The following is a 60,637-nucleotide window of genomic DNA, read 5'->3' on the forward strand; positions in this document are numbered from 1 at the left end:
ACGAGAGAATAAGCAATTCTTAGCAGATTCAATGCAATCCCCATACAAAATCCTGAAAGCAATTCTTCACAGGACCTTTCAAAGAACAATACTTAACTTTAATATGGAAAACAAAAGAACCTAGGATAGCTAAAACGATCATGTATATAAAGCAAACTCTGGAGGCCTCATGATCCCTGAACTCAGGTTTCACTATAGAGTTATAGTAATTAATAACAGCTTGGTACTGGCATAAAAACTGACATGTGGACTAATGAAATCTAATTGAAGATCCTTACATTAATCCACATACCTATGAACATATGGTTTTCAACAAAGAAGCCAAAACAGTATCAGGGAAAAAAGAAAGCATCTTTACCAAATGGTGCTGGCATAATTGGATGTAAAATATGCAGAAGGTTGCAAAGAGATCCATATCTTTTGCCATGCACAAAACTCAAGTCCAAGTGGATCAAAGACCTCAACATAAATCCAGTTACACTGAACTTTAAGGCATCAGCACAGGAGACCACTTCCTAAATATAGCACCAGTAACACAGACACTGAGAGCAAAAAATAATAAATGGGACTTCCTGACACTGTGAAACTTTTGTAGAGCAAAGGACATGGACAGTAAGACAAAATGACAGCCTACAGAATGGGAAAATATCTTCACCAACTCCATATCTGACAAAGGGATGATCTCCAAAATATATAAAGAACCCAAAAAGCTAGACTTCAAAATATTGAACAATCCAATTAAAAAATGGGCTACAGAGCTTAACAGAGAATTCTCAACAGAAGAATCTCATATGGCTTAAAGATATTTAAGAAATCGCTTAACATCCTTAGTCATCATGGAAATGGAAATCAAAACAACTCTGAGAGATTAACTTATACCTGTCTCTATGGCTAAGGCAAAAAACACTGAAGACAGCTTATATTGGAGAGGATGTGGAGCAAGGGGAACATTGCTCCACTCTTGGTGGAATGCATACTTGTACAGCCACTCTTGAAATCAATATGATGGTTTCTCAGAAAATGGAGGATAAATCTTCCTCAAGACCCAGCTATACCACTATTGGCCATTTACCCAAGGAATGTACAATTTTACGTCAAGGACACATGCTCAGCTATGTTGATATCAGCATTATTCATAATAGCAAGAACATGGAAACTACCTAGATGCCCCTCAACTGAAGAATGGATAAAGAAATTGTGGCATATATACACAATGGAGTACTACTCAGCAGCAAAAATACAATGATATCATGACATTTGCAGTCAATTGAATGTAACTAGAAAATGCTGTGGGATGTTCTGTATGTCAAATGTGTTGCTCTGATTGGGTAAAATAAAGTACTGATTGGCAAGTAGTCCAGCAGGAAGGACAGGGTAGGCAGGACAAGGAGGAGGAGAATGATGGGAAGTGGAAGGCAGAGAGAGACTGCCAGCTGTCGCCCTGACAAGAAAAAGATAAGGTAATGGTAAGCCATGAGGCACGTGGCAAAGTATAGATTAATAGAAATGGGCTAAATATAAGAGTAACAGCTAGAAAGTGGTAGGCCTGACCTAATAGCCAAGCAGATTAAATAATATGAATGTCTGTGTGTTTGTTTTATAAGTGGGTTGTTGGACTAACAGGGCTTGGCGGGGGCTGGAGAGAAGTTCTCCAACTACAAGAAAATATCATCCTGAGTGAGGTAACCCAGACTCAGAAGGACAAACATAGTATGTACTCACTAATTAGTGGATATTAGATATGAGAGAAGGGATGGCCAGACTGCAACCCACAGCTCCAGAGAGTCTAGCTAACAGGAAAAGACCATAGGAGGGACACATGAATGGCCCAGCAAAAGAAAAGTAGATGAGATCTACAAGATCTGACTGGGAGTGGGGGAGTGATAGAGGGTGAGGAGTGGGGGAGGAGTACATAGGGAAATGGGGGGGTTGAGCTGGAATAGGGATAGATTGGGTGAGCATTTATCGAGGGCTATGGGGGTCCAGCTCCTTGATAGTCCCCTCCCAGGTTCCGGGAAGAATCTACAACCAACTGATAATTAATTTTTGATGAAAAGATACAAATCTATGTACACGAAACTCCTTAGTTCATACAATTTATTATTCTGTGATAGTTTTCTCTGTACTCCGCTTCTATTCTGCTTTCATGTCTAGCTCCTTTCTTGCCTGATTTCTCTCTATATTTATCTATTGTCTCCTCAGTTTCTCTCTTTATTCCTTCATCTAGTTCTGTCCCTTCTAGGTTCTCATCCATCTAGTTCTTTCCCCTATCAGCTCCTCTTCCATCTCCTTCTCTCTCATCTGGCTCTTCCTCATCTTGTTTTTCCCCATCTGGCTCTTCCTCATCTTCCATCTTGTTCCTCTATTACACTCTTCTAGCACTTCAATCTAGTTCTTCCCCATCTCAGTTTGTTCCTCTAAAGTTCTTACCCATCTTGTTCTTCCATTCTCTCTTCTCTTTTCTCTTCTCCATCCTGTAACCCGAAGTCCCTGTATTTGAAGGGAGGGTCCGAGATAAATTGTGTAAAGCTATTACTTAACATCCACCTCACCTAGGCAATGTCTCCTTGTGGAATTTACCTTTAGCCAGGAAGACTTGCATGTGGGCTGTTATCACTGTTAGTCCTTGAAAGTTGGGTGTCAACCTAGGTGGTGACTCGTGTCGGTCCGTGAAAGTGGCTAAGGGAGATATCTGATTCCAGAGAAAGCCTTTCCTGAGGCTGTTCTCCAAATTCCTGGAATATGTAGGTCCAGAGTCCACACTGTTAGCCCTTCTAGGGAAAAGTCAGTTGGGAAAACTATGAAGGCACATATGATTTTCATAACAGAATACAGCTGATAACAAGCCAGATAACACCAAAACCTCCTTGGAATTTGGCTTCTTCTGGAGGAATTCCCTGATCCCACCAGGTAGTGACTTTGCCATAACCAGCTGAGTTCTTATGGCACATTCCTGTGGCCTGCAGCAGGCAGGGAGGTAGATACCATGATAGATGAGGACATCATGATAATAGGAAGAGGCAGGTTGTTGGAGAATCTCTCAGAAATCCACAAGAATGACCCCACCTTTTACTGCTGACAGTGGTCCAGAGGGTGCTGGACTGGTCTACTCTGGTGACTTGTCTAGGTAATAACCTAACTGTCATCATAGAGTCTTTGTCCAGTGATTGATAGAGGCAGATGCTGAGATCTATAGCCAGGCACCGGGCTGAGCTCCAGGAATCCAACTGATGAGAGAGAGGAGGGACTTTGCAGGCAGGAGACATGAAGAGCATGATGGGAAGATGTACAGAGATGACTGGCCACACTAATGGAAGCCCATGAACTGTAAAACCCCCATGAGACTGGACTAGGCCCTCTGCATATGGAAGATGCTTGTTTGGCTAGAACTGCATGGGGGGCACCCAGGCAGGGGGATCGGGATTTGTCCCTGGTCTGTGGGCAGGCTTCTGGGAATCCAGTGCCTGTGGTGTGATGCCTTTCACAGCCATGGTGCAGTGGGAAGGGGCTTGGACTTGCGTAGGCTCAGTGTGCTAGGCTCTGCTGACTCCCCATGGAGGACCTTGATTTGGGGGATGTGGGGATGCAGGGTGGCTTGGGAAATAGAGCTGGGGGGTGCGAGGATGGAGGAGGGGGGATATGTGGATGGTATGTGGAGTGAGTAGAAAATTTCTTAATGAAGAAAATTGAAAAAAATGAAAAAGTATTAAATTATTAAGAAAAGAAAGAAGGTTCTGAAAGAAACAATCACCTCTTTATGTTCATAGCAGCATTAATCCTATGCCAAAAAAATGAATGCTTTCATATGAATCGTGCCTCCAAACAAGGAGCATAGACATTTAAGGCTCAACACAGAGGGAGGCATGATATTGTGGCTGTCTGACTCATCTGCTTACATATACAGATATATAAAATGTTTCCATCAGAACTTAATGAGTTTGGCAACAAAGTACATCATGAAAGCTTAAAAATTCATTATACTGTTTAATTCCTGTTTTCCACATTCAGAGGGTCCAACAGAGTACAGAAGAGCAAAATGACAGTTGAATCAGGCAACATTCTCCTTAGGACAGAATATATCTGGAATTGTTTATGAATACAGTGTCTGAAACATCTCCCAAAATTGAGATATAGACTACTGGCCTCTGAAATTTATACTATAGAAGACATTGCTAGTGGATTCAAATAAGCTTTGTGCTCCTCTGAGATATTACACAGACCTTGTGCCTTTCAAGGCACAAGGCTTTGTGATCTTCCTGATAGACAACAGATCCCTCCTGCTGGTGGGTTTTTGAATGACTGACTATGGGGTAAAAAAGGCCAGTAGAAGAACACTTTGTCCCTGAGGCTAGATCCCAAAAACCACAACCTGATCCTAAGCAACTCAGGAATTGAAATCCAAACAATCCCTGAGTATGAAATTCAACCAATCTCTGAACTTGTTGCAAGCTCAGGAATTGAGATCCTCGTAATCTCCACCCTGTAAATCTCTGCCACTAAGAAACTGTATATAAGCCCTATATATACACGTGTTCATCTTGAGGTTGCCTCCTCCCACCCTGGCCAAGCAGAGGCAGCGACTTTCCAGGATTCCTCCCTCCCAATAAATCCCTTGAGTAAAGTTTGTTGTAACAACTTTGTTTCACCAGAGCACAGCAGAACTGCCATATTTCTGTGGGAAAACTCATTTAGCAGAGCAGAGCTATAAAAATGTTTGCCAGAGCAGAGCAGACCTGTAAAGGCTCTCACCAGAGAAGAGCAGAACCAGAGCATAACTGTAACTCTGGCTGGGTAAACTTTCCCTAGCTGGAGCCTAATTGTTACACTCTGGGTAGGCTAAGCAGAGTTGTAACACTTCTCTGGAGCAGAGTGGAATAGGGCTGTAACAACCTTGCTGGAGAAACCCTTCCCTGATAGAGCAAAGTTGATATATTTGAATTAGCAAAACATTTCTCAGAGCAAGGCATGTAACACTTTTCTTGGGAAAACATTTCTCACCAGAACAGAGCTGTAACACATGTGTTGAGATACCTTTCCCTTCAGAGCTGTAACATTTCCAATATGCCTTGGCTTCTGACTACCAGGATACCTTTCCCTTGTGAGCTGTAACACTTACACTGATAGATTCCTTCAGAAGACACCCATCACTGCTGCTTTCCTTTGCACAGTTCTCAACTTTCAAGCATTAATCACAATCAGGATAAATGGTCCATTGAACATTCCCTTCAAAATTGTTTTTGTTTCCTTCCCAGTTTTACAGAGAACTGAGTAGTGTTCTTAGGCACATTGAAACCCTCTTGGCTGAACCTGTCATATCTCCATAGTTTCTCCATTCACTTACACACATTGCTTCTACAAAGATTCCTAAATAAATTCTCTTATACACCGATCTGTATCTCCAGCACTATGACATATAGATCTATAAAGTCATGTTCACTCTGCTGTCAATTTTAGAGAAACACATAGCTTTTTAAATGATGTAAACATATCAGAAAAGTATAAAAACAAGAATGACAATGTCTCCCTTACTCAAGTGCTTTCCTTAGTTATGTCTTTTTGTGTGTCTTTTATTATATTATCACTTTCCCTGTCCATAAACAGGCATGCCAAGAATATTATTTCTTTTTGCTTCTCTTTTCTAATAGTTCAGACAGATTAACCTACTCTTGTAAAGATCACGCAGTATTATACTACAATGTAGGGAAATGACAACTTGAGTGTTCTTCTGATTAGTATTCTCATTCAAGTTATTCATGTAATTTCTGCTTCATAAACAGAGATGAAATAAGCATCACCTTACATCTATATTGAAAACTCTTATCTCAACATTAAACCCAAGTATTGAAATTCCTGGTCAATAAATATGAACATTTCTGCATTAAAAGTGTACTATGAAATTGTCGTCCAAAACATGATGCAATGGGGAGTCCTTCCAAAGTCGTGCGTTTCTGCCTTATTCTGTTATCTCACTTCCCCTGTGTTTCTGGATTGAATCTGTACTTCTTCAAACTCATCTTCTGATTTGTTGATGTGATGGAGTGGATCATCAGACAGACTGGCTTCTTTTGTAGCCTCTTATATTGGGGTTTGGAATAATCCTTGCAAGCAGACTTTACTTGTGTTTGGGCAAAATTGTTCAGCCTGCTTGCATTGGATTCTGGGAAGTATATTACCACCAGGAGTTCTGTTACAAATTCTTGTGAACATGACTTGCACCATTTCATCTGAATTTCAGTATATAATGTACGTGGTGTTATTGGCTATTTTAATGAAGCGTGTCATCCCAATTTTTAGCTATTAGAGTCAGGGTTATCAACATCTCATTCTGGGATATCTTACTACTTTGCTATAAGATTTATTATGTCTCATTTGTGGTTCTCAGCAGGCTTTTCAACACTGTTTCCATGACCTGTAACCATGTCATAGATATGGCCAAATTGTTCTTAAATTTCTACCCACCTTTGCCATTAAGAAAGAAGCTCTGATGACCACCTCATTCACACTCATGTGCTCCCAGTAGGGAATCTTGATAGCCACCCTGTAACACTTTGATGTGTTTATGTTTTTCTATGAGATATGCTCATTGAAACTATAGGGTCAACTGAATTACCAATGTGCTTACAAAGAGGCTGATCAAAAGGCATGAAGTTATACTCTGGAATTTGCACCCTCCACCAGAAATTCCTAGATGATATTTTCTACACTAATTCAGTACCCTTGTAGACAACTTGTTATTTAAAATAAAATATAACATAGGTCTCTCAGTGTGTATAAAGTTTATATCCTCTTCTACCTGTCATATGTGTTCATTTCTTTAATGGTGTTCACATCCTGAACTCTGTAGGTCATTATGATGTGTTTAGATATTCCCAACACTCTCTGGTAGGCAAAAGTGATGTTAAATAAAAATGTCATGAATCAAAGGATAATCCTTAAGTAATAATAATCCTTTGTAGTTCAATTGAAAAAATAATACACAGGAACATAGCCCTGTTTACAGATTGTAGACACTTAACTTCTGTTGTATCCTGAGGGCAGAGTAGGATTTATAACCCTTGACACTGCTGTGCGTTAAGGCTCCTTTCTATGATTAGGAAAGCCAATGTATATATTGAGGGTGTTTAGTGCCATCTGTAGCCTTGTCCAACAAGATAACAGTGGTCATATTCTCTCACCTTGCTCATGAATATCTGAAATGCCCAGGAATTTCCAGTGTGCACTGCTGGCCAAAGTGATTGCTGTGAAGAAATACTGGGCTGGATATGGGCTGGATCCAGGCATTAAGAGCTTTCTGATTGTTAGAGGATTTTGTCCTCTAACAATTGTCCACAGAGCCTCAGCTCCTTTAATAGCCCTGACCAATCGCCTGTGGATCCCAGCAGCCTCTGGCAGGCAGGAGGCACAGGCTTGATTGGTTCTGTGTTGTTAGCAGCTGGCTCCGCCCCCTTCGCCCTGTGGTTCATGATGGGGGCCATGGCCAGGGGGCTGGTCCACCAGCTTGGCGTTGGGTGGGGGGAGCGGCCAGTGCCTGGATGTGGGTAGGCAGCAAGAGCCAGATCCTGAGCCAGAGACAAGGCTACTGCATAGTATGGTCTCTGGCGCAGTAGGATGAGCCAGCCAGCAGATCCAGGAGCCATCTCCTGAGCTGGTAAAGCAAGCTGTTGGTAATTACAGAAAACCTACCACGAGACTCATCTAAGTTTGATGAAGAGTCAGCACTGTGGATTTTAATACAGAGGGAGTCGGGGCTTGGCCCTTAATTGTCCAGGTGCAGATGACTTCCTGCTGCACTAGCAAGTTGCTTCCAGAGTAGCCTTGAACTTCTGGAGCCAAGAAATTCTCCCACCTCCGCCTTCTGAGCTACTGAGACTATAGGCACATGCCATCCTGCCCAGAGGATTTGCAAGATTTATGGAAAACAAAACCTTTGCATGAAAACCAACTAGATGACTGGTACCTCTGCTTTTCATGACTCTGCTTCTGTTGAAGAGCCTGAGCCCTCACAAAGCCGGCAAAGAATGAGATTGAAAATTCAAGAAAAAATCCATAAGTCACATATGATTGAAAACACATAATAGTTAGTCATTGGGAACATTAAAAGTAAGAAGAGCCTAGAACCATTTACTTCAAGTAATATAAAATCATGAATGCTAACCAAGACTACTGTATCCAACAAAACTATGTGCTGTGCTTCAAGGAGAAACAAAAACATTACATGATATAAGCATGTGAATATTCTTCATGTCCATCAAACCAGATCCCATCTGGGAGCAATATTTCAGATTGAGGACTTGAATAAAAAGACAATAGTAAGAGAACCAATGACATTATAACTACCAAAACAATAAATGAGACTAAGAACACAATCAGGGGAAAAACAAATAATAAAATGACAGCCATCAACACAGACATTTCAATAATAACTTTAAGTATTGTTCTCACTTTCCCAACCAAAACACACAGGTAAAGTAGGGGAAAGAAATCAGGAGAAATAAAAAAAAATCCTAAAGTAAAGTTAAGTTGGTAAAAAAAAAACATATTAAAACCTCTAATGCTCATTATAAGTAGTGATAAGAAGAAATTCATAGCTCTAGGTACCTACATTAAAAATGAGAAAGCAGAAAAACACAGCTCCACCCCAGGTCACCATACTTGGGGCACGAAGAAGTTTACCAACATGCCCAACCACAACTTCTGGGTCCTGAGGGATCCTGAGAGGATAAACACAGCTCTGCTCCACATCACTAAACTTGGGGTGGGAAGAAGTTCACCCACGAAGCTGCCCAGAACCCTCTAATTCCAGGAAGCATTGTCCTGCCCAGTGCCATGATGGAATGAGCAGACAATGAGACACACATGTGGCATCTGGCAGATGGGCATAAATATGGTGGGGAAATGTATGGTGCAATATGGAAGAGAGAATCAGTACAGTTCATGTCCTGTGGCATACCTGAGGAGGTAAAAATGGTAAGGAATGGGCTGAACCAGTTCAGGTTGGTGGGCAGCCTACTGGAACTGACCATGTTGACAAAACACAGGTGAGCCATCCCAGAATGTGAGCACAGGATACCTGGCTCCACCTCTCATCTTCCATATGGTGGCACAGATTGGGCAGAGATGCCACACCCTGATTAACAGCTGATAAAGGTGGGATAGATGGTCCTCAGATCAGAATGGTGGGAGAGCTGCCCCTACCTGCCACCAGCTGCAACATTCGGGGAAGCACTTACATGGGCAGTACAATAGAGCCAAACCTGTTGAAAGAGGTGTGGGTGAGACAGTGCCAAAGTTTTGATCATGGGAGAGCTGTCCTCATTACTTTTCTATAATCTGGCATCATGGGCAGGGACAGATGCCCTCTGCCCCAAACCCATGCATGTCTATATCTGAGGCCAGTGGAAGAACTGGATCAAAGTTCATAACAGTGGGAGATCTGGCCCTGCCCCTCTCTGGCTACAGTGCTGGGGAGAATATTCCCTACATTGTGCCTGGGCAAGCACAGTAGAGCTGACACTGAAGGTATAGATGTGGCAGATCTGACCCTGAGGACATGAAAGCAAGAGAAGTGGCCCTGCCCCTTGCTCATTGCTGAAAGGGGTGAACTGGCCACGAAAATGCAGGAGAGCTCATTCTGTGGTGAGGACAAGGGAGAGCTAGCTGGCTGTCCAACACAGCAACTACTCAGGCCCATAAACCAGGGTTATTTGTTGGCCCACCCCAACATGCACTCCATCTGTGATCTGCTGGAGCACATGAAGAGCCCAATCCTGCAGACTCAAAGCTGCAGTATTTATAAAACTCAGGTCAAGAGCAGGATAGCCAAGAGGAATTCTAGTGAGGGCCCAGAACCAATAATGTAGCAGAAGATAAACCTTGAACCAGACCAATGATTCTTTTGTTTTGTTTTGTTTTGTTTTGTTTTTATTATGTGTTTTAATTTTATACATCAGCCATGGGTTCCCCTGTCCTCCCCCTTCCACCCCCACCTTCCCCCCAGCCCCTCCCCACCATTCCCATGTCCTCCAGGACCAAGACACCCCTGGGGATTCATTTAAACCTGGTGGACTCAGTACAGGCAGGTCTTGTCCCCTCCTTCCAGGCTGAGCATGTGTCCCTGTGTAAGCCCAAGGTTCCAAACAGCCAGCTCATACACTAAGGACAGGTCCCGGTCCCACAGCCTGGGTGCCTCCCAAACAGATCAAGCTATTCAATTATCTCACTTATCCAGAGGGCCTGTTCTAGCTAGGGGCTCAATAGCTGTTGGTTCATAATTCATGTGCTTTCTTTTGGTTTAAGATGAACATTTGCAAGTAAAGACTTATGGATAAAAAGGTTTATTGCCTGGTTTCCTGTGTCACAATGCAGCTTCCATGAGGAGATGGTTTGTTTCCTTCTCTCTCTTTCCTTTTTCCCTCAAATTTTATTGTATTTTATTTTGGGCATGGGGATAACAAGTGCAGAATGTGGACATGAAGGGACTGGGAAATGAATGGAATGGAGATGATAATGTGAAAGACACAAAGAATTCATAAAAAAGGAGAAAAATTGAGAAACCACATCTAAAATAGCTATGATGCTACTCAAGAAATTGTAGGCAACAAGACCAAGCAAAATTGGAATCCAGTAGAAGGGAGGAAATAATAAATAATCATAGTGGAAATGAATGAAACAGAAATAAAGAAAGCTATACAAAGTATCAACGGATAGAAGAGATGGATGTTTGTGAAGTTTAGATCAGTAGATACTTTCCACAATTAATCTATAATAGAACAAAGAGACTACAATTAACGGAATTGAAGGCAAATAGGAAAATGTTACAACACACAAGAAAATTACCAGGAAATACTTCAAATCTAATACTCCATTAAGTTAGAAAATCCAAAAGAAATGAATGCTTTTCTAGAGTTAGACAAAGTTAAACCATAAAAGTTTATGGCTGGGCAGCGGTGGTACAAGCCTTTAATCCCAGCACTTGGGAGGCAGACTCAGAAGCCAGCCTGGTCTACAGAACAAGATCCAGGACAGGCACCAAAACTACACAGAAAAACTCTGTCAAAAAAATTAAAAACAAAAGAGGAAAGAAAAGTTTATGAACTTGAAGACACAAAACAAACACATCATAACAGCCTTGGGATTATAATAATAATAATAATAACAACACCCAGGTCCAGATTATTAACAGTAGCACTCTACAAAACTTTCATAGAATATTCACAACCAACACTGCCTAAATTATTTGAATTATTATGGAAAAAGAATGGATTAATCCCATACTTCTGTACAATCAGTATTACTCTAATACCAAAACCAATGAACAACACAACAAAAATGGAAAGGTACAGGTTCATTCATGATGAACACAGGAAAAAGATTCTCAGAAAAATACTTGCAAAAGCAATAAGACCATATATAAATGATATCATCTGCCATTAGCAAGTAGGCTTTATCTTAGTACCTAAGATATTTGATATTTATTTATTTATCTATTTATTTATTATATTGTCCTTAATTAAAAATTTTGTATACAATATATGTTAGTCATGTTTTCCCATCCCCAGTTTCACCCAGATTTTCCCAACCTTCCAACCCATCAACTTTATGTTCTTTTAGTCTACTTAAAAACAAACAGCAACAGCAACACTCATGAGCCTCCCCCAAACAAAATAAAACAAAAAAAATTGTAAAGCAAAATATATGAGCCATAACAAGTAAGTCAAAAAGAAAGCAAAATGAGATAGAACTTGTATTAAGATAACACTGAGTTCCTTATGGGTTGATCAGGTACTTCTGCCAATGCAGTTGATGGTGAAGTATGGTTACCAAACCTAGTAAGACCATATCAGAGGAAACAGATTTTTCTTTGCCAGTGGATATCAATTGCAGACAGCTTCTTCATTTTGAGTGGAATTTTGAATGTATTCCTTGAAGGTATTCCCACTCTCGGGGCCAGGATCCCATTTGCCTTGAACATCTGCATGCCTTGTGTATGAGACAACATTCTCTCATTTCATATGTGGATCAAGCATGCGAATTTGGAAAACAGAGCTTCCTTGATGTCATCTGTCCTCTATGACTTTTATGTTTTTCCTTCCTCCTCTTCTACATATATCCCTGAGTTTGTGGGGGAGGGGGTTTCATGAAGACATCTTGTTTAGAACTGAGTATTCCAAAGTCGATCACTCTGTACATTGTCTATTTGTATCTCTTCCAGTATTTTCATGTACCACGAGCACTCTGAGTAGGGATAAAGATTCTATTTATTACTTCAACTTTTTAATTTTTTGTGGGATATATAAGTGTTGTCTTGAGTAATAGGGTACTGGGCTAATTTTGTGGAGAGTAACTAGTAGCCCTGGCACTAGCCTCTGTTGACTGCGGATTTCCATGGACTCCTTTTTGCCAACAAATCAACAGCATGTAACACAATCCTGGCACTAGAGGTTTCCCTGGGAGTCATAAGATGTCTAGTTTGGGCACAGTCTCGACTATTACATTGTTACTCCATTTATATTCCTTTCATATGTGTACATATTTTTGAAAGCTCCTACTGTAGTAGCACCTTCTATGGTTTTTTAAATGGAATTTTGTGCTTGTTGTCCTTCTCCATAAAATATACAATATTTTAGTTTCTGCATTTGAGTAGATCACTCAGTATCATTTTTTCTATCTCCATCTATTTACCTGTGAATTACATAATTTCACTTTTCTTAATAGCTGAATAATATTCCATTATGTATATATACAAAGGTTTCATTATTCATTCAACACATGGTCAATAACCATGTAGTTTCAAATATCTGGCTATTTTAAATAGAGCAGATATGGGCATGCTTGAGCAAGTATTTCCATAGTAGGATGTAAAAGTCATTTTGCTATATACCCAAGAGTGCCATAACCTGGTGATGAGATAGATCTACTCCCAGGTTTCTGAGAGCAGGCACATCAATTTCCCTAGTGGGTTGTGCTAGTTTTCATTGCTACCTTCAAGGAATAAATGTTCTGCTTTCCCAAGAGTCATGCCAGCCACATGCTGTCATTTGATTTCCTGAACTTTGCTTTCTGAGTAGTGTAAGTTGAAATCTCAAAGTAGTTTTAATTTGCATGCTCCTACTGGTTAGAATGGTTGAACATTATTTTAAATATTCCTTAGACACTTGTTATCTCTCTTTTTAGAATTTAATGCTTGGTATGTAATCCATTTTTAAAATTGGGAAATTTCTTATATTGATGCTCAGGGGTTTTGTTGTTGTTCTTCTTCTTCATGTCTTTTGGATACTAAAGCTCTATCAGATATTTACTTGTTAAACATCTTTCCACATTTTTAAGGAAGCTAATTTCCCAAATGATGGTGTTCTTTGCTATACAGATTTTTAGCTTTATGTGGTCCCAAGGTCCATTCCCTTATTTGGCCAATCCTTCCTCCTAATGGTGACTACCAAGGTCCTTCTATCGAAGTACTAAAATCCAGCAATTAAAAGTTTAAAAGTCTCCTTAGCTCACCTAATTAACATGCCCAATTAAAATTAAACAACTCATCCTAACACTGGGTTTCCCTTTGTACATTTATAAACTGACATTTTCCTATGCATCACACCTATCTCACCTTTATCCAGAGGCATGTTTTTTTCCCCCCTCTGGAACAAATACCACTGCCTCCTTACCCTGGTTCCATTCTACCTTTCCCTCTTTCTTTACCTCCTGTCTTTGACACTTATCCCTGCCCTCTGTCTCTTGGGGGCAAATAAATCACCTTAGTGGATGAGTGCTAGGTCTGAAGACTGTATCGTGCGGATCCTAAGCCAGTGATTTTGAGGATGAATAGTACTGATCATCACCAGGAAAAGTCAGTGTTTGATCATGGTATCTAGATTTAGACCTGGGAGTGTGAAAGTGGTACAGCCATGATTGTTTTTGGAAGAAATCTCTATGGAAAACAGGTGAAAGAGTTGTGTGACAGGAGCAAGGCCTGGAAATATGGAGATGGCTCTAATTGGAAATGATCTTGGACTCACCAGAAAAAGCCTCCTTGGCCTATCTACATCCAGACAGGTATGGAATTATAAAGAAAGCACATACAAGTTTGTAGAAATGACTAGGATCCAGCAGTACTTAAGATATGTCAGGTAGTATGGAAATGACTCTTGTGTTTTGGTGTGCAATAGACATTATCATCACTCACTCCTCAATGAATGCATCCAGAGCTAAGTTTGAAAGTGTGGCCATGGCAAGGACAGAATGGGATGTGAGAATGGCCTGATGAGGTAATATATGTAAATAATCTGTCCTCATTTGGGAGAATGTTGTAGCAGATATTCCCTTTGTGGAGGATGTTAATCAGTGTGGAAGTTTATCTGGAGATAGGATTATTAATTGATGGGATTCTGTGAGGGAATGCTGGTCCAGAATTTGAGTGGACATTGCCAAAAATAGGAGCATGGAAATATCTTTGGGAGATGTTTTGGATCTCACTGTTTTGGATCTCTCTGAGATTTGGCTCTGTAAGAGGCCAGAAGAGGCCATTTTTTAAGGAGCAGCCCCACTTGCAGAGGAAGAGGAAAGATTCATAAATGTATGCATAGAAGCTGAACCTTAGAATCATTAGGTAGGTTCAGAAGCCTGAAGAGACTGGAATAGAAGCTATTGGAAAAGGTACAGCCTCACTTGCTATTCAGAACCCAGTGTAGTTAGAAAGGATCCTGAATAAAGATGTAAAGGAGACACCCATGATGCCATGGGTGTGCAAGATGATGATGATGCTAGAAACAGGAGCTACCTGTCAAAGAAAGCTGCATGTGTGTATTAGAGACTGCTCAAAAAAGAGACTGCTTGATACAGTCACCATTGATGGAAGGCCAGAGCCCCACTGAAGCCAGAATGACTGTCTCATATTACTAGATGAGAGAAATGGAGCTGATGGATGGAGGGTTTGCACTCATGGGTTTAGGTATTTTTCGTCTCATCTTCCCTTGCTATTTCCCCTTCCCTCACTTCTATATATTAATATTTACTCTGGACCTTTTATGATAAAAGCATGTGAGTTGATTTATGATTGCCAAAAGTCTGACACTTGACAAAAATGCTCTGAGTGTCAAAAGAGACTTCGGACCACTGAAAAATGTTGGGACTATTAAAGAATATAGGTAATTACAGACATGTAACTATTTTCTTATTCACTATTTAATGACCTTCATTCTCTGGGGATAAAGAATTAAAAGTAGCATGTTTTGTGTTAGTGGGATTGGTTAGTAGGTAATTATGTTTGTCATCAAATTAATGTGAGTTTGAATTCATTGACTCAAAAGGTAATAGAAGCAAAGCAAGTTTGGATAAACTGTCCTCTAATTTCTATACCACTTTTTCAATCAGAGCACACTGGAAATGCTTCGCCATTTGTGATTTTCACAAACACGCAGAAAGGAGATGCCCACTGCCCACTGTACAGCATAGCCTTACTACTCCAGGAAAACAGTACACACTGTCTGAAGAGCCTACACTATGAAGTCCAGCTCTACCCTCAATAGATGTAAATACCTATCTTCAAAAAGAATATGTTTGCTTTTGTGTGTTGAGTTGTCACCTTTCTCATAAAACAATTTCACCTGGCACTGGTTGTGTTTATTTTTGCAACATACATTTCATGAATACTTTAGCCTGCTACTGCTTGTTCTCAATATCTGAGCACATGATCGTTATTGTCTTTGTTAGGGTTTTCATTGCTGTGAAGAGACACCATGACCATGGCAACTCTTAAAAAGAATACATTCAAGTGGGGTGGTTTACTTACAGTTTCAGAGGTTCAGTCCATTATCATCATGATGGTGAGCATCATAGCATGCAATCAGATGTGGCGCCAGAGCTGAGTTTACCTCTTCTTGTAGTCAACAGCTAGACAATTGAGACAGTGTGAAGTATCCTGAATATAGAAAACTTCAAATATCACCCCCACAGTGACCCAGTTCCTCCAACAAGGCCATATGCACTCCAACAAAGCCACACCTCCTAATAGTGCCATTCCCTATGAGATTATGGGGGCCAATTACACTCAAAACTACCACATTTCACTTCCTGGCAAATATAAGCTTGTGGCAATACCATAATGCAAAATCCATTTAGTACAACTTCAGAAGTCCCCATAGTCTATCACAGTTTCAACAAATGTTTTAAAGTTCAAAGTTCATAGTCTTTTCTGAGAATCATGCAATATCTTAACTATAATCACCCATAAATATCAAAATCAAAAAGTAGATCACATACTTCCAACATATAATGGCACAGGACATGCATTAGTGTTGGGAGCTTTGCAGCCTAGGTTCAGACCAGTATATGAGTGAACGCTTGTCTAACAGGTGTCCAGATGAGGCAAAAGCCCACAGAGAGAGTCTCACTCAGCAAGGACCAGAGGACTTAAGGACAGCACAGCATACTGCTGGGGCTGTATAGATTGCATGCTCTTTTCTCTCTCATAATATCAATGATTCTTTTGGCTCTTTTAATGTCATTTTTTCAGTTATGCATGGGACAGAACTGATCATTCCTGGAAACCCCATTTTTTTCTCTTGAATAATTTCCCCTAAAATTCTTTGGGAGCTGATGTTTCTCAGGTTTCTTATCTGGGGATGCCAGCTGTCACCTCAGACTGTGAGAGTTGTTCTGATTCAGTGCTGTCAGGATTGGAGACAGATCACCCCTATTTCTGTAAATATGCTTTCAACTAGAATGAGATTGTTGTTCTTGAAAATGTGTGCCTATGTCAACCACCTTTTAGTTTTGTAAAAACAGAATGTCTGTGATGGAACCTCAGCCCATTACCATTTCAATACACAGAGAAGGGAACATAACAAGGAAATACTGGACCAAAGCAAGACCAAAAACCAGCTGGATAAATGCCAAACTCTGCATGTCCGTGTCTGCTGTCAAAATACTCTTCAGATTCCCAATTCTGTTCAGCTTTGTGGCTGCAATTAACATTCTTCTCTTGCTGATAGCAGCTCTTCTCAGCAGATAGTCCACAACTCTGGCATCTCTAACATCTTGGGGTCTCCAAGGAAATAAAGACTTCAATTTTAGAGCTTAGCACAACAGACTCTCTACTACACCACCATCCAGGGACACCCCTGACACATTCTTGACCTCAGTGGCTTTATTCCATAACTCCTTTCTTCCATCCTTAACTCAAAAGCAAGAACCATGTGGCTGGTGCTGCCAAGTTCTGCTGCTTGTAGGGGCTGGAACATGGTCCCCTCATTTAAAGACATCATTACCAACTTTCTGTCTTTCAAAACTTCCTCCTGAAACTTGCACTATAGACCAGTCTGACTTTTAACTCAGAGATCAGTCAGCCTCTGCTTGGTTTATGAATGTGCCCCCCACAAACACCTGGCTCCATGCATTTTTAAAGTTTCTTTCCACAATTTGGAAACTAAGCTGGGTGTAATCTTGACCTAGGGTCAATACTTCCTTTATTCAAGGTCTTAATCTTTTTATATCCTTGAACACAGGATTTAGCTCCATTGAACTTGCTCATGATTTTCTTCTCCTCAAAATTTAGATTTTGGTCCATCCCGGAACTCCCATCTGGACAAGAGGTGAGTGCCTAGGGTAACAGCCAGAGAGGCAACTGCCCATGGGTCCCATCGATGGACAGAGGCCTCTCTGGGAGGACCTGACCAACTTGGCCCAGTTTCCAGCCAATCGGCAGGCCCTGCGGGAATGCTCCCCTTTTCCAAGACTGCAGGCAGACACTGCAGTCTCCACACCCTGCCCCCACAACCATCTGCTGGAGACCCCAGCCACTTCCTGCGAATCAGAGACCAGATCCATGCTTTTAATCCTGCCCTGGAACTCCCATCTGGACCAGAGACCAGAGGAACTCCTATCTGGAAAAGAGGAGCTCCAATCTGGACAAAATAAGGAGACCCCAAGGATTTCCCAAGACTCAGAGTCCAGCCCCCCAGCTCCTATCTGGCCAGCACTCTCATCTGGACCAGCACTCCCATCTGGTCCAGAGCTTCCATCTCGACCAGAGAGAGGTTCCCGAAATCTGACAACTCTCTCTGGACGAAGTACACTGATAAGACCAAGAATGAACACAAGGGGAGATGGGCAGACGTCAAGGCAGAAGTACATACAACAGAAAAAAGAGCAATACAGCATCACCAGAACCTAGCCCTTCTCCAACTGCTAGACCTGAACATCACGGAATGGAAGAAGAAGAAGAAGAAAACAACCATATAAGTAACATCATGAAGAGGCTAGAGCCTTATATAGAAGAAATCAAAAATAGAGGAACAGACAAACAAAAAATGGGGAGAATGCTATAAAAAATAGAGGAAAGGACAATTAAAGCAAAAGAAAACAATAAATCCTTGAATAAAAATCATGAAAAAACAAGGGAGACAATCCAAGACATGAAGAGGGAAATGGAAAAAATGAAGAAGATTCTAGCAGAAGGAATGTTGGAAATAGAAAACCTGAGTAAACAAGCAGGAACATCAGAGGCAATTATAACCAACAGAATGCAAGAGAGGACCTATGGTGTTGAAGATACGGTAGAAGAAACAGATTCAGCAGTCAAAGAAAACAATAAAACCAACAAAGTCATGGCCCAAAATGTCCAAGAAATTTGGGACACCATGAAAAGACCAAACCTACGAATAATAGGGATAGAGGAAGGAGAAGAATACCAACTCAAAGGCACAGAAAATATATGTAACAAGATCATAGAAGAAAACTGCCCCAACTTAAAGAAGGAAATGCCTATGAAGATACAAGAAGCCTATAGAACACAAAACAGACTAGACTGCCCAAAAAAGTCCCCTCGCCACATAATAATTAAACAACTAAACACATAGAATAAAGAAAGAATATTAAGAGCAGCAAAGGGAAAAGGCCAAGTGACTTATAAAGGCAAACCCATCAGAATAACACCTGATTTCTTGATGGAGACTTTGAAAGCCAGAAGGACCTGGACATATATAACGCAGACACTAAGAGACCATGGATGCCAGCCAAGACTAATATATCCAGCAAAACTTTCAATCATCATAGATAGAGTGAACAAGACCTTCCAAGCAAAACCAGATTTAAACAATATTTATCCACAAACCAAGCCCTACAGAAAGCACTAGATGGAAAATTCCAACCTAAGGAAGGCAGATACACCCATGAAAACACAGGCAATAGATAACACCACAGCAGTAAACCCTAAAGAAGAGAAATACACACACACTACTGCCAAAAAATAAAAATAAGAACAGGAATGAACAATCACAGGTCCCTTAATATCAATGGACTTAATTAACTTATAAAAGGACACAGACTAACAGAATGGATACGAAAACAGGACCCATCCTTCTGCTGCATACAAGAAGCACACCTCAAATTAAAAGACAGACACCTCCTAAGTATAAAAGGCTTGGAAAAGACTTTCCAATCAAATGGTCTTAAGAAGAAAGCTGGTGTAGCAATCCTAAAATCCAGTAATATAGACTTGAAACTAAAATCAATCAACAGAGATGATGAAGGGCATTACATACTCATCCAAGGAAAGATCCACCAAGATGAAGTTGCAATTCTGAACATTTATGCCCCAAACACAAGGGCACCCACATATGTAAAAGAAACATTAATAAGCTTAAATCACATATAAAACTCCACACATTAATAGTGGGAGACTTCAACACCCCACTTTCACCTCTTGAGTGATCAGCCAAATTGAAACTTAACAGAGACATAATGGACTTAACTGATGTGATGGCTCAAATGGACTTAATCGATATCTACAGAACATTCCACCCAAACAAAAAAGAATATACCTTCTTCTCAGCACCCCATGGAACTTTCTCTAAAATCGACCACATACTTGGCCATAGAGCAAATCTCAACAGATACAAAACAATTGGAATAACCTCCTGTGTTCTATCAGACCACCATGGTTTAAAGTTAGATATCAACAACAGAAAAAAACTACAGAAATCCTACAATCTCATGGAAACTGAATAATGCTCAACTGAAACACCAATTGGTTAAGGAAGATATAAGGAAAGAAATTAAAGACTTCCTAGAGATCAACGAAAATGAATACACCACATACCCACACTTATGGGATACTATGAAAGCAGTGCTAAGAGGGAAATTCATAGCACTGAATGCCCACATAAAGAAGCTGGAGATATCTCACACTAGTGACTTGACAGAACACCTGAAAGCCCTTGAACAGGAAGAAGCTAAGTATCCCAGGAGGAACAGACATCAGGATATTATCAAATTGAGAGTGGAAATCAATAAAATAGAAATAAAGAGAATAATACAAAGGATTAATGAAACAAAGAGTTGGTTCTTTGAGAGGATCAACAAGATAGACAAGCCCCTATCCAAACTAACCAAAAGACAGAGAGTACATCCAAATTAACAAAATCAGAAATGAAAAGGGGGACATAACAACAGACAATGAGGAAATCAAGGGAATCATCAGGTCATACTTCAAAAACCTCTACTCCACAAAATTGGAAAATCTAAAAGAAATGGATAATTTTCGGGATAGGTACCACATACCTAAGTTAAATCAAGACCAGATAAAACATTTAAATATTCCAATAACCCCTAAGGAAATAGAATCAGTCATTAAAAGTCTCCCAACCAAAGAAAGACCTGGACCTGATGGGTTCACTGCAGAATTCTTCCAGATCTTCAAAGAAGAGTTAATACCAATACTCTTTAAATTGTTCCACACAATAGAAGCACAAGGTATATTACCAAACTCCTTCTATGCGGCTATAATTACTCTGATTCCTAAACCAAACAAAGATGCAACAAAGAAAGAGAACTACAGAACGATTTCCCTCAAGAACATTGATGCAAAAATACTCAATAAAATTCTGGCAAACAGACTCCAAGAACACATCAAAACAATTATCCACTATGATCAAGTAGGCTTCATCCCAGTGATGCAAGGGTTGTTCAACATCTGAAAGTCCATTGGTGTAATACACCATATAAAGAAACTCAAAGAAAAAAACCACATGATCATTTCACTAGATGCAGAAAAGGCATTTGACAAAATCCAACACCCATTCATGATAAAGGTCTTGGAGCAATCAGGAATACAGGGAACATACCTAAACATAATAAAGGCAATCTACAGCAAGCCAACAGCCAACATCAAATTAAATGGAGAGAAACTGAAAGCAATACCACTAAAATCAGGAACAAGGCAAGGCTGTCCCCTCTCTCCCTACTTATTCAATATTGTACTTGAAGTTCTAGCCAGAGCTATAAGTCAACATAAAGAGATTAAGGGGATACAAATTGGAAAGGAAGAAGTCAAGCTCTCCCTATTTGCAGATGACATGTTAATATACATTAGTGACCCCAAAAATTCAACCCAGGAACTGATACAGCGAATAAAATCCTTCAGCAACATTGCAGGATACAAGATCAACTAAAAAAAAAAATCAGTAGCCCTCCTATATACAGTAGATAAACAGGCTGAGAAGGAAATCAGAGATACATCACCATTTACAATAACCACAAATGATATAAAATGCATTGGGGTTGCTCTAACTAAGCATGTGAAGGACCTATATGACAAGAACTTTAAGTCCCTGAAAAAAGAAATTGAAGAAGATGTCAGCAAAAGGAAAGATCTCCCATGTTCATGGATAGGCAGGATTAACATAGTAAAAACGACGATCTTACCAAAAGCCATCTACAGATTCAACGCAATTCCCATCAAATTACCAACACAATTCTTCACAGATCTGGAAAGAATAATACTCAACTTCATATAGAAAAACAAAAAACCCAGGAAAGCCTAAAGAATCCTGTACAATAAAAAAACCTCTGGAGGTATAACAATCCCTGACCTCAAGCTCTACTATAGAGATACTGTAATAAAACAGCTTGGTACTGGTATAAAAACCAACATGTGGACCAATTGAATCGAATTGAAGACCTTGACATTAACCCACACACCTATGAACATATAATTTTTGACAAAAAACCCAAAAATTTACAATGGAAAAAAGAAAGCATCTTCAACAAATGGTGCTGGCATAATTGGATGTCAATGTGTAGAAGGCTGCAAATAGATCCATATCTATCACCGTGCACAAAACTTAAGTCCAAGTGGATCAAAGACCTCAACATAAATCTAGCTACCCTGAACCTGACAGTAGAGTAAGTAGGAAGTACTCTTGAACGCATTGGCACCAGAGATTACTTTCTAAATATAACACCAGTAGCACAGACACTGAGAGAAACAATCAATCAATAGGAACTGTTGAAACTGAGAAACTTTTTTAGACCAAAGGACACGGTCAACAAGACAAAGCGACAGCCTACAGAATGGGAAAAAGTCTTCCCCAACCCCACAACTGACAGAGGGCTGAAATCCAGAATATATAAAGAACTCAAGATATTAGACATCAAAATGCCCAACAGTCTAATTAAGAAGTGGGCTATAGAATTAAATGAAGAATTCTCAGCAGAGGAAGTTCAAATGGCTGAAAGACATTTAAGGAATTGCTCAACATCCGTAATTGTCCAGGAAATGCAAATCAAAACAGCTCTGACATACCACTTTATACCTGTCAGAATGGCTAAGATCAAAAGCACAGAAGACAGCTTATGCTGGAGAGGATGTGGAGCAAGGAGAACTCTCCTCCACTGTTGTTGGGAATGCAAGCTTGTACAGACACTTTGGAAAACATTATGGCGCTTCCTTAGAAAATTGGGAATCCATCTCCCCCAAGACCCAGCTATAGCACTCTTGGGCATATACCCAAGGAATGCCTAATCATACCTCAAGGGCATTTGCTCAGCTGTGTTCAAATCAGCATTGTTTTTAATAGCCAGAACATGGACACAAACTAGATGCCCTTCAACTGAAGAATGGAATAAGAAAATATGGTACATATACACAATGGAGTACTACTCAGCAGAGAAAAACAATGATTTCATGAGGTTTGCAGGCAAATGGATGGATCTAGAAAAAATCATCCTGAGTGAGGTAACCCAGACTCAGAAGGACAACATTGGTATGTACTCACTCATTAGGAGGATACTAGATGTAAAACAAAGATGACTAGACTGCTACACAACTCCAGGGAGGCTACCTAGAAAACGGGAACCTAGGAAAGACTCAAGGATCACCCATTGACACAGAAATGGATGAGATCTACATAAACAACATGGACAACTGTGGGAGTAATGAAGGGCAAGATTTGAGGGAAAGAAAGCTTAGGGTAACAGGAGATTCCAGCTGGATCAAGAACAGAAAGGGAGAATGAGGAATAACAGACCATGATAAATGAAGACCACATGAGAACAGGAATAGGCAGAGTGCTGGAGAGGTCCCCAGAAATCCACAATGATACATCCTCTGTAGACTGCTGGCATTGGTTGAGGGAAATCCTGATCTGACCTAGACTGGTGATCAGATTGCTAAACACCCTACCTGTCATGCTGGAACTCTCGTCCAATAACTGATGAAAGTGGATGCAGAGATCCTCAGCCAGCCCCCAGGTGGAGCTCCAGGTGTCCAACTATCGAGAAAGAGGAGGGTCTGCAAGAACATGAATTGTTGAATCCAAGATTGCAAAAAGCACAGGGACAAATAGCCAAACAAATGGAAGAACATGAATTATGAACCAAAGGCTGTAGAGCCCCCAAATGGATCAGGCCCTCTGTATAAATGAGACCATTGAATAGCTTGATCTGTTTGGGAGGCATCCAGTCTGTGGGACCAGCATCTGTCCTTAGTGCATGAGCTGGCTGTTTGAAAACTTGGGCTTACACAGGGACACTTTGCTTAGTCTGGAAGGAGGTGACAGGACCTGCCTGTACAGAATCCACCAGGTTTAAATGAATCCCCAGGGGTGCCTTATCCTGGAGGACATGGAAATGGAGGCGAGGGGTTTGGGGGAAGGTGGGGGTGGGAGTGGGAAGGGGGAGGACAGGGGAACCCACGGCTGATGTATAAAATTTAAAACACATAATAATAAAGAAAAAATATTTAGTGTTTTATAAGTTATTCTCCTCAGCTTGCTTCTTTTCATTTTAATTCTTCATTAGAGTTACCACTAGTATCTACTCAACAGAGTCTATACTAGGCTGCTTTGAGATTTCTTCTACCAATGGAATTAATCCAAAACTCTTCACTTTTGCATAATGCAAACTCTTTTGATAATGGCAAAATTGAGCCACTTTCTTCAGCAAAATATCACAAGAATGATCTCTAGGCAACATACTAAAATTCTTCTCCTCTGCACATCTTGATTGAGCCCATGACAGTTCAAATAACCCTTAACACCTCTGTTTTCTATGCTCCTACTAATATGGCCCATTAAACAGTACTTAAAGCATTTCATTGTTCATAACCCAAAGTACCAAACTCCAAATTCCTCCAAAGAAACACATGGTCAGGCCTATCACATAATACCTCAGTCCTTGGTACCAATTTCTATCTTAGTTAGGATATTTTGCTATGAAGCAATATCATGGTCATGGCAACTCATTTTTTTAAACTTTATTGAGTCTTTGGAAATTTTGTACCATGAAACCTAATCCAACTCACCTCCCAGTCCCTCCACAATCACCCCTCACCTGTGCAGTATGCCACCCAAATTAATTAAAAACAAAACAACGAAAAACCCACCTCACTCCTCTATCTTTCCAACACCTCTTCATTTACCCAGGTGACATCAGGAGCTGTGGCATGTCATGTAGTATGCCCCTTTTGTCCAATCAGCCCCACTTGCAATTTGTTCATGGCAATGAGTCATTGGTCTGTTCAAGACCTCTGGTTTCTTGTACACCATCACCAGGGGGAACATCATCAAAACTCTTCTTGGATATCCTGTTGTTGCCCAGAGTCATGGAGATCCTGTGGTTATTGTTCTGCGTGACCAGTCTCTTGTAGAATATTATTTTAAGGTGTGTTACTTTTGTTTATGTTGCATTTGTTTAACTCTGCAAAACTGTGTTACTGTGTCTGTCTGAACTGCCTGTTTGTCTAATAAAGAGCTGAATAGTCAATAGCAAGGCAGGAGAAAAGATAGGCAGGGATTGCTGGCAGAGAGGATATATAGAGGAGAAATCTGGCGGGAAGAAGAAAGAGCAAGAGAACAAGGAGAGGAGGACACCAGGAGCCAGCCACCAAGTCACACAGCCAGTCATGGAGTAAGAGTGAAAGTATGATGTACAGAAGTAAAAAAGGGGGCAGAGGCAAAAGGTAAATGGGATAGTTTAGGTTAAGAAAAGCTAGCAAGAAATAAGCCAAGCTAAGGCTGGGTATTTATAATTAAGAATAAGCCTCCATGTGTGTTTGATTTGGGAGCTGGGTGGCAGTCCCCACAAAAGAGTAAAGATCAAAGAGCCAAAAGACCAAAACCAACTAATAACACCAGTCCCTTTCTGCACCCCAGCAGGTCAAACATGGGTGGCTGATAGGATGGGCCAAACAAAGGCCCAGAATGTGGATCTGGGTGGTAATTGATGTCGTTGGTCTGGGTCACTGGGACCACTTCATCAGATGAGGGGCAGATTCTGCTCTGCTAGGCCCATGCCTTTGGTGCCAGTTCTCCCAAACCTGACCATGGCAACTCTTATAAAGAAAACATTTAACTGGGGTGTCTCACTTCCAAGTTCAGAGGCTCAGTCAATTATCCTCATGATGAGGAACATGGTGGCTTCAAGTGGTGCTAGAGCTGAAAGTGCTACATCTTGCAGGCAACAGGAAGTCAATTGAGACACTGGGCAATATCCTGAACATAGGAAAACTCAAAGTCAACCCCCACAGTAACACACTTACTCCAACAAGGTCATACCCACTCCAACAAAGCCACACCTTCTAATAGTGCCACTCACTACAAGATTATGGGGGCCAATTACATTCAAACTACCACAGTCTTCAGAGTTTGGGGTGTAAAAACATTCAAAGAAAGGAGCACTTTAGACAGATAGAGAAGGAAGTAATTTAGACACACCCAGAGAGCCAAATTGAGGCTTTATTTAGAATGAGTTGATGACTACATGAGTTTTGTGTGTAAATAGGAAACTTCTTCAAGGAGCATTTTGACAGATGTTGCAAATGTAGGAGCTCTTGGTCAGACCTCTTGTTTGGTAATTTTGGAAGCATGCTTGGCCTTCACCTGACTCTAGTTTCAAAGAACTTATCTCAGAGAGAAACATGATCATACAAAGAGTGACATGGCAATTGTAAGGACCCCTAATGGGAACACAGCAGTAAAGTATTTGCTTATCAGGGCTTCTTTTTTAATAGGAGAACAGTCAGAAAGTCAAGAGTAGTTTGGCCATATATATCTACCACATGGTTCCAGCTCACAGAAGCAAATGTGAAGAGGCGGCTAACACAAAAAACTAAGACAGAACCATATGTACCTCAACATATGGGTGTTTCATGTAGCTGAATTTATTGGTCATTGCACTGAAAACCAGAACTACTGGATTCATCAAAATGGCCCACGCTCTCAGACTCTGTGCAATCTGAATTCAGGTGAAATGGCCCAGGTGGAATTGATAGGAGTGTGCACCAGCATCTTGGTTATAGTCCCTGAGACATTAAACTCTTGAAGGTAAGAAGCCTTACAGAGTCCAAAGGACACAAACTGCAAAATGTTGTCGAATCCTTACAGGTACCAACTAGCTGCTTGCAATGACTATTTCAAACACCAAAGCTGATAGGCTGCTAAAGAGGCCACTCAACTTGAAGATGCACCCGTTTCCATTGGCAAATCTGAAGATGAGATTGAACAAGGATATAGACAAACCGAGAAGAACACGAGGGAAGTTGGGAAAACAAAATGAGTCATGCTTTATGGAGAGCTAAGCTCTCATACCTTGTCCGTGCTGTTACATAGTTGTATTTACATAGTCTACTTATGTATTGGGGTTCATCATACTACAGGCAAGAGTATTAAAAGCCATAAACTCTGCCAGGCAATGGTGGAGCACGCCTTTAATCCCAGCACTTGGGAGGCAGAGCCTGGGGGATCTCTGTGAGTTCGAGGCCAGCCTGGTCTACAGAGAGATATCCAGGAAAGGTGCAAACCTGCACAGGGAAACCCAGTCTCAAAAAATCAAACAAAAAAAGCCCTAAACTCCATGACTATAGCAGAGGTTTCCCCTATAAAATATTTTGATTAGCAATTTCAGTGTATCTGTCAAATGCTGAAATACACATATTTGTTAACTAAGAATTTTAATGTTTGGAATTAACATTGAAAAAAGAGTTTGCAATATCACATGTAAGGTGATGCTTTTTCAGCTGTATTTTCAATGCAGAAATAAATACAATAAACAATTTAAATGAAAGATATAATGTGAAAATTTATCATATATTATTTCTACGTTTTTATATTGGACTACTGCAAACTGATGTCTGCTGAAAGAACAAGCAAAATGAAAAATGATCCTCATGTTTTTCCAAGCATGTCCATATTTAAAACATGTTGCATTCATTTTTATGTGTATGCAAACATGCATGTAAAGCATACACACACATGCAGACACACATAAACGCACGCGCACACACACACACACACACACACACACACACAAACACACACAGGGAATGAACTATAAAAGATATACCCCAAAATGTAATTCTAGGTTGTTCAATCTAGCAGTGTAGATGGTCGTTATTATTTTTACATTTTTCTAAATGGTGTCAATTTCTTAATAAAAGCTATACATATTTTATAATTTAGTCACAGTTAGAATGACTTACAAAATATATAGGTATGAGTGATAACCATATACCTCAGTAGAATAGCGATTGCTGAACTCAAGGATATTTCTATCATTTACCAATAACTTACTCAAATGCGGGTTTTCAGATAACCAAGTTGATGTATTCATCGCATATAAAGTGTCCTATTTGTGTGAAAAACTATCTTCTATAGAACAAAACTGAGTCTCTACTTTCACTGTGTGTGCCAGCTTATTCAAATCACTTCTCAGTTCAATTGTTTTGATGTAGTATTAATGCTCATGAAAAACTATGCCTTGAGGGATGCCACAGAGTACTTGAGAAAAAAGGAAGAAGGCTAATTTTGTATATAGTAGGCACAAGGATAATGTCCTTGCCACTGTCCGTGAAGAAGTTTTTAGGGGTCAATAAACTGGATCTCCTTGCATGGAAATCTTCCATACAAGCTAACAACTGCCAGACACACAGTCTATGTGGAATGTTCTTCCTAACTTAGAGAAGATAGTTGCTGTACTACTTGAGATGTTATATCAGAAAGATAGGTTTTCAGTTTATTGTAGCTTGAGGATACTCTTCGCACAACTTCCTCCTTGCCAAGGCACACCTGAGGCAGTGGATTAAAGGAGAAGTGTATTTTGAAGCATAGCTGGAATCAGCATAGAGAATGCTGTTCTGCCCATGTCTGAATCCCATAGAGGAGATGTGTGTGTGTGTGTTTCATAAAGATCCAATTTCAAACTCTCCATGTTTTTACCCTTGTTTATCAAAGGTGAGGAGATCCATTAGAAAGATGCAAGATCATAAATACCTTCCAAATAACAGAAATGTTGACCAGACAGGGAGTCACACAAGAATTGAACAACCTTCAGTAAAAGATGTTCTATTAGGCAGATATTTCAGCTGAGACAGTGTATCAACCAACCCCTGAATCACACAAACCTACCAATTCCCCTCCTCTGCCTTCCTTAGTTGGAACCTCATTTATACACTTCAGGGGTATTAGCCCATCTGGTATTCCTGTCCCTCCAATGAGATCCACAAAATCATTACCCTATTTTATAGATAGGAGAACAAGGCAGAGAGTTCAACTCACATGCTGAATTTCAGGAAACCACACAGGTATAAAGGTCATTGCAGGCTCCAAAGCCTTCAGAGACACACAGGGATTCCAAGGACTTATGATATTCAGCAGGATTTACTCAAATGGAAATAATATCAAAAAAAGCTGAATTTTATATCAGCAATCAGAAGCCCTTTGGCATTCTACATCTTCTGAAATTGAAAGTTATTAATAAAACTACATAGAATACATAAAATACTTGCTTCTATGCCTCTTCAATCAAACCCAAACATTAGTGACTGCCCAGGATAAGAGAATGACATTAAAAATGGTGACTAGCAGATTATGAGCAATGATTCAATGTCATGACATATAATCTTAAAGGACCAGAGGGGTTAATGTCCCTGTCATATGTCAAGGTTTAAAAGAATAATTAATTCGTTTCATTTTTTAATTTAAAAAGTTTCCTCATACATATAATTTGATCATGCTTTTCACTTTTGCCATTATTTTTTAGATTCTTCCCCACCTGCATACTCACCCAAATGCATATGCATGAGCTCATGACTCTTAGCCCATGAAAACTCTTAAAACTAACAAAATTTAATAAGTTAAAATATACAAAAGCATTAAAATACCAAACAAAGACTAGAGGGATTTAAAAAAAGTGGCATCTCTTTTGTGTTTCCCAATTACTCCTGGTTATGAGGCTTGCCTGGTTATGTAGTAGATACAGTGACATTCTATTGAAAAACATTGATTTTATTTTTCTCAGTTGGTGCCAATTGCAAGTAGCTTCTTGGTTCATCATGGATCTTTATATGCAGCAACCTGTTATAGTGCTGGCGTACTGTCTAGTTTGAATCTATGTAGGTCTTGTGTGAGCTGTCATAGTCTCTCTGAAATCTCATGCTGTGTCAGTCATGTTGTGTCTGGAAGACACTGTTTCCTCTGAGTCGTACATCACTCCTACCCATCTGGCTTCTACAGTCTTTCATCTTCTTCTTCTATTCAGATTCTCATGTATCAAAGGGAGGGCCTTGATGAAGAGATCTCAATTAGGACTGAATACTTCAAAGGCTCTCACTGCCTGCATATTGTCCAGTTGTGGTCTCTTTATTTTCATCTACTGGAAGCACAAGTTCCTACAATGTGGATTGAGTGAAGTAGTCATCCATGAGTATAATAATATTTCCTTTTTATTTTATTTCAATTTTTTCATTTTACATACCAACCACAGTTCCCCCTCCCTCTCCTCCTCCCACTTCTCTTCCCACCTTCTCCCCATTTCTCTCCCCATCCTTTTTCCCTCAGGGAGGGAAAGGCCTTCCATGGAGAGTCAACAAAGCCTAGCACATCAAAATGAGGTAGGTCCAAGGCACTCCCCACTGTATTAAGGCAGAGTAAGGTATCCCATGATAGGGAATGGGTTTTACAAAGCCAGTTCATGCACCTGGGATAAATCCTGGTTCCACTGCCAGGGGCCCCACAAACAGATCAATCCACACAACTGTCACTCATATTCAGAGCGCCTAGTCTGGCCCCATGCAGGCTCCCTAGCTGTCAGTCCAGAGTTCTTAAGTTCCCACTATCAGTCAGCTGTCTCTGTGGGTTTCCCCATCGAGATCTTGAGCCCCCTTACTCACTCACAAGTGGATATTAGATGTAAAGCAAAGGGTAACCAGGCAACAATCCACAGCTCCAGAGAAGCTAGGTATCAAGAAGGACCCTAAGAGGGACACACATGGATCAGCCAAGGGAGGGGAAATAGATAAAATCTCCTGGGTAAGCTAGGGGTGGAGAGGAATAGGAGAGAGAATGTGGGATGAGAACATGAGGGAACAGGATGGTCAAGTTGGGGGAGGTACAGAGATAGAGAAAGCAATGAAAGAGATACCTTGATAGAGGGAGCCATTATGGGGTTAGGGAGAAACCTGGTGCTAGGGAAACTCCCAGGAATTCACAAGGATGACCCCAGCTAAGATTACTGGCAATAGTGGAGAGGATGCCTGAAGTGGCCTTCCCCTGTAATCATATTGGTGACTACCTTACTTGTCATCATAGAGCCTTCATCCAGTAACTGATGGAAGCAAATGCATAGATCCACAGCCAAGCACCAGGCAAAGCTGCAGGAGTTTAGTCAAAGAGAGAAAGGAGGGATTATATGAGAGATATTTCTTTTTTTTGATGAAATAATTAATTTACTCATTGGATCCTAAGGAAACATTTAATTCATGGAAAAATAGAGGTGAAACAGAATACAAAGAATGCTGGCTCTTCAAGAGTTTTTCCTAGTCCCCCTTTTTTTATTATGTGTTTTAATTTTATTCATCAGCCATGGGTTCCCCTGTCCTCCCCCTTTCTGTGCCCAACCCCCCCTTCCCCCCCCCCCGCCCTTCTACTCCATTCCCATGTCGTCCAGGACCAAGACACCCTGGGGATTCATTTAAACCTGGTGGATTCAGTACAGGCAGGTCTTGTCCCCTCCTTCCAGGCTGAGCATGTGTCCCTGTGTAAGCCGAAGGTGATATTTCTTTAAGAGACACTTTATTTCAATGTTCTTTTATCAGAATAATAGTAGTAGTTTACCTTCAGGCACATGGACTATCTAATATCAGGTAACGTCTATTTTAGCAGTGTTGTGTATGGGCTCCATCACTTGCAGAGACCTCGAATGTAATGAAAATGTGGCATGTTACTCCCATAACCTTTGTGACACTGTGGCATCAATATATTTTCCAGTCAGGCCACTTTAGTACTAAGGATTTACAGCCATGTTATATTGGTGGTCATCCCTCTCCTCTAGTTATTTTTCAAGTACCTTAAAATAACATGACCACTAGTCAGTAGAGGTGGGAAAGAATCAAAGTCAAAAATAAAACCAATTTGGAGGCCTTTATAGAAAAAAACCACAACCAATGAAAATGCAAAGATGTGGAGTATAGTCTTAATAGACATATCTACAAACACTCATGGACTTATCTGTGAGATTGTGTGTGTGAGATTTTTGTCTCTCTGAAATTTCAGGAGCTATACCAATATGTGAGATTTTTGTCTCCTGGTTATATCAGAAGCTTTATTAACAAAGTCTTACCAACATTACTGCCCAACCATGAGGTGAACAAGGGTGACACCAAGGAATATTCCAAACTGGGTAGAGAAAAGCCCATGAGGCCTCAACCTTACACTAAGAACTATGGGAAACTGAGGAAAGCAAAGAATGGGAGAGGTGGCATTACCCAGGAAGACACAGCAGTGTCAAAAGATCATCCTTGAAAGTATACATTCATGTAGCATTATAAGGACTGAACCACTTATATTTATGTACATGCATGCAACAACTATTAGTGAACAAGGAGGCTGGGAATTTGAAAGAGGGGTGGGAGGAATATAAGAAATATTTGGAGGGAGGAAGGGGAATTAAAGTATAGTCTTAAAAAATATAGTGCACGAGGCACAACCAATTAGGAGCCACTCAGCACTTTCTAGGCCTTTGGCACTGGGCAGTTGGTCACTATCATACCAAGCTCATGGTTTCTAGGCCCAGGCATGCGAAGGATGAAAGTCAATATCTCCATGTCATGCTTTTGTAGCGGGGGCATGCATGATTAAACCAAGTGCCACCTGTGTCTCAACCAGGAATCTTCCAGGTGTCAGGGGACCATTATGGTGAGCAAGTACAGGGTGGAAAATGAGAGAGAGAGAGAGAGGCAGAAAGGTTCAAGGGTGTGGGCGAGAGGTAAACAACAGGCTGATGTATATGGCCCGCTTCCCACCTGAGCCAAAGGTAATGTCCAGGGACCTCTGATGATGTAGGTGGATCCTGTCACCACTGAAGGCTGTGGAGAGTCTTATGGTCTGGTCCATAACCTGAGGCAATGATGGTGTCTATGGGCTATGCTACCACAGGGACCATGCTGATATGAGTGGCCTGTGCTACCACTTGTGGCCATAGTGACATCTGCACTTGAGCTGCTACCATGAACCATGTCTGGGTTCATGGTCCCACCAGAGCCGGGGTCTGTGCTGTTGTCTGGTAGCCCATGTTGCCACCACAGGCCACATGGATATACAGGATCCAGGTTGCAACCTGAGACCATGATGGTGTCCAAGGGCTGTGCTGCAACCAGGGCTGTGTTGATTTGAGTGGCCGGTACTGTCACATGGGGCCACAGTGTTATCTGAGCCAGGCTGCCCAAAAGGGCCATGACTGGGTCCATGGCCTTAACATAGCCAGGGTCTGTAATGGTGTTCGTGGTTCCTATTGTCACTGAGGGCTGTGAAAGTACTTGAGGTCTGAGCCATCACCTGAGGCCAGATGGGGTTCTGAGGGGTGTGTTTGCAGCTGTGAGCATACAGACCTGAGTGGCCTGCAATACCACAAGGTTTCATGGTGTCATCTGTGCCCAGGCTGCTGCCAAGAGCCACTGTCTATGTCGATGGCTGGATTGCAGTCAGGATCTGAGTTGATATCCATAATTCTTGTTACCACTGAGGGCTATGCCAATGATTAGGGTCTGGTCAGACATCTGAGACTGTGTTGGTATCTGAGGGTCATGCTGCCACCAGGGCCATATTGATCTGGGTGGGCGGTGCTGCCACCAGGGCCATGGTGACATCTGAGCATGGGCTGCTGCCTAGGGTCATGTCTGGGTCTGTGGCCCTGCAGCAGCTAAGATCTAGGTGTCTCTTACCACCACAGGCTACATAGATGCTCAGGGTCTGGACAGCTACCTGAGACTGTGTTGCTCTCTGAGGACCATGCTGCCACCAGGGCCATACTGATCTGAGTGAATGGTGCTGCTACTGGGGCCATGATGACATTTGGGCCTGAGATACTGCCAAGGGCCATTTCTGGGTCTGTGTTCCCTCTGAAGTTGTAGTCTGTGATGAGGTATACTTGCCTGAGGTAGCACATGAGTCATAGGAATCATGCAGGTGGAAATCTGAGGGCTGTGCTGAGCCAGACCCACCCCTTCGCTAGCCCTGGGATAGCTGGCCCCGCCCCTCACTGGATAGTGCAGGAGGAGAGATGGCCTTGCCCCTCAGGGGAGAGCTGTCTCCAACACTCTGGAAAAATGTCACTACCCCTCACCACAATTGTAAAATTCACCTGGACAGCACACTAAAGCTAACTCTATTGTAGGGGATGCAAACTGAGCATGTAAGAGCAAGAGAGCTGACCCTGACCCTCTTTCTGCTCTGTGGAGGCATGGATGAGGAAAAGATTCCCTCCACTGCTTACCCATTGACACCTACAGTAGGGGAGAGAGGTCACTCTGGGGTCACAAGAGTGAAGGAACTAGTGCTGCCTCTCATCAGCTGCAGTACACAGGAGAGCTGGCCCTAGCGATTAACCATTCAGTTTTGATTAGACCAATCAGATGCCTTAGGCAGGCAAGGTGAAACAAATGCACAGAATCTTTACATAATTAACCAAATGCAGCATTGTGGTGATATTTTATCTGTATCCCCCAATAAAGTTTATCTGAGGATCAGAGGAAAAAACCAGCCACTGTATTAAGCATAGAAGTCAGGCAATGGTAGTACATGCCTTTAATCCTATCACTTGGGAGGCAGAGATCTCTCTGGATCCCTGTGAGTTTGAGGCCACACTGGGAACAGAGTCAGGCATGGTGGCACATGCTTTAAATTCCAACACTAGTTATCCATAAAGGTCTGGAAGTCTGTAGAGACAGATAAGAAGGGACAGAGCTGGGCAGGAAGAGGAAGTGATATAGCTGGGTGGAGAGGAAAGTGAAATGGAAGGGCCAGAAAGGCATTTAGGCATGGGTATACAGGAAATAGGTCTCTTTGGCTGAGGATCTCCAAGTGGTGAGAATGTGGTGGCTGGCTTCTTTCTTCTTTTCTGATCTCTCAGGTTTTAACCATAATATTTGGCTCTGGTGTTTTATTAATAGTACCATTTAGCAATTTGTCTACATAGCATAAAAAAATGTAAGAGAGATAGGCAGGGCCTGCAGGCAGAAGAGAAATAAATAGGAGAAATCTAGAATGAGAACAAAAAGGAGAAAATGAGAGGCAAAGAGAGAGAGATGTCAGGGGCCAGCCAGGCAGCTCCCAGCCAGCTAGATGGAGTAGGACAAACAGAAAGAAAGAAAGGTAAAAAGCTCTGAGGCAAAACATAGATGAAGAGAAACACGTTAAGTCATAAGAACTAGCAAGAAATGAGCATAAGTCTCGGAGTCATGATTTGGGAGCTGATTGGTGGCCCAAAAGAAAACAGCTTAGTACATCCTGTTAAAGAATTGTAAAAGGGTTGCTTTTTTAGTATGAGGTTACTGAGCTTTATTTACATATTTTTCTGATCATAATTTTCTGAACTCAATCTTTCTTGGGTCACTGCTTTCTTTGTTACATTCACATATAAAAGTACACTGAAACTGATGCATTGTTGTCTACAGAGTAGAACTGTAGCCTGCCCCATTCTTTCAGGACCTCAGATCAGAGTTCTAGAAGGCAGATATGCACATATAGGTGAAAGCAGACATCCAGATTCCAGATTCAACACTATACCAACCTTGCTTTGGTAGTGAATTTCCAGCACTGGCTTTCCTTTTAAATGGTGCCAGAAATGAGCCTGAATTATGCCATATTAATAATCCATACCCAGACCCAGTACTGGATGCTTAAATTGAATACCGATATTGTCCAGTAAAGTCTCCAGAAACATGCCTGTAATCATCATTCCTAACCCCCAGATTTACCTCTGGTCATACAGTTCCTGAGGAATGTTCCCCTTAATCAATCCTGTGGATTCCCTCTCCTTACTGTCAGGTTTAGATTTTGTCACTTGCCTCAGGCACCAAATTTTCCTAATGAGTTATCATGGAATACAGCCTTAGTGAGCTATCTCCATACTGCCTCACATAGTTGTGGATATGACCACAGTTCTTTGGTTGTCCTGCTTAGATTCACAGAACTTAATCCAACAGTGCATGCCTATCCTCCAAGGCCTATTTTATTGTGTCAAGGTTTCTATATGGATTTCCTACTGAGTCCTAGGCCTACCAGAACAATCTGAACACTTCAAGGCTGGCCTTTGGATGAGCAGATCATATATCAGATTGTCTTGGTGCTCTCAACCACATCCCACCAGCCTGTGCAATCCTAACACTCACAACAGTAGCTCTGGTCATATAGTTCCTGTAACAGCTTTCCCTGGTGGATCCATAATTTCTGATACCTGTGTCTTCTTCATACTCCCAAGTCCTATCTGTGTGAGCACACATTAAGCATGCATTTGCATTTTGATGCTCCCCAGATTTTCTTCTGCCCATTGCCATTCCCACACTCCCTGGCCTTGCTCTGGTAATACAAGTTCCCTCACTGACTTTCTCTCTCATGTACCTTGAGAATTGATCCTGCCCCATTCCTTGCGCATTGTAATATATACCTCTGGATGCACACATTGCTTAGACCGCTTCCCTGTTGCAAAGCCATCCCTTGGCAATCAGAGCCATGCTCATGTCTCCAGGCATATTTGTGGCCACACAGTCATGCAGCTGCTTTCCCTGGTGAGTGTCCTTGAACCATGTAAACCTACATCTCTCCAGTACAGTTCCTAAGCCTGGATGCAGAATCAGACATCAGCTTTCTTCATGACTCTCCTCTGAACATCTGCCACTGACAGACTGGCATTGCCTGGGGATTCCTCAAGAATGTCATCCTTTAGCCTCAAAACTGCAATTCAGATCCTACATCTAGTCATGCAAATCCTACACCAGCATAAGACTAAAAAATCAGCTCCTGCACCAAATTTCCCCTCTTGTTTCCCAGAACTCTCCTGAGTAGAACACATCTACTCTAGTGGGATTAGCTCCTTTTCATTGCTTACACACAATTTGCCAGAGAATCCCAACAGAAGCTTGTATGTCTTCTTCTTCTCAACAGTACCCCAGACATAGTTGTGGTGATATTTTATTTGTGCACCCCAATAAAACTTATCTGGGGATCAGCGATCGGAGCCAGCCACCGAATTAGACATAGAGGTTGGGCAATGGTGGCATATATCTTTAATTTTATCACTCAGGAGGCAGAGATCCGTCCAGATCTCTGTGAGTTCAATGCCAAACTGGGATCAGAGCCAGGCATGGTGGCACACCTTTAATTCCAACACTTGAGATCTCATGACTTTGTCTGGGAAACACACACACCTTTAATCCCAGGAAGTAATATGGCGGGACACAGAAAGTTATGTAATGAGTGAGGAAACAGGAACTCACCCTCTTGAGGCTGAGGATTTCAGTCAGAGGATTTGTGGACTGTGAGGTAGTAGCTGGTGGTGTGGTTTGCTCTGCTTATCTGATCAGCTTTCACCACAATATCTGGCTCCAGGGTCTTTTTTTTTTATTAATAAGACTGTTTAGCAATTTGTATTACACATAGTTAGTCTTGATATTCCTTAGTTGAATTTCCTTTCTGCATCCCCTAGAACCATGCCTCTCTGTACCATCTGTACACTCCAAGTGTTGATACGAAGATCAAGTATCAGAATTGCCTGGTGATCTTGTTCTACTTTCACTAGCCAGGGCCATCCATTTACTCCCAGCAGTGTCTGTGACCAAACAGTTCATATATCATCTTTCCCTGGGTCTTTCTTGAGAAACAGGCTTGCTTGTACCATCACGACACTCAAAATACTGGTAAAATATGTTTATCTTATGCACCAGTTTGTATGGTCATGGTCTGCAACACCTACCCTGCCAGTACTGTCTTCATACTCTGTGTTCTAGGTCCATCATTACATGCACAGAGCTCACAACTGCTTTGCCTTTTTCACTCCAAATAATCTTGCCTGCCAACATCATCCCCAAACTCCCATACCTAGCTAGTGTCTAGCAGATTTCACAGTTACTTCAGCTGCAGCATCCTCTCAACAGAATTAAACCTTCCTCAACCTCCTGCAGAGTTCAAGGTCTCACATGTCCCAAGTTTGCCTGGTGACCCCCATATAACCTCACTTGCTTTTGCCAGTTCCACACTTCCAGAAGTTTCTCTGCTCATGTGGTGCCTGTACCCACATTTCCTAGTGAGCTCTGCCTGAATCCAGCTCTGTTAGGGTCTCTCTGTACTCCCAGACCTACATGCAATGCTTTAATAGCTCACCAGCATTGCTTCTTTGGTTCCACTTAAAGCTGACTGCCAGTACCATTCCTATGTTTTGATGCCATCCTTGTCTTGGGGCCACAGCACTGGCCTTCCTTGGTCAGTTCTCACAGAGCCAATGCCACCTGGATTAAATCCATACTCCAACATTCTCACTTGCACATTTCATGGAAAGACTTGCCTGATAATGATCATCACAAAGTTTTCTCCAGCAATAACTAACTCCCTTACTGATGTGAAGTAAGATGACCAAAAGCCACTTTGCAGAGAAGGGTTTATTGCAGTTTATACTTTCCACCTCCAGAGAAGAACCTTGAGACAAGGACTGACATGAAGGACAAAAAGAAAAGGTGGTCACTTGCTTTCTTCCCATGGGCCACTAAACTTTCTATTCTTATATAACTCACTATAACCTGAATAAATGTGACACCACCTCTAATGGGAAATCCTCTCCAATATTAAGAATTAATCAAGAGAATGCTCCACAATATTCCCTACAGGCCAATCATATAAAAGAATTTTCTCAATTAAGGTTCTTCCAATGACCCTTGGTTATGTCAAGTTGGCAAATTACTAAGCAAAGCATTAGATTACTTATCAGCTACACAAAATGTATCACTATGAAGCCAAACTCTTTTCTTACTTGGTTATTCTCTCGGTCTGAATTAATCTTGTGATACTTCAAAATACGTAATTTCAAAAGCCCTTAAAATTTGAAAAGTTCATACACTATCACATTTTGGTCTCTTTAAAATGATTAAAATCTCTTCAAAAGTCCAAAGTTTCTAATATTTTGGGTCCTGAAAAACAGAAATAGAACTAAAAGCAAAAATAAGTAAAATAAAATCTCAGTCTAAGGTGGAAGAATAAGCCCAGCCTTATGATCAAACAAAAGCAAAATCAAATTATAGAAGGGTAAATACTCAGTGTCTAATGTATGAAATTTACTCACATTCTTCTGGGCTTCAAAGTGTGGTGATATTTTATATGTACGTTAATAAATAAAATTTGGATGGAGATCAGAGGACATAGCCAGCCATAAACAAAAGTCAGGCAGTGGTAGCACAAGCCCTTAATCTCATCACATGGTGAGCAGAGTCTCTGTGTGTTCAAGGCCACACTAGGGACCAGCCAAGGATAGTGACACACAGGCCTTTAATCCCAGTACTAACCACAGAGACCTGGAGGTCCATACAGACAGGTAGTGACAAGAGAGTGAGGAAGTTGGGCTCAGAGACAATGAGAAGGCAGAACAGTAAGGCAATAAAGGCAAGGTTAGACAGGAAGTAGCTCTCTCATGAATCTGCAGTGGCATGGTAAGCTTAGGTGAGCTGGGGGCTCTCACTATTTCTCTGATCTCTATGGCTTTTACCCCTTTATTTGGCCCTATGTTTCTTATTTAGTAAGACTTTTTAGAAATTTATGTACATCAAAGAGCTTAGGTAGCTCTGGCTCTATTATCAGAATCACAGGAAGGCTGTCTCATTGCTTAGTTCAGGTTCACAGGACCTGCTGTTATTCCTAGTGCCCATACCATGTCCTGGTGTCTCCACTACACTGAGAACTGAATTGCAAGTGAGGCTGTAGCTTTTACAATAGCTTCTCCTCAGACCATTTCAGGGCTTTTGATCCTATCTCCTGGTGCCAAAGCTCAGCTTCTTCTATTCATGTCTCCTTTAATCCTTCCTCTTTCTCTGCCCACTGCTTCACTGTTAATACCCTGCCCTGGCTTCCCCACTACACTGGGGTCTGAATAGCCAGTAAGGCTGTACCTTTTCCAAAAGCTTCTCCTCAGATCTCTTCCGATCTCCAATCCTGTCTAATGGTGCTAAGTTTCAGCTTCAATCCATATCTTATTTAATGCTTCCTCCTTCACTGGAAGTAAGGATGCTCCTTCAAAAATGGCCTCTTCTGACCTCTCACAGAGCCTAATCTAAGATGCTCTGTACAGTGAGATCCAAAGAATCACATCCTGCAGACCCATTTCCACACTTCTATTCCTAGCAAAATTCACTAAGTTCTTAGACCAGCTTTTCCTCACCAGCTCCCCTCAGTTCCTGACTGGATCTTCAGAACACCATCCTCATCAATAAATCATCTCCCAAAATGCTATATCTTCATAAACAATCTTATGAATGTGGGGCAAAGTATTTAAACATATGGCTGTATGGGACCTTTCTTACTTCCAGCCATATCTGCCCTTGTCATGGCCACACTTTCAGACCTAGCTCTGGATGCACTCATTGAGGAGTAGGTGATAGCCTTGTGTAGTGAAGTCCAAAGCACCTCACCCACATTTTCATACTCCCTGATATATCTCCTTTACTGCTATTTCCTGGTCATGTTCACAAGAGCAAACTGGACTGTGCCATCTTTACAATCCCAGACCTATGTCTGGGTATACAAAAGGCAAGGTGGCTTTGTCTTTTCATCCCAAAGTTACTGCCTGTCAGAGGCATCTTCACACTTCCAGGCCTTTCTCTGGTCACACAATCCTTGCACCTGTTTTCCATGGAAAGTTTTTCTGTAACAATCATCCACACTCCAAGGTCTAGCTCTAGAAGCCCCAGTAATGCACTAGCATTCTTGGTGAAAGATCAGTCCCAGCCCTCTCACGCTGACAGCACCATTTCTATGAGCTATATACTAACTCTTGTTCAGTACTTACAGCATTGGCTTTCGAAGTTGAGTTCCCCATCATCAAGCTCTCATATGTTGTCTCCACACTCACAAGATTAGCTCCAGATATGAAGATCAGGAACAGACTTTGCCTGGTGTGTTCCCAGGTCATCACCTGACTATTCGTTCCCTATGCTCCCATGCCTCTTTCCAAATTACAGCTCTTGGGATGGCTTCTCATGAGTTCTCAAAAAAATCATTTGTTCCTCATTGCTAGAATCCAAGGTCTTGCCCTGGATACACAGCTGCCTCACTTATTTTTGTGATGAAATTCGTGAAAGGCTCACAATCCAGTACCAAGCTTGTATTCTCTATCCTATAACTTGTAAAACAGTCTGTCGAGCAAGTTCTGCTCTTGAAATATCCAGAACCTAACACTGATGTACCATCTTCTACATCCCACAATAAGTCCACATGTGTACATTGCATACAATCTGCATGGTGAGCTCTAATAAACCTTACATTCTAGAGTTGTCCCATTCCCATATCTAGCAATTCATACCCTGCTTCTCTACTGGTTTTCCATGGTTAGTTTGCCTAGAAGCAAGATCACTGTGCCATCTCCACAAGGAAGTCCAAGGCCTAGCTGCAGACACATATATCACAACTCTTCTTTGCCTGTTGATGCTCCACAGAACCTCACCTAGTGGCGCAATGTCAAATATCTGAGCATAGCTCTGGTCATGCAGCTCCTGAATTGGCTTTCTCTGGTGTGTTTCCTTAATATCAAGTACTTCTGAACTATTTCTTATTACCAGGCTTAGGTACATTTGTGAACAACAGGCACTGGTTTGGGCTCATGAGCTCCAATGAACCTTGCCTAAATCTGGCCTGAACTTAGACAGCCAGTATGATATCATCCTTTTACACTTAGGTCTGGGCATGTGAAACTTGCACTGGCTTTTCCTGAAGAGATCCCCCTCAACCAAACCCACATATGTTAAATCCCTACTCCAAGACCTAGCTGCGGACACACTGAGTGGACATACTACATTGTCCTTTGGAGCTTTTAAGAACCTTGCCTGACAACACTACTCCTATATTCCTAGACCTAGTTCCAACCCCTCAGTACACGTCCTGGCTTTCTCTGTTGAATCGTTCCAGACCCCAGCACGTTTGTGCCATCCCAACACTTCCAGGTCTATGTATGTTCATGCAGCTCCTGCACCTGCCTTACAGATCAGTCCATGAATCCATGCCCACCTATATCATCTACATCTTACATGGTCTATCTGTAAATTATTCACTGGTTTTCCTGATGACTCTTGCCAGAAGACCACCAGGTGTCTTGGTCCTGGAGGACATGGGAATGGAGGGGAGGGGCTGTGGGAAGGTGGGGGTGGGGACAGGAGGGGGAGGACAGAGGAACCCATGGATGATGTGTAAAATTAAAACACAAATATAATAAATAACTAAAAAATGCCCTGTAGAAAGGGATATTTTCATGAGATAATCATACTACATTAAAGGAATCCCTCCACATTCATTCACATCGTGCTATATAACAGAGAAAAATGGCAGTGGCAAACAAGTAAAGGCACAGCAGTATCAACAGACATTCTGGAGCTCAGCACTTGGGGGCCTTGCCTATCTGAGATTCACTCATCAGTACCTTTCATTCTAGTGGGCCAAACTCCTAAAGCTCAATTGACCACTGCTGCTCCTCTGACACGGCCACTGGCAAAGGAGGGCAAATGATTTTAAACAAAATAACTATTAACCAAAAGACACCACAATCTTAAATATATAGGGCAGGAAACAAAAAAAAAAAAAAAACAATAATAAAGCCTCTGACTAAAAAACGAGAAAATAATTCCTGCTGACCAGATGGATTCATTATAGGGCTCTACCATACTTTCAAAGAAAAGTCACAACCAAAACTTACTAAATTATCCAAATTAATACAAAAAAGATCAATAGCAAGCTCTTCTTCACAGCCTAATACCAAAACCAGCCAGCAACATATGAAAAATGGAAAACTACAGGCCTATATCTATGATGAGCATGGGTGATAATATTCTCAGTAAAGCAGTTACAAAACCAATAAAGTTATATATGTAAGCTATCACACACAGTTAGCAAGTTGGTTTTATCTTGATTTCTAAGACATCTGCTATTTATTCTTTTAGTTGTCTTCATTGAAGAATATCAGAACCGATTTAAACCTCCCTGCTTTTGTGAATACACTGAACTAGGCCTGCTGAATGTGGGTGACAATTGTGTGGTTTGATCTGTTTGTGGGGTCCCTGGCAGCAGGACCAGGACTTATCCCAGGTGCATGAACTGGCTTTTTGGAACCCATTCCCTTGGTACAATGGGGAGGGACTAGGCTCTCTTTCAACTTGGTATGCCAGACTTTATTGACTAACATGGGAGGCCTTACCCACTCTGAGGAGTGGATGGGGGTAGAGTGGGAGGCAGGTGAGGCGGCAGGAGAAGGGGAGGGAGGGGAACTGGGGTTGGTATATAAAATGAAAAAAAATTAATAAATAAATATATTTTTTAAAAAGTGCCAGTATCATGCAGGGAGGGTCATGGGCCTCTCCAAACCACTGGTTAAGTTTCTTTTAAATCAATGTGGTTTGTAGCTCACAATTTCTCCATCTATGAAAATTGTTTTAAAAGTGCCTGTATCATGCAGGGGTAGTGGTGGGGAGGCAGAGGCAGGAGGACCTCTATGAGTTTGAGACCAGCCTGATCTACAAATCAAGTTTGAGGACAGCTAAGACTACACAGAGTAACCCTGTCTTGAAAAGCCAAAAAACAGAACAAAACAAAATACAAATAGGAGACATGAGAAAAAAAACTTGTAAGGATTAAAAGCATGTCTTTTTCTCTTATGTCCTCCCATCCTTCTCCAGTGGTGAGGGAAACAAAAGATCAGGAGAGAGTGGACTCATGAAACGGGGGAGAGGAAATGGGAGTCGAAGTTAAGGCCTCAGGTGTAGCAGTCTAGTACCCTGCCATAAAGCCACACACTGAGCCTTGACAGAAGTCACTTAAACAGACTTATGAAACTGCTATGACATATGTTAAACACTCCTGAAGTCAGGACTTAGAATGTAGCTAGATCCACGTCCAAGGAACCAAGACTCTCAGAACCAGTTTAAACTGCCCTCCTTGTGTCAACCTACAGTTGTCAAAATCATGGTAAACTGATGTTTAGTAGACACAACACTTTTGAGATCTCTGTTAAAAAATCCTTGTGAACCCACTGACTGTTGGTTGGGTAATCATGTGAGGAAAATCAATCATTTAGGCAAATCTATGGTAATGCTTTGGCCCAGTACTTGACACATATCACATCCTCAATAAATATCTATGTTCTGTAGATGATCTGTGTAAGGTCCTATGTGGGAATTAGGTGAAAAGACTGAAGAAATCACCTGGTCCATTACTACTGGATATTTGGGTAGTTGTAGCCATAGGAACCATAGCTGCTATAATATTTTTAAAATGATTTATTTATTTTTATTTAATGGGCATTGGTATGTTTGTCTTCATGCATGTCTGTATTACAGTGTTGGATCCTCCAGAGCTGGAGTTACAGACAGTTGTGAGTTCTCTTGTGGGTACTGAGAATTGAACCTGGGTCCTCTGGGAAGAGCAGCCTGTGCTCTTAACCACTGAGTCATCTCTACATCTCTAGCTTCTCCTTAAGACTGAGGTTGTAATCACATGGCCTGCAGGGGTCTTTACCAGGTCTTCTGCTTATATGTTGTGAGTGTTAGCTTGGAATTTTGCAAGTGTTTGTGGGAATGCTACCTGTATTAACAGGTTTGTCTTTGACTCATTCCCCTACTCTTAGGGCTTTTCTCATCCTGAAGAGTTGCTCAGTCCAGCCTCAGTGTGAGGGCTTGCCCTGTGTTATTGTAATTTGTTTAGTGGTGTTTGTTTGTTATCTCTAGGAAGCTTGCTCTTTTCTGAATAGAGACAGAGTAGAAATGGGGAAACTGCAGATGTTGTGAGAGTGGGAAGAGTGGAGGTAGAGGAAACTGATCAGGATGAAAAAAATCTATTTTCAAAACAAACACAACAGTAATAAAAAGCCTCTGACTAAAAAAGAGAAAATATCCAAATTAACAGAGAGAAAAGAGATCAATAGCATGTTCTTTCTGGATAGCATAATTCCAATACCAGCTAGCAACACAACAAAGAAAGAAAACGACAGGCCTATATTGGTGAAAAACACGGGTGATAATATTCTCAGTAAAACACTTACAAAACCAATAAAGTTATATATCAAAGATATTACACACCATTAACAAGTTGGCTTTATATGACATCTGCTATGTCTTTGCACATGGCTTTGCAGTGACCTGCACATGCTGGATCTGCACCCTGAGTCTTCTGTTGGAGCCACCATCCAGCCAGCTAGGTTTTCCTTTTTTCCCCCAAGCCCTCTGAGGAGACTGGGATTTTTCTATTAAAGCCTCTCTACACCAAATGCCACAGGTACTTGAGTTCCAAATGCCACTGGAGTTAGGCACTTCTGCACATTTCCCAAGCAGAATGCTGGCTATTTGGATTCTTTTCCCAAGTGTGTTGTGGGCTTTCCCTGGACCCCCTCCTGAGGCTCCAGACATTCCATCAGTGGCAGCAGTCTCCAGCCAGGCTGTTCACCAACTGAGTTCTCTGCTCAGATGTGCTATGCCTCACAATTTACCAACTTCATCAGCAGATTTGGTGAGGCAATTGAGCATGCTTTTCTAATTGATTAATTTAATTTTTATTTAAGATTTTAAAATTCATTTTCCATACCAACCACAGATAACTCTCTCATCTTTCCTCCTGCTACCCCCCAAACTTTCCCCAGGACTCTTCCCCATCCCCTCCTCCAAAAGTGTAGATGATCCCGTAGGGACTCAGCAAAGTCTGGGACATTCAGTTGAGGCAGGACCAAGCCCTTCCCCTCTGCATCAAGTAGGTGTTCCCGTAGGGAGTCAGCAAAGTCTGGGACATTCAGTTGAGGCAGGACCAAGCCCTTCCCCTCTGCATCAAGTAGGTGTTCCCGTAGGGAGTCAGCAAAGTCTGGGACATTCAGTTGAGGCAGGACCAAGCCCTTCCCCTCTGCATCAAGTAGGTGTTCCCATGGGGAGTCAGCAAAGTCTGGGACATTCAGTTGAGGCAGGAACAAGCCCTTCCCCTTTCCATCAAGGCTGAGCAAGGCATCCCACCATGGGTAATGGGTTCCACAAAGCCAGCTCATGCACCAGGGGTAGATCCTGATTCTACTGCCAGGGACCCTCAAACAGACCAAGCTACACAATGGTCTCCGGTACAGGCTTTCCTCTTAGTTTCCTCCTTGTTGCCTAGTTTCTCAGGAGCTATGGGTTGTAGTCTGGCTATCCTTTGATTTACTTCTAGTATCCACTTATGAATGACTGCATACCATATTTGCCTTTCTGGGTCTGCGATACCTCACTCAGGATGATATTTTCTAGTTCCATCCATTTGTCTGCAAATTTCATGATGTCATTGTTTTTTTTAACGCTTGAGTAATACTCCCTTGTATGTAGCTACCACATTTTCTTTATCCATTCTTCAGTTGAGGGGCATGGAGAGAGTAAGGTCTCTGTATGACTACACATTGGATGGTTTAAATAAGGAATGATTAAGTGATGAGATAATTAATTTATCTGTGACTTACATAATGTTAATTATAACCATTATCAGTTTGACAATTCTTGCTTTATCTCTAAAAATGTTGGTTCATATGAGTGCTAAGATACAGGCCTTAGACAATGTTACTACTGATAATATACAAACCTTAGAAAAAGTAACTATTCAAAAGATACAAGCCTTAGAAAAGGTTACTAGTGACAACATTCATACCTTATACATAATTACTAAGGAGAACAATAAAAGTTTGACTGATAAGGTAAAATCTCTAGAAGTATTTACTGCTAAAGAGAGAAAAAGACTAAGGAACTTAATAAAAATTTGACAGATAAGATAAATGTTCTAGAAATATTTACACCTGAAGACAGCAAAAAGGTGAGTGACAATAAGCAAACCTTAGGAAAGCTAACTACTCAAAAGTTATAAGCCTAAGAAAAACTTATTAAAACAAATAATAGAGATATTCAGAAAAAGTCAGAGGAATTTCAAGGAGAGGCAGCATCATCATGGAATTATAAAATTAGAGAGGAACAGCTCAAAGTTATCAAACAACCAACATTAATTTATTCAGTCTCCATATGGGAACAATTGGTAAATGATAGCTATCCCTAAGGCTACATAAGATCTGACTGAACTCTTGTGGAAATATTAGCTTTGAGGAGATTTAAGGAAGCAATAGTCTCACATGATATGCGTTCATTATTTGTTGAGCAGATGTTAAATTCATGGTCAACTAGTAACAGAATTGTCCCACAAGACTGCAAAGATTTGATTTCATCAGCATTGGAACTTTGTCCTCAATTACAGTGGAGGACCTGGTGTAAAGATGAGGCTAGAACCATTGAGCAATAAAGTAGGGTTAGAGGTACTGAAATCTCCCCAAACCAAATTCTTGCAGAGGGTGATTATATGGATGTACAAACACAATCTATATATGATGTCCACACTCTGGCTCTATGCTATGTAGCAGCTTTGAATGTTGGGACAGAATTGAAGAAGTCAGAAAGATAACTGAGTCATTTACCAAAGTTATACAAGGCTCAAAAGAAACCATCACTGATTTTTTAAATTCATTTTACATGCCAATCAATGATCCCCCTTTCCCTCCTCCTGACCCTGTATCCTCAGTCTATCCCTGGTGCATGAGAAGACTTTTTGGAGCCCACTACCTATGATGGGACTCCCCACACAGCCTTGATGCAGGGGAGGGTCTCGGACTTGCCTCTACTAAATGTACCTCCCCATGTGAGGCCATCACTGATTTTTTTAAAAAAAGATTGACTTCAGACATAAATGGAATGATACCAAATTCAGAAGCTAGACCAATAATAACCAAATCTTTGGCTTTTAAAAAGGCCAATTCACAATGAAAAAGAGTAATTAGGTTTAGAAGAAATTAATGAGGCAATTCCAAGTAGTTTATCTGGTAGTCAAAGAGGTTTATTTTGGGCAAACTTACAGCAACAAAGGGGTCTGTTAAGGGATCCAGGAGAGGTGGGTTGCAGTCCATTGCAGTTCTCTGGAGAACTCTGACTTGGTTTGCAGTTGAGCATCCAGTACCTGGGATCAAAACATAGCCAAGAGAGAGTTGGCACATACTTAAGAGGTCCCTGTCTCGGCCATGCCCCAAGTGTGGGCAGGTACCTAGCAGTTACCTGGTACCTGCCAGGGTTTGTGCTTCAGAGGTGAAACACAGACAACTACCCCTATGATTAGGCCTTTAAAGGCAAGATCAGCACCCATGGTAAAATGGATCCAAGATATAGTCATTATTGAATCTCATGACCATGAGGATATTTGGATAGGAGAGGTGATTTCCAGAGGTTTGAAGAAAAAGAAAAATGTCAAGTGTTTTAGTTGTGGCAAACACGGTCATCTAAAAAGGGACTGTAGACAGGGCATTTCTAGAAACAATGTTTTTACTAGGAATAACACAAACAGAAGATCTCTTCATTCTGGAGTATTCAGAAGGTGCAGCAGAGGCTGACATTGAACCAATGAATGCAGATCAACAAAGGACAGACAGGGTAACCTTTTGTGATTAGGAACACCTTGGGAGCCTCTTGCAGGGCCCCTTGTCAAATTTGGTTCAGTCGTTCACTGTCAATGTGGGGGAAACTCCTCCCCCAAGCAATTAAAGTACCTAATGGCTATTGTAAAATACCATACTGTTCTGGATGATAGATTATACCCATCTATTATATCTATATGATAGGCATTAGAATATAAAACAAAAGCTTCAGGAGAAACCATAAAGAGAGTATTTTGGCAGACTGCCATAAAAGATCAAAGACCAAAGCTAAAGGTATAAATAAATGCTATTGTAATTAAAGGTTTGGTAGACACAGGGGCAAATGTAGCAATAATTGCACCAAAATCTTGGCATCAAATTTGGCATCTTCAGGAAGTAAATGTTCACCTTTTAGGGACTGGAACTTTATCTCAGGTAAAACAAAGCATGAGATGGTTCAAATATATAGGGCCTGAAGGACAGATAGGAAAATTAAAACCATATATGGCTAATAGAGCAATGAATTTATGGCAATGTGATTTGTTAAAGCAACAGAATGTCCAGATTAACATTCTCCCAATCTCAGAAAGAAACCACAAACTGATGTATGTTTCTGGGACAACATTAAAAGGAATTATAAAGAACATTCACCAACCATTTAGGTTGTACAAAAACAGGGCACAGCAGTTGTCGATCATTCAAAGGTACCAATAGACCGAACTTTAAAATGGTTGGCTGACAAACATGTTTGGGTGGAAGAATGGCTATTGACATCAGAAAATACATACTTTAGAACAACTGGTACAGGAACAGTTAAATGATCAGCATATTGAGGAATCAGATAGTCCTTGGAATTCTCCTGTATTTGTTATTACAAAGAAATGCAGAAAATAGAAAATAGTAACATATCTAAGAGCTATTAATAAGGTGATTCAGCCCATGGGCTCTTCCAGCATATAATTCCCTGCCTTCTCTATTACCTAAGGGATGGCCTATTATAGTTAACGATTTAGAAGTTCATTCCTTCATTATATTTTTACAAGAAAATGATAGAGAAAAAATTTCCTTCATGGTGCCTACTTATAATAATTCTCAGCCTGTTAGGAGATATCAATGGAATGTTCTCCCACAAGGGATGTTAAACAACTGACTCTGTATCAATATTTTGTATGACAGCCTATGGAAATGATTTGTGTACATTTTTCTCAATCTATAATTTATCATTATATGGTTGATATCTTACTAGATGATTCAAATGTATATACTTTAGAGAAAATGCTTGAAAAAGTAAAGAAAAATTTGTCTTGTTGGGGATTACAAATTGCTCCTGAAAAAATACAAGAAGGAGATTTTATTAATTACCTAGGATATAAAATAGGTTTACAAAAAATTAATCTCCAAAAGGTACAAATTAGGAGAGATCAATTGCAGACTTTAATGGCTATCAAATTTGCTGGGAGACATTAACTGGCTACAGCCCACAATTGGATTAACAACTCAAGAACTGAGTAATTTGTTTCAAACCTTACAAGGTGACAAGGACTTAAATTGTCTGAGAAAATTATCAGCTAAAGCTTATAGAAAAAAAGTACAAGATACACATGTGGGTCATTTGGATACAGAGCTTGATTAAATTCTGATTATTTTGCTTTCTATGCATTCCCCTACAGGAATTTTAATGCAGAGAGAAGATAATATCTTACAATGGATGTAGCCAGAAATTTCTCTGGTCCTGCCCAGCCTGTGGTCCCACAGCTGCTTATAAAATAATAACTCAGAGGCTTATATTAATTACCAATTGCATGGCTTATGGCAGAGTTCTTGCTAGCTAGCTCTTATAACTTAATCCATTTCTATTTATCTGTAAGTTGCCACCTGTTCTGTGGCTTACCCATCTGCTGACATGTTGTTCCTTGGGTGGTGGGCTGGTGTCTCCTCAGACTCTGCCTTTCTCTTTCCTGTCTCTCTATCTCCTTGGATTTCCTGCCTGCTTGTAAGTTTCCTTGACATAGGCCAAAGCAGCTTATTTATTAACCAATCAGAGCAACACATATTCACAGCATACAGAAAGACATCTCCCAGCACTTCCCCCTTTTAGGTCTAATCAAAAATGTAGCTTTTAATTTTAACAGTAAAATTATATGTAATAGAACAATTATCAACCAAGACTTACAGTTACAATTTCTAGTCTATTTGTATTTGGCAAAAGTACACAAAATATTTTATCATCTATCCTATAATTGTGAGCCAAAATTTCATATCTAATCTATCTTTTTTCATCACTAAGGAAAACTGTAACTATCTAGTCTTCAACTACATCAAAGACCCCAGAAGGATATAATATTACCAAAGTAAACAGAAAATACATTGAAAGGAACTTTCAACATTGTGGAAATGAAAGAGACAGCTGCCTTCCTGGACAGTCTTCCAAAGGTCCTCTGTAACATTGGGGCATCCATCTACAGTGAATAGACCTAGAGTTTTTTAGTTGCCTCTCACTGTGTCCTGTAGAATATTTGGCAGTCTTCTCTGTGAAGCAGGAATCTGTAGGACTATTTTGGCTTGTTTTGGCAAATTCAGTGGTCATTTTTCTTTGGGTCCTGCACGATCAGTTAACACAGCAAAAAATCAGCAATTTAGGCAAGAGCAGTTTCTTGCCAAAATGGCTATTTTTGCCAAGAAGGAGACAAACTCCATATGGAGTATTTTTGATGCCCATCTTCCTCTTTGAAGTAAATCAGTGCTGCAAGAAGCAGATGTGTGTCACTGTCCATAAAGTCTAAGTTTTTTTAAATATTTTAAGTGCCATATTCTGTAGGTCTTTGAAGTGTTTGAAGATTGCCTAATTGAAATACATCTATACAGACCTAGAAAACTTAACTAACATGACTCTAAGTTTGATTAGTATGGATGGCTAATTATTAATCTGTATTTCTTAAGTATACATTATCATTTCAAATGAGGCAGATAAACATAATACCTTAAACAAGAGTAGAACTACAATACAGTATAACAACATAAAATTTAAATTTTTATTAATAAATAAAACCCATAGCATTGTAAAACATTACAAACAAGTTGTTGCTCTTTAAATGTAGATTTAATGATTTACCCTTTCATCCTATCATATCTATAATATCATCCCTTTTCTCCCTTAGAAGTAAATTGCATTTAAAATCCACCTGCTTTAAATAAAAATAAACATTCATAAACAATATTTTGGGAATTTGAGCATAGCTTCTTACACTACTTTCTGATGGTTGGGGGCTGCAATCTTATGGAGATTATGAGAAAAAATAAGAATTATGATCAAGTCCTGACTTGAGTAGTCTGTAATGTTGTATTCTCTGAGCCAGTTGTCTTGGAGATTTTCTGGATGTTGGATCTTCTGGAGACTTCTCAGTTGGTTTTGGCAAATCACACCATATAATCCTAGATGCAATCCATAGATTCTCATCTTCTGTCGAAACAAAAGCAGAACCTCTTTTCCAAAGCAACATATCCTAAGACAAATATTTTGAAGTCAATATACCTTTAAAATACATACATTTGTGTAACGCAGCAGCTTTTACAATCAAATGTTTTTCTGCAGTTAAAATTCCCAAAGACAATATAATCCAGACTCTCTGGATGATTTCCATTTTTACATGGCTTAACTTTTACACTACTTTTACTGTCTCTTTAAAGACTTTATTTTTTTAAAGAATAGATCTCTCTCTCTCTCTCTCTCTCTCTCTCTCTATATATATATATATATATATATATATATATATATATATATATATATATCTTTTTCTCTCTCTTTCAAGCCTATGTGCAATTTTAAACACACTGTAAACCATTTAAGTTTTATTCCATCTGAATCTGTCTTATTGTGAACCTATAATCCTGTGACCAGGAGAGATTTTCATCTGCTAAACTGCATGGTTAGGAGGCTGCTGTCTCCACCCACCTCAGATTTGCCTACTGCCAACCTGGCAAGCAGTGTGTCTATGTCTCCAAGAAGCAGAGTGTAGCCCAGAACCTTTTTTTATTTGGTCTGTACTAGCAAAAGCTAAATCTGCATCCCACATGCTACAAACCTGCCACAGCCAGAGGACAAGTCACTGTACTGTGCAGCACCATGAGTGACATGAACTAGAAAGATGCTCTTAGCTACATTCATCATCTCTTCTTAAGCTCTCTCAGGTTTTAGGTGGAAATTTTTACCACCACATCTGGGTGCCTAATGGATATTTTTAGTACACAATCAGAGTAAAAAATTTAAAGACCTATGTACAAAAGGTTTCTGGGTTGATTCTAAAAGGGAAACTGATACTTCGTCAATTAACATGAATTGACCCAGCAAAAATTGTGGTACCTTTTCCTACTGCTGAAAATTCCTATTTATGGGAAGAAAATGAACATTAGCAAGGAACTTGCAGTAATTTCTTGGGAGAGATTAACAACCAATATCCCCAAAGCAAGAGAATTTGGTCTATAAAGAGAGGTAGCTGGATCCTTCCTAACATTGTATGGGAAACATCAATTTCTGGAGCCCCTACATTCCACACAGATGCCAACAAACAGGAAACTCAATTTATAAATTAGGAAATTGGAATGAATAAACTGGCTCAAAAGCCCTTATGATTCTGTTCTTGGTCATAATTAGATTCTCATGGTATTATCTAATTTTGTAGAACGTCTTAATATTCAAACTGCTGAACTAGTTCAAATGATACAGAATTGACCTTGTTATTTATCCAGTTACAAGAAATAATCAGACATAGAGACCATCCCTTATATATAACACATATTAGATCGCATATGGGTCTACCAGGCCCTCTAGCACAAGATAATGATGAAATTGATCAACTATTGGTAGGAAATGTGCTAGAAGCCTCCGAATTTCATAAAAACACCATGTCAAAAGTGAAAAGGATTTCTCCATCACTTGGCAATAAGCCAAGGAAATTATGGGAAAATGTTCTACTTGTTCCTTGTATAACTAAACTCTTAATTCCTGCAGGAAATAACCCAAAAGGTAATGAACAAAATGAAATTTGGCAAATGGACATGTGTTTTTTGCACAGTTTAGAAAATGAAAATATGTACACCACAACATAGATACATATTCAGGATTTCAATGTACAATAGTCTTGAGTTCTGTAAGGCTGCTTTGTTAAACACACAGTTGTTAGAAGTTATGGCCATCATGGGGATACCTGTACAAATTAAGATTGACAGTGCTCTAGCAGAAGACTCTAGTAAAATGAAACAGGTTTTTTGCATATTAAAACATGAAGTACATTACACATATCCCACAGAATCCTACATGGCAATCAGTTATAAAAAGATCTAATTGAACTATAAAAGATATGCTTAATAAACAGAAAGAGGAAATTAAGATCTCCAGAAATAAATTGAATAATGCTTTAATGACTTTGTATTTTCTAAATGGTAATGAGAGCTGTAGAAAGACATTGGAGAAGAGAAAAACTACCGAAATAAATCATTTTGTATACTTTAAAGTTGTGTTGACCTCAGAATGGAAACCAGGGTGTGTGTTATCTTGGGAAAGAGGTTTGACTTTTGTTTCTACAGGAGAAGAAATGCTATGGATACCATCAAAATTGATAAAGATTAGCCTCAGGGTACACAAGAATACACAGTAGATGACAGCTGATATTCACAACTTCAACTCACCAGATGAACAGCTATCTGATGGAGAAAACTCCTAAGCAAGGCTTATGAGACCACTCCCTGGGAATACTGACTGCTTCTGTCCACAGTTCCCATGCGTGCTACCATAATTTTCCCCTAAAAACAGCCATGGAACTCTTCCCAAAACTATTGGTAGTGTATAATTTAATTTTTTGCATAGTTATTTCTGTGGATTTATGGAAGGATGACTTCTTCTTTTATTGTGTAATTTGAGTGAATAAACTATGCTTTTATACTTAAGCTTTTGATCCATAAAATGATGAGAAACTTAGAATCCTGTTTTATATTGTTAGCTAGCTGAGAGGGAATTGACTAGACCGAGTGACTCTGTGAACAGATCATAAGGTAAACTTTCATAGATAACACACAAGCACAGAATTACAGATGTCTGTTTTGTTGAACCAAAGTCTTTCAAATACAAAGTGAACTAAATTCCTATGTCAGCTACTCTCATCAGGTCTAGCTGAAAATGTAAACCCGCAGCATTCTCTACTCAGATGCTTTAGCAATTAATAATTCGTATTAACCTTTAACATCAGCTTACAGTACAAGATTTTAGGCTCAGTTAACTATCTGTTTATGTTTAAGTCCTGGAATTTATGTGGGTAACAGAAAAAGCAATTAACTAATTCTGGAGAGAAGTAGCTTTATACCCAGTTATCTGTGGGAAAGGCTTCACAAGTTACCAGAACTGCAGAAAATGGTCTGGCCTTATAGCCTTGAATAGAATAGTTACATGCCTTCCTCCTGTGCTCTGTAGTTGAACAAAGAATACGGAAATATATTTTTATATTTAGGACGCTTTTCAATGTCAGCCCTTTTCAAAAGTGCTGAATTACTTGGAGCTATTTGAACTTGCCCCTTGATTCACAGCAAGTGCTCCCTCATGTTGCCATGGTTACTCACAGACTGCACCGGAGAAACCCCCTACCACACTGGTACATTCTCCTGATTACAGCCATGAATGAAACTGATACCCTTACATTTTATTAATTGCACACTGTCAGTCTATAATGTTAAGTACACTTATGTCATGTAGAACAGTACATGGCTTCTTTATTTCTTCCTTAGCCCTTTCAACAGTTTAGACTTTTTCATTTGTAGACCCTTGTAGACTATCTCCTTAAGAGATGTTACAGCCAAACTCTCCTTTACAGCTACCCACTAATCAAAAGCTGATAAGATTATTTTGCATGTGTCCCTTATCGTTTATTCAAGGAATGCATTCTGACCTTGAGGAATAGCTTTTGTAAATTTTTTATTGCCTAAAGTTGGTTGTTGAATATGTATATAAACTGTGTGAACAAAAAAGCTAGAGAAAGTTAGAGTTGAAAAGAATAAAGAGTGTGACATACTATGAGGATACTAAATGGGAGGGAAGGCATGGCCAGACTGCTACCCACAACTCCAGAGAGGCTAGCTAACAGGGAAAGACCCTAGGAGGGACACATGGATGATCCTTTGAAGGAGAAGTGGATGAGATCTACATTATTGGACTGGGTGTGGGGGATGGCAGAGGGCAAGGAGTAGGGGATGACAACATAGGGAAATGAGAGGGTCAAGGTGGAACAGGGACAGAGTAGGAGGGCAGGGAGGGAGATAACATAATAGATGAGGACATCATGGGAATAGGAAGAGGCAGGGTGCTGGGGAGGCTCTCAGGAATCCACAAGGTTGACCCCACCTTGACCTGCTGGCAGTGGTCCAGAGGGTGCCTGGACCAGTCTACTCTGGTGACCAGCCTACCAAATAACCTTACTGTCATCATAGAGCCTTTGTCCAGTGACAGATGGAGGCAGATACAGAAATCCACAGCTATGCACCAGGTTGAGCTCCAGGAATCCAACTGATGAGAGAGGGGAGAGATACTGCAGGTGAGGGATGTCGAGATCATGATGGGAGGACATGCAGAGATGACTAGCCACACTATAGGAAGCCCATGAACTGTTGACTGGTGGCTGTGGAGCCCCCATGGGACTGGACTAGGCCCTCTGGATATGGAAGAAAGTTGTTTGGCTCGAACTGTTTGTGGGGCACCTAGGCAAGGGGATCGGGATCTGTCCCTGGTCTATGGATAGGCTTCTGGAATCTGGTGACTGTGGTGTGACTACTTGCACAGCCTTGGTACAGTAGGAAGGGGCTTGGACCTGCCTAGGCTCAGTGTGCTGGGCTTTGCTGACTCCCCATGGGACCCCATGATTTGGCGCATGTGGCAATGAGGAGTGGCTTGGGAGTGAGTAGAAATTTTCTTAATAAAGAAAAATGAAAAAAAGAAAAATTCAATGAAAATAAAGAGTGTGACATTCAGATCATGTCTGAATCCTTATTCCCTCAGAAAGACAAGAAATATTTCTAGGTCCCGCTGTTCCTAAGGCAGTCTTTCTGCAACCCCAGTGCAGTTCTGAGAGCTGGCCTCTCAGGATATTATAGGCTAAATTCAAATAAGAGAGACCTCTTGATTAGAAGAGGTGACAGTTCATCAACCAATGTATCATTCAATCTAAAATAACATATAAGAAAACAAGTGCTTTTCATTTGATCAGATATAACTTCCAAAAGGGAAACTTTCCAAAGCTAGGGTTAGGGCAGGGTTTTGTTTTGTCTTTCCAGGAGAATGAAGGCAACCAGCTCAGGAATCTGAAGACCACTGGACAAATGAGATATCTGAATAAAAAGGATAGATCATCCAGAGAAAATGTCTCAAGTAAAAGCATAAATTGGCCTATTGGTATATCACATGTCTAATATGATAACATTTCATAAATCTTTCCAATATTTATTTTTGCTCTTCTTTACATGCACATAATGTTTTGCAGTCCCAGTTCAATTAAAAATTAAAACTTACTTTGGAGCTGGAGCATGGCTCTTTCCTTCTCTAAACCCAAGCATGGTCATTAAAAGAAAAACCCAAAATATCTGTCTTATGTCAGAAGGATCATCTGATATGGGATAAAGAAAAATCAGTATTAAGGTCTATTCTATTGCTACTAATCTCATGATCCTTTGGCTTTATCTGGACTCTTTTAAAATTTTCTTACGATATGAATATTATATCAAAATCTGTAAGATATATACATATATAAAACTTTTTGACATTAATGGTCATGTAGAACATAATTTTTTTTTTTAGAAAAATGCTTCACTTTGCTTCGTATATCATATAGAGTAATGACTAATTCTATAAAAAGGCTTCCTCTAGCTTCTTGTACAAGATTTTGGCCTTGTGTTTCTATTAGCTAATTAGAAATTAAGTTGTATTCTGCATGTATATAACAAATTATGGTCTTTAATCTCTTAGACATCTGATGAACATGCCTTTTATAATGTTTAACTTTTCTGCAATGAATCATCACCATGCCCACCAGAGACTTTTGAAGTCTCCAAAAGGGGGATGGGACCACATAATGATGATTCCACCTGGACTGTAGTCATGCCTCTAATCTGAGAAATACCACCTAAAGATCATATTTGGACTACAAATTGCCTAGGACAATTTCAATGTGGCTAGCTCACATGGTCCAGCCTTACATACCACTCTAGGCAGGTCTTGAGACAAGCCCTGCACTTTCCCATTACACAGAGACATGATAACAAAGGCGATGGCTAGCTCTCCCAGAACTTGACAGTTATTCCAGTTCTTTTCAAGGTTCCCTAAAGATGTCTGTGGGATCCCTGAAAACAGGAAATAATTGTAAGAACATGACACCCATATTCCCAAGATGTGGGTTGGGCAGTTTTGTGTCATTCAGTGGGTTATAGATATTTTGCATATTGATACAAATTTGAGGTTATTTTTGTTATATTGCATATATGTTATAGAAATGACAATATAAAAGTAGATTATTGAATCTACTTCTAAACCAAAAAGCAACTACTAGTTTTAAATATTTTACAATGATGTGGATTTTTGTATATTGGTACAAATTTAAGGTTATTTTTGTTAAAACATACTGTACATATGTTTTTATTCAAGTTCAAGTTATTTCACCTATACAGCTCATCTAACAATGTAGTGTAAATTTCTCTTCCTTGAAAGTTATTATTATGAACTTTTTAGAATAATATAAAATGCAGGTTGGTAGGTAATCACCTATTACAATCAAATTTGTAGTTACATTAGTTATGTTTTCAAAGCTAAAGAGAGATATATTTTAGATAGGCACATGGTGTTCAAATACTTTAGAAATCTATAGAACATGGTATTTAGAATGTTTTAATACCATAAGGTTCTTTTTTATTTTAGGACAATGAGACATATCTATTCCTGGCAGCACCAATCTACTTCAGAGAAGATGATGACTATTGAAGAAACTCCATATGGAGTTTACTTTGTTTGTGGAAAAATAAGTACCGGGCAAGAAAGTATTCTTGCCTTGACTGCTCTCAATAAGCTGTCCAAATTTGACAAGTAGGACACATAAAAAAAAATTGACTGCTGAACATTGCCAAGATAAGATAGCACAGTTCTTGAAAAATTCTACTCCACAGGAAAGTCTGTCAGATATTCTAGGCCAAATAGTGATGCCTCGATGTTGCAGAGGAACCTTGGATTACTGTCCAGGCAGCAAGCTGTTTCTGCCAGTTTTTTTTTTTGTTGTTGATGTTGTTTTTTGTGTTTTTTTTTCTTTTGGTTTTTCGAGACATGGCTTCTCTGTGTAGCTTTGCGCCTTTCCTGGAACTCACTCAGTAGCCCAGGCTGGCCTCGAACTCACAGAGATCAGCCTGCCTCTGCCTCCCGAGTGCTGGGATTAAAGGCATGCGCCACCTGCCAGTTCTTAATTTGGGAAGTTGTTTGCCCTGCAATTCCTGTTTACTCAGGTAATATGATATCCTTCTCAGGTCTCCAATAGAGTTGAAGAATAGATAGCTATAGTTTTCAGTGTTACTAGACTCAGAAAAGAAACTCACTAAAGAGGAATAAAGTGTGTAAGGTTGAGAGACATAAAAAGTTTGGGGTTGATAATGCAAGTTTGGATAGAAACTGAATTAGGTACAATACTTTCGACTCAAAAAGATAGCATAGATAATGAATATTTTCTCTGAATTTGTCAAATGCAAATGGACTCGACATTGTTAATGTAATTCTTACCTGTATATATTTGTATATAGTTATTATACTTATTGTATAAGGTTTTTCTATGTTAGTTAAAACCTTCTCTTTTTGATTACACAAAAGAGGGAAATGTGTGATATTTTGTTTGCTTTCTGACAAATAAACCTTTCCTGGACATCAGAGGGCAGAGCTAGTCACTAGTTAGTTAACCATAGCAACTGGTCAGTGGTGGCTCATAACTTTAATCTCAGCACTTGAGAGTTGGAGACAGGAATTGACAAGGTGAGGTGGAGACATAATCTCTGCCTTTTTTGTCAGAGGATCCAGAGAAGCAGGAGGTTACTGGTGGCTGCTCCTCTGTTTCCCTAATCTTTTAGGTTATTACCCTGATATCTGACCCCTGGCTTTTATTGATAAGATTAATTAGATGTACACTATAGAGTTCACTTTTTTGTTGGTTAAGTATGTGTGCACGCTGGGCTTACCTTGAAGTATGATTAAGAAACCCAAAAGATTCCAAACAGACAGTTCATGCACTAAGGACAGGTCCTGTTCCCACAGCCTCGGTGCCTCCCAAACAGATCAAGCAATTCAATTGTCTCACTTATCCAGAGGGCCTGATCTAGCTGGGGGCTCCACAGCTGTTGGTTCATAATTCATGTGCTTCCATTCAATTGGCTATTTCTCCCTGTGCTTTTTGCTGTCTTGGATTCAACAATTCACGCTCTTACAGTCCCTCCTCTTTCTCGACAGTTGGAGGGACACATGCTCAGCCTGGAAGGAGGTAACAGGATCTGCCTATACTGAATCCACCAGGTTTAAATGAATCCCCAGGGGTGTCATGGTCCTGGAGGATATGGGAATGGAGGGGAGGGGCTGGGGGGAAGGTGTGGGTGGAGGGGCAAGAGGGGACAGGACATGGAAACCCATGGCTGATGTATAAAATTAAAACACATAATAATAATAATAATAATAATAATAATAATAAACCCAAAAGAATCCACTGGAGAAAAAAAGACCTTTTTGTCAGTGGATTTCAATTGGAGACAGCTTCTTCATTTTGGGTGGGAGCTGTGTTTACTTCTAACTCTTTTTTTAAAAATATTTAATTTTTTTCATTCTACATAGCACATTTTTCATTCTACACACCACAGTTTCCCTTCCCACCTGTCTTCCTGTAACCCCCATACCCCTCCCCTGACCCATCCCAATCCACTCCTCCAAAAGGGTAAAGCCTCGAATGGGGAGTCAACAAAACCTGGTACATTGAGTTGAGGCAGGACCAAGCTCCCCCTGCCCCTTAGCATCCGAGACTGATCAAGGCATCTCACATTGGGTATGGCTCCAAAAAACAAGCTCAATGCAGCAGGATAGATGCTGATTCCACTGCCAGGGCCCCTCAAACAGGCAAAGCAACAAAATTTTCTCCCACATACAGAGGGCCTAGCTCAGTCCCATGTAGGCTCCACAGCTGTCAGTGAGCAGTTTGTGAGTTCCTACACGCTTGGTTCAGTTGTCTCTGTAGATTTCTCCAACATGATCTTGAGCTTTCTTGCTCATATAATCCCTTCTCACTCTCTTTGACTGTATCCTTATGTCAGTCTGGTCTTGGCTGTGGATCTCTGCATCTGCTTCCATGAGCTACTGGAT

The 60,637-nt window shown here is 40.5% G+C and overlaps 1 pseudogene; it reads right to left on the reverse strand.

The window, feature by feature from the left end:
- Positions 1–26,192: 26,192 nt before the first annotated feature.
- Positions 26,193–33,010, reverse strand: LOC118576389 (annotated as a pseudogene).
- Positions 33,011–60,637: the final 27,627 nt, after the last annotated feature.

This window comes from Onychomys torridus, unplaced genomic scaffold (genome assembly GCF_903995425.1).
Source record: "Onychomys torridus unplaced genomic scaffold, mOncTor1.1, whole genome shotgun sequence".
Taxonomy (NCBI): Eukaryota; Metazoa; Chordata; class Mammalia; order Rodentia; family Cricetidae; genus Onychomys; species Onychomys torridus.